We start from the raw sequence: 72,089 nt of genomic DNA, 5'->3' as shown, positions 1-72,089 counted from the left end.
TTTTTATAAAGTCGACAATTCGTGTGATAATTAGCCAAAATTATGTAATGCGTTATATTATTTCCCTGGTTAATAAAAATTATGGCCCTATTTACTTATGATGGTTTTGGCCATGACGGCATGGAGAGAAATCGGAAGACAAACATTATTATTATGCCCAAATAGCTCGTGTTCCCTTTGGAGGATATTCTGACTCTTGTCATCTGTGTATTTTTCAGAAGTAAGACCTATTTGAGAAAGTGACAGAAAGCTGTGATGTCGCTACTCAAAAGTGTACTTCTTCATTTTTTTTTTATCAGAATGTTTGTAATGATAGCTGTTTGTCGTGTATTATGTGTAGCTGATAATATGTGAGAGGTCAAGGCTGCAAAGAATTTGGCTAACAGCTTTGCGAAGTAGCAGCGCTAATTGCCTATTGAATTGTGCATTGTGAGGAATTCGAATGAAAGAACTCGGGCGACACTGTTCACGCCTTTTATCCGAGTAAACCCCGCATCAACGAAGCCTTGAACAATGAAAGGTAAACTTCCTGCTATCAAGGGGTGGATAATCACGCAACCAGTATTCTTTCTTCGCCATTGATAGCAGAATCAGTGACATACTGTAATGGAGCAACAGTGTTGGAGGATCGGCGTTATGTCTGCTAATTTGTAAAATATTTTTTCAGTCCCCTTTTGTGTTCAGAACCACAGTCAGGGACGCTAACTTACTTCATCTCTTACAAGCTATCGTTACTATCTTAAAACGTGAATTTTATGAAAGGTTAAAAGCGATCGCGGAATCAGTTCTTCTGCGTGACACCAGGCTTTTATAAAAGCGTACCAAGCTTAAATCGTTTACCTGTATAGAAAGGGCAGGAATACACACTTATGGCAATAATCCGAATTTGAGAGTGATACACTCTACTATTTTTCTTCATCTTTACCCCGAAAAAGACCATGGTAATTCAAAACAAACAAACAAGCAGTTGCATTATATCAGAACGTACATAATTTTTGTGTTTCATGTATGTATAGGTCATCTCTTGATGTATAGTAGGCATGTGTTGTCGTTTTTTAAAGCGTTTCCTAATAAATGCCATTAGCGAAAACCCAACACAACTTTTATCAAGGAGGGAAGGGAACTTAAATTTGAATATAACATAGTTTACAAAAAATCAGACATGTAAATAAGGCAATCATTATACATCCGCATGGACGATTGTAATCTCTTACTTTGACTATTAAACATGATCGCCCGCATTTACATGCTTTTTCGAATTTCTTGAACTTTGCCTCATTTCCTCTTTTTTTTTTTAACAATTGCTCGCGATATTTAAAAATCGTAACACAGTCTGCTATCCCACAATACAATGTTCCATTTGATTCGGCACTTATTGTTGGTCGGGTGACGCCAAATGTTGGAAACTTGAGCGATGATACATGGCATTTTGTTTGTTGGTTTTCGTCTCATCGCTCAAAAGAATGTTGACTACGATTACAGAGGTATCATCTACAAGACTTAACTGATGGTTTACAGAAGTGATCAACAATTCAGTAAGGATAAGTCAACAAGTCATGAATTCACTTTACCCATCATGTCTAATTGCACTACGACATTGTTGAGGTAACCGCGCCTTTTTATTCTCATAGTTCAAACTAATTCTTGACATAATCAAAACAAATAGTTCTTTATATAATTTCTCAAAATACTCAAAAGATGGCCTAAGTCAAAACTTTCTACAAAGATTGCATACGGCAATCTTTACTGGCCTAAACAAGTTTTCTAGAGCTATCAGTTCCCCCTATGACGATGACTTCGCCTGCGTTTTGAACTTGTACCGAACTACTTTCAAAACGGCTTTTACCTTTATAGGTCGATTAATGAACCAGTCTTTTGAATTCATAACCAACATTCGTAATCGTAACCAGCACAGTAACATAATCCTGTCAATAACAGTTGGAAAATGTAAATGCTATATAGCGCAAAATAATTAAGTAACGATTATCTTCATACATTCTAATTCCTTAGTGATGTCGCTACGAAAATGACGCGTGGTTTGTCTACTGCTTCAAGCAAATAAAAGTAAAAAGGAATGGGATATACTTCTAATGATAATACCACGCCGTACAATACATTTCACTGTATTTGGTAACGTTTGGTTACGTTTCTGTGCGCTTTACGTACGGAAAATAAAAGGCAGATTGATGATGTTAACATGCTAACGCACAACGCATTAAAATACATCGTGTACAATGTAATGTTTTAGTATACGGTTTGAAACTTTGAATTTGCGAGTCCTTTATAAAGTTATAAGGGTTATTACATTATCAAGCAAAAATTAAAGTATTTAGGGTTTCGGATTTGCTCAGAAGACTAACAATGCTATATACATGTATGACGATCGATCGCAACAGAGACAATCCGCTTCAATAGATATACAATGTAATTCTGTTTTCATAAATTGAAGGAGAAACGTAAAAAAGTCAACTTTTTAATTGCATTTAGCTTTCTCACCAATTGAACTTGATTTGATCTGCCATGCATGATATCGCTGTGTACAGTGTGTTTGCATGATATCGCTGTGTACAGTGTGTTCTATTAATTCTATTAAATTATTTAATTGGCGTGCTTGTTTTTTTATGCAGAATATTACAGGTAAGTATTAATTCATAATGTTTGTACATATGACATGTTCGTTGTTTTGTATTTTCATTTTTATAATATATCACGTGTCCATTATCTGATTCTGACCACGAAAATATGGCGACTGTTTAAATGCGGAGTATGTACTGGAAAACTAATGTCTCCTACCAGTATAGACAAACTAATTTCTAGTCTATCCCCGCTTGAAATGGAAATAGAAAAACAAAAAAAAAACAAAAAAACGAAGTTCGACTTTCAGCACATTTCAACCGTTTTGTATAGTGCCTGATACATGTAATGGACATAATTCTTTAGCGCATAAGAAATCACACAACTTTCGGGAATAAAAATGTATGTCTTAATGATTGTATCTCATGGAAGAAAACTCGTCTCCTTGCCTCAATTTTAGCTTCTTCCTTTTCAAGCTTGCGGGAAAGAAATAGTTGAACATCAATCGCAATCATAAAGAGAGACACATCCTTAAAAATAAACACAGGAGTACTGAGACACACTACGAAATAAAAACGGGCTTTTTATCACTATTGACAACGCATGACTTTGAAATGCTTTTTTTTTTTGGGGGGGGGGGGGGGTAATACAATTGATTGTTCTGTAGGTTCGTTAATCACACACTGAAATATGGTTCGATATTAGCTTAGGTTCGTTAACAAGAAAATCAAATGCGGTTCCTTTTCCGGCGGTTCCATTACCCGAAAGTAATCAAGCAATCATTTTTATTTTAGTGAGGTTTGTGAATACAAAACGAAATGAAGAAGGCCTAAGTATTAATTCCGAATATTTGTCAGTATAATTATCTATCTCAAATGCAGAAAGATTGTAACTGTAATGTGATGTAAAAAAACATTAAGCTTAAGCCACAAGTTAATGTAATGGTTCTTTATATGCTATGGTATTACAAAAGTGACCGAGAATAAGAAGTACATTGATGATACAATCATATAAACCCAACGTAAAGCTGTCAGGCCTACATCAATCTTTGCTTCTGATACGTATAGTATGTGCAGCATTGGCAAATGTGATAAGCGATAATTACTGTGGACGCAACGTCTATAAAGGAATGTGCCTAATATAGCGGGAATTCAGAATGTTATGACTGTATACAGCTGCAGCAGAACAGACGCAAAAGCAGTCTTTGATGCTCTGCAACATTACGACCATGTGCATAATTTGAGGGTTTTTAATACTTGCAAAGAACACGATCTCAAAAGACGACTATCGTTAATTAACTTCATTGATTTTCTCTACCGATGCTGTCTTTTGAACTCCCGCCTACAATGGGTTCACAGGTTCTATTTAGCTATTGGTACTTGCTAAACGTTTCCATTGACAACAGTATGGGAGGAGAATGGAAGCGATCAACGCCCTCACTAAAAGACGCTTCTCGTAATACGCATTGCGTGCCTTTTTTTCTTTCTACTGTTTCCTATTGTTTGTGAGTTCAAAACTTGCGGCAAACTACACCGCAGCCGACACACAACGCGTACCGACTCATTCATGCGGCGGCAGCGGCACGGACACAAACGCACCGAAGTTTACATTCGGGCTGCCGTATTGGTCAGAATTGTTAATGATAGACCTGCCCTGCGATTGGTTAATTATCTTACACACCCAAGCTATCGCCTTATATGGTAGTGCGTGCGATGGAGCGTAAACGCCGTCGCTAAGCAGGACGGTTGTATTGTTTCGTCCCGTGAAAGAAACAGGTCGTGAGCTTGAACATAGCCTGAACTTTGAGAGCGATTTTCTCCGTTATTTAGAAAATGGACTGACATCATAAGCGTAGTTAATATTCGTTTTTATGATCTATAGGGATGTCGAAATGAGTTGTATTATATATCAGTGTAAAGCTTAGAGTCTGCAGAATTCATATATAGGCATAACTACGATTTCATTTTTTGCGACTTTTGACTCATTCCGACGGAGCGCATCACATATAGGCCTAACAGTGACATCTGCTCAGAAAATGCTTATTTTGGGGCAAGTCCAAGATAATGCGCGCGTTACGTATGGGACATTCAGAGACTTTTATGACCTGAAAAATAGTGTTATTGGCCTTTGATCATATTGAACTTCATCATGGTGATTGATATCTAGGAGAAGTATAAACATGTAAAAAATTGAGAAAAATGACCTTGACAATTATATTCTAGAAGAGAAAATATGTGCCGTTACGTATGGGACCAGAAAACTTTTGTTTTTTTTTTACATTTTTTTCAACCTCAAAACTCTCTGAAAGTATTTCATTCTACAACTTGTAACTCACTGTGATGAAAGTCACAACACTCAAGATTATCACAGGTAAGTTTCATGTCATTAGGCAAAAAGTTCTAATTACAGGTTCTAATTAAAGACAGACATGACGTGTTACGTATGGGACAGTTACGTATGGGACAGTTTGTCCCCCATTCATTTAGTGTGTGAAGAACCATGTTTATGGGTATTTTGCATTTTGTTGTAGTAAAATCAGTTGAAAATACTCAAATACTGATCCAGATTGTCAAGGAAACATTATTCCCCGAATATTCACCATCATAATCATATTCAATCATATTTTTATATTCTTATGACCAACCTGAGTATGCATGCCCTTTGTCCCCCATTCGTTTAGTGTGTGGAGAACCAGTTTATATGGGTATTTTGCAAAATAATTTTGCAAAATACCCATAAACAAATTTTTGCATTATCACTGAGGTAAAATCAGTTGAAATTACTCAAATGCTGTTGCAAATTGACAAGGGAACAATATTCCCCATATATTTACCATCATAATCATATTTAATCAATACATGTATTCTATATTTTTTATGACCAACCTGATTATGTACAGCTGTATGCCTTATTTTTATCAGGATAGTTACTACTGAAAAATTGAGTAGTTTAAAGTGTTTACTTTCATTGATGAAGGGCAGTTTGCCATTTAGTTTCAATAAAAAAATGACTTGACACAAGAAATATTAATTTTAATAAATAAGCAATACCTGCTGCGTGGAACCCCTGTGATCGAGTAGGTCTGTCTAGCAGTCAGGTCATTGGTTCGAGTCACACCTCAGTATGTATACCCATGAATTTTGTCGTGGCTACTATTGAAACTGAATAAGGACAATTTGTGTATCACTTGCAATAAAAAAGAATTATTTTACTTTATATATTTTTTTTTGTATATATCACAACCATTTCAAATTGGATCTCCGTCACATAAACTTTGAATTCCTCTAGTCTTAGGATTGTATGCTCTTTAGTAATTCATATAATTGGTTTCCAATCATCTCATTAAATGTTGAAAACTGAATCCCCATTCCTACAAAAACTATACCATCCCTTTAATGCTGATTTTTCATTTTGTATTTTGCCATTTTCCCCTCCCCCTTTCTGAAAATTGTTCAGTCAAGTACATGCATTGTTTCAAGTGTCTAAAACTCAAAAAGTAGCTACAATGTTGGGATGCTTTCTTCAGGATGATTTACCATTTGTGTACTGAGAGACCTTCCCAGCTAGCTACATGCATTCACATGCATTATGTATGAGGATGTCCCATACGTAACACATTTGTCCCATACGTAACATTATTTCAATGCCTAATAAAAAATATTTCTTTTACTTTTTTTTTCTTTTTTCTCTGGTATTTAATTTCTCTAAACAATAAATTAGAACTTTCCAAAAGGGCATTAAAATAACCTTAGCAATTTCAGAATAAACCTAAAAAAATGACCTCATTTTGTTACGTATGGGACATCTCATGATAGGACATGAGCTAATTTGCATAATCATTTGCATAATCCCTAAATTTTCATACCAAGTTAAACTATGTGATGAACTTCTTATGTCCACATATTAATCAAATATTATTTGCTTTCCTTTGAATTAATATGAATTTTTATAAATGTCCCATACGTAACGCTGTGTTTCACATCTATGCAAATGAAGCCCTTGAAATTTGCATAAACTTACATAATATCATTTTTTCCTCCATGGAAATCAAAACTTCAACTCATAAGCTTCAAAATGATACCAAACATGTCAATATTGAGCAAAGATGAAATTTTGCCTTCTGAGGGGACCTTATCTTGGACTTGCCCTTTGTTAATGTTATAGACTGGTCTAATACACATTGTATTTGTGACCCGCTACAACAAAAGGATCCATAAGTCGGGGGAGGAAAATTTTCTGAAAACGGCATGACATTATTTCCTTACTCTTCTACTTTAATTTCATATATGGTCAGTTTTACGGTAAAGGGTGTAACTTTCAATTTTTAGCCTTTTGGCCCACCCTGAACACATAGATTTACAGATCTCAAAGATTTTTTCCCATGTGAGTCACCTTATGAGTAGCCACCTTGGGTAGCATAATCAGGTCCAGGTATTGATGCGTTTTGTTTTGACAGTCACATATGTACCCTAAAAATGACTATGTTGCATTGAAATTTATATAACATTTTTGAAATGTTAATAATTTTCTACAGCAACAGCAGAGATCTAATTTTTTATGTTAAAAGCATAGTTGTATGGTCAATTGAAATGACCAAATTAGTTTGGTTTGTATCTGGCCCTTTATTTTAGAATACTATGACTTCAAATTTGAGGTTTCGGAGGCTTCATTTTCCGTTAACAATTGTTTACAAACTTTGATGGACAGTAATGATCAGTGGATGTGTTTTGGTTACTTTCTTTTATGCTGAAAATAGTAAGGTACAGCTAAACTTTAGACTTACATCAAAGTTTGCTTGATTCTAGGGCTATTTGAAATTTTGTAATAATTTGATTCCATCAAGTGAAATTTCCGTTAGCAGTTTTGAAGCCTCCGAAACAAAGTTTTTAGTCAAATAATATGAATATAGATAAGAGAAGCGACCTAATCTATATGTCAAAATGTAGGATATGGGGCCCTAACCTAATAGACCAAAAATAGTTAAGATCCGCCAAACTCTCTGAAAATAGGAGACAATACAAATTTTCCGTTAACACGTGAAGCCTCCGAGACGCATGAAGCCTCCGAAACAGCAAAAACATCTAATTTGACATTTTTGATAAATTCTTTGAGTGTCTGCCCCAAATTATGCCATGAAATCATCAACAGACATGGACAGACAACAAAAATAATAAAAACACTATGATACTGCAATAATTTTTTGAGCTAATACACTTTATAGAGAAAAAGTGGTTTCGGAGGCTTCAAAAGGATGTTAACACTGCATTTTTGTGATTTTCTCTGGACAAAATCAAATTAGATTTATTGTTCACCCACCCAATGATCGCTTATGACATATCTAAAGATATTTAATCACATTCAGTTTTCTGGCTGCTTTGTTTACTCACCAATATAGATTTACTATACGATTTACCTATTTTTCTTAAACAGTGCAGACGTGTCACACATAACTCACCTTTTCATTCAGCAATAAAATATTAGCAGATGAGGATGTTGCCCCACAAATATGTTTAAACAGTGTATATCAACTAAAAAAGACACAATTTACCCATCACTTTCTACATAACATACATGATTTTCATAAAAACATAAGGCATACCAGATTAATTTTCCAGATGTTTCGGAGGCTTCATTTTATGTTAACAGCATGTAAATGGAATGTTTTGATTACAATTTTGAAATTCTAAGTCTATCAAATAACTGTTTGGACTGAATGAGACTTAATGATTCCTCAAGCAAGGTGTAGATAGTTGTTTAAATGTATGAAAAACATTTATTTTGTAGGTTTCCTTTTGAAACAATGGAACAGGCTAGATATTGTGAGTAATGAAAGTGACTTCCAGCTTGCGTGCATGCCCACATCATGCAACAGTAGTGCAACAAAGCAAGTAGTTGTGGATAAATCAATGTTCATAAGTTGGATAACTCATTTTTACTCTTGAGAGAAGTTGAAGTGTTGTGACCATATTTGTATCACTCTTTTGACTGGTTAGACTTTGATAATGAAGAACAAACAATTGATTATTTAGTGTTAAATACACTTTTTTTTAAAGAACTGAACACTATTCCTGTCCTGAAGATTCAAGGACTTTAATAGATGGTTATTCAAGAGGGAAGCATACACTTAACTAAGAAATATATTACTTTTGAATTTAAGGTTGTATCTTTTATGCATGATCCAGAGCAAATGGTGGAAAATACTTTTTGGATTTTTACACTTTCGACTCACTATCATCTGAGTATAATAGTTTCGAAACACAATCTTTTACATGTCCATTTATAACCCATTGACAAATCCATTCCATTGTTACTCACATGGCATTTGTTTTTGCCATGTAATAAAATCTTGACTTTTTCAGCTTTCCATTTCTTAACAAGTTCTTTGGCTTTCATTTCCAATACTTATTTGGAGGAAAATAATTAATCAATAAATTTGTGATTGGATTTGAAAATAGCTAACATCTTGCAGATTATCATTTCTGTGGTGTGACTTGGATCACAGGGTACTGTTTTGGAATTTTGACATTTGATTACTTCATTCAGACAGGTTTTCATATCAATCTGTACAAATGTATGTCAGATCTGAGGCATGCAAGGTGCAACACAATCTTGATACTATACCCTATTTTCCATACTTTATCATGCTGGCAGTGACCACTTGACTATTTTTGATTAAACAAAATGTAACTTGTGTTACGAAACATCTCTTCGCATACATGTGTGAGACTCTATGACATGTTTGCGGATGTAGTTCTCAGTGCAGTAAATGGACAGTAATGGTTGGGATAGGATTGTTTATAAATGACATATAGACCTCTACTTATAGATAGCCTGTTGCCATGGGGTACATGTAGTTTACATGAGTGGGTGACTGGAGAAGTTATGTTCATGAAGAACAATATTGAAATGATTGAAATAATCTGTTTAGTCCTGGCTTTTCTGGAAAAAGTTACAAGCCCCTAACTATTTTGAAATTCAAAGGGTTAAAACTGTAGTCTGTGGGTTTATATACTATTTAAAACAAACTTGTGGGTTTCTAAAAAACTTAGATATTTAAACACATTTGCTGCTTTTCAATTTTTTGCTAAAAAGGTTGTCATTTTTAGAAACAGTAAAAGTTCTGTTAGCAATTTCTCAATGCGTACCTTCAAAAACAGGCCTCCTAGCTGTCACAGGAGTCACACAAACTGGAATTTTATAAAATAACTAAAAAAAAAAGCCTTTGAAGAATTTAAAAAAAGAAAGAAAAAGAAAATGATATGAAACAAGGGTGACTTGTATACCACAGAAAAAGAAAGTAAAATTCTAACTATCATATAATATTATAGGGAACTATACATTTGGTCAACATTTTTTTTTAATTCAAATTCGTACACAGTCATGGGTAGGGTATGTACATTTATCTTTTCAACAGGCGATTCAAAAAGATGACTGGGATCTTGACCATTTCAATTTCTATTGAGCTCCATGATAATATCACCAATATATTGATTATTCCAACTCCATTTTGATGATGACAGTTTGATGATGACCCTTACATGGAATGGCTGATCAGTGTTTAAGATTGCTGTTCTATAACCATGATCACTGCATTTGATAGCTATAGTAGGGGATATCAGGCATGCTCATATGCAAAAGAATGTTTATAAACCTTTTTTCCCCTTTCTATATTTTACAATGCTATGTTGTAATCTAACCGTCATGCCATCATATAGTCTATTTTCTATCCCTTTCTCATCAACAGTTGAAATTGATTTCACATGTACATATGTATATAAAACAATTATGATGGGTGGTTTATGTCAATATACATCCCACAAACTGCACTTATAAACCAAGCAAACATAATCTTTGCATTAAGTCTATAGCTACAGTTCTAACTCATCGAAAGTAATTCTTACTGCATTATGATGAAAAGTTTGACAAATGCATACAGCTGTTCATGTGTGTAGCCTAATCATGTTCTGCATTGCCAAAGTCATGGATATGGGCAAGTCCAGCGTCACGGACATTACATTTCAGACATTTTTTGACACTTTATGAGGTTAGTTTTTAAAAGAGAAAACATTTATTTGAAGCTAATACTTGGTGATTACACACCACTCATCTAGATAAAACAACACTGTGAATATAAGAAAAAAATATACAATCATTGTTTAATTATGCCAGAAAATGTTGTGCGTCACGGACATTACATTTTTTGGACACAACTCTTTACATGCCAACAAATAGTTTACAAACTCTGTGAGTTTAATCGTCTTAATAAGACATTTTTCCTTTACAATGAATGTTTTGATATTGCTGTAACATATTTTAAACAAATTTGAATTAAAAAGTGTTTCAAATGACAATGATGGAAAGAAATCTGGCGTCACGGACATTACATTTTGAGCGTCACGGACATTACACTTTTGTCCACTTATTAAAAACTGAAATTAAGGTTAGTGAAAAACTATTTTTTCTACTTTTTCTGAAGCAAAAGGACTGTAGGGTACATAAAGATACTTTTTAGTCCACTCTGTGAAATAAACAATGTTTTCAGTTTCCATGGCAACAATAAACAACTCAGTATTATTTAATAAAAGTATATAGATATGGTAAAATGAAAGTACTTTCCAATTTAGACTATTCTACATGGTATGTCTTCTACAATCATCTAAGAATGTATACATAAACACTGTCATTGAAGCAATCCCTAAAACTTAAACTGAAAAGAAAACTCAAAGAGAAAAGTCTTAAAACGTCACGGACATTACAATCTTATGCACTTTGAAAATATATGAAATATCAGTCAGTAACTTACTTTCTTTTTCTTTTGTTTTCATTTTTTCTCATTTTTTAAAACATACAATGCCATAAAATAAATCATGTCAACTTTAAATAATTTCTCTGAAATATTTATGCCTTCTCTTTTCACCTTCCAAGGTAAAAATAAACATGTTATATGAATGATGCAATGTAATAATACAAAAATGAAATGATATCAAACAATGGCTCAATACTGACAAATGAAATAATCTTCATAAGTAAATCATAACATGAAGAATTCATAATCAGTGATATTGATATTACTGATATTCGAATGATATTGATATATGTACAACTTACAGTATAATGCATAGGAACAAGCCTATGGATGTTACAGATATTACACCTTTAATGAACCTTGAACATAATAAGTGATTAACTTTTTGTTTAGTTCTTTCTGCTGACATCTTTTTTGTATGAGCTAGCTTTACAACATATAGTATTTCTTTGATACACGATTTTCTTTAATAAGTGGCAATAATAAACATGAATGTACAATCATGGTGCAATACAGACTAATTTAAGTGGATTATACCACAAAATTAAGTATGTACAGTTAAGAGAACACATAACCAAAGCAAAAAATGCCGAGATGCAATTCTTCTACAGGGTAGATTGGGAGCTACTGCTACTGCTATTTTGTTAAAAAGTTTAGTTATTCAGCTTCAAAGTTTTGTTTAAAGGAACATCTATTTCGATTGTCCATTGTTATAGAAGACAGACACTCAATAATCTGTGTCTTTTCGATGAAACACTCTTCTTCATTGCTATAGACGAACAGATTAGATTTACCCTGTCTTTTCATGAATGTAACAGTACATCCATCTCCATGAACTGCAGTGATTTGAGCTACAAAATATTTCACTGACTTTTTGGTTAAGAACTTGACTCAAACGAACGACCCAACTGCAGGTTGGTGAGATATTGAAAGTAGAAACAGATTAAAGGCAAGGGTAAAGATTTGATGAACAAGGTATTACCCCCCCCCCCACACACACACACACCCACACACACACATTCACACTAACAAAGAAAGATTACAGGCAATATTAGAAAACTTCATCATTATATACAGGTATTTCTAAATTTTTCATGCTTCGTAATGTCCGTGACGTCTATGGGATTTATAACATTGTAATGTCCGTGACGCATTTTACTGGAAAAGTATTCATGTGTTTCAAAATTTAATTGATAGTCTTGTGTAACAGCTTGATTAATAATCATAGAAACATTGTTTAATTACAAAAATTCAGCATTTTTAAAAAAGTATTTCTAAATTTTTGATACTTAGTAATGTCCGTGACGTCTATGGGATTTATAACATTGTAATGTCCGTGACGCATTTTACTGGAAAAGTATTAGTATGTTTCAAAATTTAATTTGTAATCTTGTGTAACACCATATTCTAGCTTTGCAAACCAAATCTTAACTTACTTGGATCAATTTTAATCTCTGTACAAAAACTTTTGTACCTAAAACGTCACGGGCATTACACTTTCAAAAAGGTAGAAATCACCAAATTTCAATACGCTGTGATTTTCTTAATATAATATATTTTTGAAAAATTATTTTTGTTTTATTTAGTGCATTCCATGGACAGTAGAAAAAAAAATAAAATGCAGCCAAGATGGGCTTAAACATTCTAATTTTTCTCTCATTAATAAAATGTGTGCAAAACAGTGCTTTTGAGGACTACATTCAAAATGAAGCTAAATTTAGTTTGACATGGTGAAAAAATCAATTTCGCTAGATTTTCCCCAAATTTTCTTTATATTTATCTAAATATAGGCTTTTCTGAATACTTTGAACATAAATTCAGTTAAAGTCTGTGAAATTTATTTTTTCACCCTGAGGTAACTTTTTTCATGGACTTGCCCATATACAAATTATACAGTGTATGTATACAACTGAGCATAAAGATTTAAAATATTTTTCTTTGTCTCTTAACATATATGTTGGAAAGTCTTTTTTCTGCATACAAATAAATACTATTTTACATGTTACAACATTGTTAGTTATTTGGAAACAATCAGCTGCATTAATGTACTTCATATCACCTTAAAATGGGCCATTTTTGCATGTTAACAGTCATGATGAAGCCTCCGAAACATGCGTTGCTGCTAACTTTAAACCGCAAAAAAAAAAGAAAAAAAAAAAGATGTTCCTAATCAGTGTACTTTCATTGCTACTGTTGCAGTTTCCTTTAGAATCATATTGCCTCATGTAATGTCATAAATTCGAACTGAGCATTGCTCAAAGTGTACACGGTTTGTTATTCACTTTTGTGGAAGCCAATTTCCTTATAATAATAAGTACATTTTGTATGAAGGGTAAACATTATGCACTGCCATAAAATGTACATCTGTATACTGTTATTCACATTTTATTGATGCCTTGTTCTTATTCTAGCATGTAGTGATAGTTGCTTACTGTAGTTTTATTATTTTAAGTGAATACAGGACTAGAACTTTGTGTTATCAGTTTTGAAGCCTCCGAAACACACTAGTTTGTTAACTGAAGCCTCCGAAACTCACAAGTCTGAAAATTTCAACTTTGTCAAAAATAATCAAATTTCTTTGGGATTTGGGTTGATAAATGTTTGTTACCAAGAGATTATTTAGGGCTATGTTTAGAGTGGCTCTTGCTTCCAGAACATTCTTTTAACTTAAAAATAGTTTGTCAGGTACCATTTTTACCTTGAAATTTGAAGTTCACATCCAAATAATTGCAAGAGCGAATATCTGTTGGGGGGAAAGTGTTTTGATATTTCAAATATATGTTCACAGCAAATGAAAAGTTGCATTACCTCCACCATTTATCTTCATTAGGTTGCTGTGGGTGACCAAAACATTCTTGTTGTTTTTACCTAAATTTATCTAAAATTCCATAATAGTAACTTCATTTTTCATATTTAGCCTAAGAATTAAGCTCTGGAATGACAAAATATTGAAAATATAGACATTCCTATATAGAATACAAGCAAAGATAAAAATGGAAACACAACTTTAATTTTTGACCCTTGCCACATCAAAGTTACACCCTTTACTGTAAAACTGACCATATGGCCTTTTTTACGATCAGTGGTGTAACTTTTGTACTCAGAGGGTCAAAATTTCAAACAAAATATTTTTCATTATTCTGTTTGATTCCTGTTGGAAAGTATTCACATTTTTGAAAAAATAACATTTCAGACCTTAAAGCTGAAGAGTTATTGGTGTAATTTAAGGAAAACCCTGGCACCTGTAGTAAATTTAAGCAAAATTTTGTTTTCATGAATTGCACCATAATGACAAAACTCTGTAGTCAAACTTCACCATGCAAAGTTTATATGGTTAACAACAATATATAGTTTGTGAATCAAAACTATTTGGGGTTGAATATAAAGTGAATTAAAAAAAAAATACATGAGATTTATAAATTTTTGGTAAAAATACCAATTGACATGCAATTTTTAAGATTTTAACTATTTGGGCATTTCCGTGAGTTGTGCGACATGACCACCAAAATTTTACTCGCATATTTCAGGACAACTGATAATCTTACTTTGTTAGCCATAGTTTGAAGTGTGTGAAACCAACTTTACCTTTTAGAAAAGTTCCCTTTTGTGCATTTTTATACCTTTTGAAGCCAGAAAGCATTTTTTGACCTAAAAATCCCTAAAAATGCATTTTTGTTGCTCTTTGTGATTATTTTTTATATTTGAGGCTCAAATCAAACTTTGTTTGATTTTACAAATCAAAAATATAATAATCTAGCAGAAAATAAAGTGGAGACCTCCATATAAGATATGTACTTCAGACACCAGCGTGCTCTTACATAGCTCGAGAAGCTGCTGTAACGTGAGTTACCGAAACATGAACTTTTTAACCTAGCAATTTTACTATGCCAAACTGAGACATGGTATTTTGGATTATCAAATAACTATGCAGCACACATCCAAGAAATATGATGGGACTTATAGTCTTTGCTTCAAATTCTCATAACAGAGGTCTTAAAATTGTAACGTGAGTTACCATGTAACGTGAGTTACCACAATGTAACGTGAGTTACCGACATGATTTTTCTTTAATACCAAGAAATGATATGAAGGTTGTGATTGTAAGTAACCAATGAGTACATGATTACTGAACAAGTATTAAGATTCTATTTCCAGTAGATTGTTATTCTCTTGGTCTCTCTCTATCACCAAACCAACTGGTCTACATGTACAATGTATTAATTACACATGTTCATCACATGTTAACTTCTGAAAGAAACTGTTCCATATTTAATATCTAATATTACAGTGCATGTATACTGATCTGTTACGAAAGTTGTTAAAAGACATTTCTTCTAAAGCTGCATGGACCTTGTTCCAGCAAATTATCAAAATTTTGTGATAACTATTAATAGCCTCCTGATTGGGATAATCACTGCATGATTACTCTGGAAAAGTTCTTGTTTTTGTAATTCAAGTGATTACTATTTGACATTTCATAGTTTATACCTACCTGTATAGACCAAAGCCATTGTTTATGAGGCTGAAACATTTACATACAATGTACAGCTGTATGAACATAATTTTAAGATTGGAGCTCGCTTCCTGCTGTTTTTTCTGAGATTTTTGAGAACTGAACATTGTGAATTTGACATGCTTATGTGTTTTATACTAATCTACTCTGAGGTTTTAGCTATATTGTTGCAAAATCCTACAATGAAACTTTTCCATGTTTACTATAATTTACTTTACATGCTGATCTATTACCAAAAACTTGTTGAATGTGAACCTCATTATCAGACATTTTCTTTAAGAGCTGGACAGTCATGTACCTTAAAGCAAACTATCAACACTTTGTGATATTAATAGTTAGCCTCCTGATCACAAAATATTTACTATTCATGTTTTTCATTGGGATTTACTGCTTCAGTCTGCTTGATTACTCTAGAAAATACTGGTATATACTTTTTACATGTATGTACAATTTAAATAATGGCTACTTGACATTTCATAGACAAAAGCCATTGTTTTTAAGGCTAAAACATTTATGAACATGTTTTATTAAACTGATCAATACTGGTAGCAGATAACTAAAATTTATCTGCAGTTTCTGTAATTCAAGTCTAATTTCTGTACCAGTTTTGTATAAGAATTTGTAAACAAATCAAACATACAAACAACTGATTATTGAGTAATTCAAACAATTATCAAATAATTGGAATATAAATTGCATTATTTAAAAGTTAAAAGATTCATTGAAATATTTCATTCCTGAACCTTAAAACTCTCCACAGACTACATGTACAGGTCTCTAGTCTCGTGACTCAGTGTATTAAATGGAATAGTTTATGCATGACTCGTTTTATCTAGATAGCCTGAAATCCATTTAAATCTAGTAAAATAAATAAAACAATCAAATCAAATTCTCAATTAAATCCTCAATTTCTGATGCATTTGTTAACTGGAAAAGAGTGTAATTTAATGAAATAAGACTCTGTTTCATATCATTTTGTGGAATACAATTTTTGTCTCAGTACAAATGAAAGCTTGGAAAACGACTCAATTAAAAATGAAATTTATCTTCAAGTTGGTATTCTAAATGTAAAGTTTCCTGCCTTTTGGTAATCTCATGGATAAAATGGGATTAATTACTGTCAGATCAATGTTCAAATCAATTTAGATTCTTTATTTATGGAGTTTGTTTGTGAAAAAAAGTTGTCTTGGCAAGTTTTCTTTGGATTATTAAGACAAAAAATCGTCTTGTGATCATGTGGACAAACTGTAACGTGAGTTACCGTAACGTGAGTTACCGCTTCACATGACGATACCTGGAGAATGTAAGACAATTTGAATTTTTACCATACTCGGTGATGTATGTTGTTAGTCCATAACTTTGACACAATAGACTTTAAAGTCTCTCTGTTTCTTGTTTGAGGAAACTTTTGAATATAAGACATGCCAAATTTTTGCATGTCCAAATTATGTAACGTGAGTTACCGACATTTGTAGTGTTTTTTCTCATAGTTCTCATAGGAGTCTGTGGATGTAATGTTGCTGTGAGGTAGGATGGAGGTGCATGATACTCATTCACATATAGTAACTCATATCACTTATTAGGTTTTAAAGATATTGATCTCAACAACCTAATTTTGAGTTCAAAATGTAACGTGAGTTACCGTGGAAATGCCCATTTAATGGAGAGCAAGCCAGGTCAAACTCTATACTATAACAAGTCTTTAAGAAGGGCTACCTTCCTATGTAGGTTAAATGAAATTCCAATCATTTCTTTAAATCTTGGATTTTTCACACATGGATATTTCGGAGGTGACAGTTAACATAATAGAATGTTTCGGAGGTGACATTAATATTAACACTCAGTTTTTTTGAGAATAAGTGACAATAACACAAAACTTCTTCTTTTTATCAATGTTTTTAATAATTATAACTCGAGAACAAGAAATTAACTCCTGTTTCAAGCAGATAAACCACACAGAACAAGTGTTTTTTTACACTTCATTAATTAGCATGGGCACCGGTAGTTTGCCTTCCATTTGGACGAAGGTTGTAAGCTAAATAGTGTAATCTGAAGAAATGTGGCAGTCCATTTTCTACCTTAAATTGAGATGAGGGTGTGAGATCATTTTAGTAATGTTTCTTTGCTCTCAGAACATTTTATTCCACAACACCAGGGAAGAATCACTTCGTTTCGGAGGTGACATTCAATGTTAACATTGTGTTGAAATATTCATTTACAGTAAGAATATGACGGACATATTTAAAGCTAGATATTGTAATCTGAAGAAACATGGCATTCCATCATGAGTGTGTAAGATCATTTTAGTAATGTGTCATTGCTCTCAGAACATTTTTTTCCACAACACCAGGGAAGAATAACTTTGTTTCGGAGGTGACATTCAATGTTAACATTGTGTTCAAGTATTCATATAGTATGCCCCCCCCCCAAAAAAAAAAAAAATCCAATTAGACTTTTGCATTGATAGCACCCAATATGATTAAATCAGCTAAAATCTACTTTGGGGTCTTAAATTATAACATCTTAGCTCTATTTTGCAGAAAGCCCCAGTCAATTTGGTTAAGTGGTCTCAAAGAAATGTGGATTGTTATAAAGGATGTCAGGAGTCTGATTCTTCCAAGTTTAGCACTTGGATGCTCTTGGAACTGCATATTAATGTGTAAACACCATATACAGAACTTGGAGGGAAGGGATTCCTGACATGCTCTACAAAAATCCTCATTTGTCTTTGACCTCTGAAGCAAATTGAATGGGGTTTTCTGTAAGGTGTGGGCAATGAGTTATAGTTTCAATCCCTCAAATTGTATTTTAGATTGATTCACTATCTTTAAAGTTATCGTTGCGGAGGGTACCATTGTAATTTTTTGGTGGGGACATAGGTTATGAATGCCAAAAGCAAAAATTCTTATTTGACTTGTATTATGTTTTTGTTTGCACATAGTATTATAAATAGATTAATTCAAGGATGTTCATGAATTCTTCATCATTCTTGATAGCCACCATACAAATGTTATAATACTGGTGAAAGGTGTTTGGTTCATCTGGGATAATTTTTCTATATACCAGATTCATTTAAACTGTTGACATTACTAAAATATATTTTATGTATCTTTCTGAATTGCTTGAAAATTACCAGCAAATCATATATTAGTCACTTTTGAGAGTAAAAAGTATAAGATAAGAAAAAAATCATTTTATTGTTTTGGAGGTGACACAACACAGAGACAACCCAACTTCTCAGGTGTTAACTAATACAATTGTGAACATTCATGTCTTTCCTCATGGCTTTAATTTTCAAATATAAGCTCTTTCTTTCAGTTCTTACTTGTTATTTTGTTTAGTTATTCCCTTTCATGATAGTGGATACCAGCTCATATTTTGTTTTGGATTGTAATTCATACTAATCTTTAGCAAGTTTTTACAGTTTGGTTAAGACAACAGTTTGTGTTTCCCAGCTGAAGAGAGCAGCATAATGCTTTTGTGTGAACTTATGGGGAAATTTTTTTTTAGTTCAGTAATTTTACCCATCAACTTCACAGAAGGTCCCGGACACAAACTGGTCTCAAATAACCCTATAAAGGGACCAAACAAGGACAAGTTCACCTCAATAGACACGAGGGTTGAGTAAATGCAGCAATATTAGTAAAACACATCAGTGAGAGTTTAAGGAAAATAAGGCAATCCGTTCCAGAGTTATGAATTTTTGAAGTTTCTGCTCAGTCAAAGCTGAATGAGAAGACTTCTATAGCTTGTGGTGTCACACATGTACAAGGATATAGAAAAGTATCAAGAAAATTCAACATATTTTCACTTTTCTTGCATAACAAAAGAACACTTGACTTCTCTCTTTTGGAAGGCAGGGTGAATAATATTGCCCTAACATACACCAGTAGCAAGTTGAAGAAATGTGCACTTTTTTCAAAAAGTAAAGTTTTGTGAAATTCACTTATATTTTCTTTATATCGTTGTATGCATGTGACATCATACATTGTCGTAGTCGTCTCATCCAGCAGTGATTGCATAGATATTTTTTTAAAAAACATAACTTTTGAATGGATTGTCCAATTTCCCAAACTTTCAATGATGTGTTCTACTAATGTTGTTGCATTCACTCAATCCACATGTATATATGAAGGTGGACTTGTCCTTCAAGAAACCATTTTCTTTTCCTTGAAATTCCAGTACTTAAAGCCAAATTCTAAGATAAAAACATAATAACAAAACAAGGTAAACACGTCATCAAAATTATATTGAGATAGAACTACAAATCTTGTTTTTGGATCTTTCCCTTTCCAGTCCTGGGGACTTGTTCCTCTGTTCACTTTAGTTGTCAGATAACTTCAATAATCTTAAAAAATACAATGTCAGAAACAGTTGGTTCAACTTAGAAAATGTAATAATTATTGTCATGGTATATTAAAAAAAAAAATCACATAATTTTGTTTATGATTACCACGTTGTACATGGAAAAACAACAACTAAGAATTCAAGAACAAGTTGTGCACCAGCTATAGGCATGTGGACTTTTTGTGGAGTTTGATTATTTTATGATTTTTTTAAGATTGTGGACTACATGTAGGGCATGCATGAACTGCCACATGTATCACTTTGGTATCAAGGGAATTCTGGTGAGCTAGGTATACAAAAGTCACTTCTATTGTAATGATTTTGTAGATATTAAATGTATTTGAAAATGTTAATAGATAGTGAAAAGGAACTGAAGTCTTGCCTTTCACTATCACATAACAATATGGTGTTAACAAACAAAGTCACCTCCGAAACACAAGAAAAAGCAACCTACATGGAAAGCTTTGATTGGTAAATCTTCACAACTAAATTGCTTAAATTGGAAATCAAGCTTCTAAGATGAAAGCATCTATATGTTTACTTAATTAAAGCAGGAGAATTGATCTTGATTACAATATTATATATACAACAGATGGGTGTATTTTGTGCATTCTCTTTGTTAAAAAAGTGAAAAAATGTAAATTTGCCCTAAAACGTACAGTATAGTAATAAAAATAAGAGTGAGAGTGTGTTAGTTGATTTCTCCACTTTGAGACTTATGTTACTAAAATAAATGAAACCACTGGTGTACATGATATGGTTTCTCTTCAATAGAAATGAGCAAAAACTCTTGTTAACAGTGTTTTGTCACCTCCGAAACAGTAATTCTTAGTTTTTATTAGATCTTTTATTAATCTCTACAAAATTCTCACTTCCTGTTGCCATATTACTATTTTCATCCAAAAGAGATTCCTGTCAATTGGACAGAATCAAACAAAATTGCTTTGTCTTCGATAAATTATCAAATATAATACGCTTGTTGTTTCGGAGGTGACGATTGTTTCGGAGGTGACAAGTGTTAACGGAAAATTGTAAATTGCTCCGAAATGAAAACAACAGGCTATATTTCTACTACCTTCCTTCAGAGATAATGTGAGGGGATATGTTACATATTTGTAAATGTAATGTATAACTGATGTCAAGAATAAAAAAATCAAATACATAAATCTGTTGTCTCGGAGGTGACAGAAAAGTTAACGGAAAAGTTGCATAAATTTATAAACACTCACCAAAAAATGATAAGCTATTTGAATCAAATAATCTTTGGATCGAAGTTAAGTCAGATTGATTACTATTCTGTTTTGATGGAAATTAGCAAAGTTGAATTTTATAATTGTGAGCAAGAGCTAACTCAAAAGAGGGGTTAATTGTTAACGGAAAATGTCACCTCCGAAACATAAAGTTTGGACAATTTCAGTCTTTAAAGAAGACAAAGCAGAACCTGGTAAACATAATAGTTCTTAAGTTTGGATACCTGTCTATCACCACAACAACAAAAATAATGAAAAGGAATAAACAATTTAATATGCTAGGTCTGACAAAAAAACCATGTCAGAGTGCATACACCAAAAGTGTTGGATTTCAAGCATGTAAGTGCATGCCACATCTGAAAGAAAAAGAGAGGAAAGTTCATTAAGGTACCCAAGGTAGACACTGTGGGTGGTAAGTTTATGAGAAAAAATAATGCATATCTGTCAGTGTATAAGAAAGTTATACACCAATTAGTGCCAAAACTGTGTTTTACACCACTGATTGTAAAAATGGCCATATAACAAAACTCATAAGAGTATTGGGTTGCGGAGATATCGATGGTTTTATTAGCACATGTTAAGTGGTTTTGAAATTAGAGTTTTGAGATAAATGTCTTCAAAGTTTTCCTTCCGACGCTATCGTGATCAAGGGTGGGCGAGACAATTTTCACCGCTTAACAATAGAGGTATGCTCCTAACGATCTCCGCGATGCTCATTCAAGCTGTTAGCACCAGCGGTCTCCGCACGACCAATCAGTAATCAGGGTGCCACGCCCTGACCAATAAAATCACTCGCTCGTTGCTAGGGGCGCAGTCTTGGTACGGAGCTAAATCCAAATCTTCGGACACGTTTCTGTTATGTTGAAAGTCCGAAAATCATGGCCCAGAAAAAAGGCTGATTTCTTACCTTTCCTTTGATCATTTAGCTTCGAAATTTTGCCAGATGATAAACAAAACATTAGACTACAAAATTATGACAAAAACAGAAATCCGATTGTTTTGACCAATTTTGATGATGTGACTTCAAACTCGGTTTTCTCGGCTCAGCCGCCAGCGACTTGGATCCTTTTGTTGTAGCGGGTCACATTTAATACACACTGTCACTAGCCTTCTTTGACCATGTTGACAAGGCCCTCACTCAGATAGCCTCTTGCTGTTTGCTGCCGTGGTAAGCAGACTGGGGGCGAACGAAGTGAGGTCACCCGAGTTGGACAGCGGGATGGTCTTCTTTCGAGATCTAATCACATTGTCATTGATTGTAGCATCCTAACAAGCTTTGTTCAGATGTAAGGCCTTTGCCTTCGACTAGACTAGACCTCTCTACCAGGCTCTAGTCTATTACAGCATCTGGTCGGGCTAGCTCTAACCCTAGCCCGACCAGACGCTGTTAATACGCTACGCGAATACAGCGTCTGACCAGCGAGCGGGCACCTTCAAAGTGGGGAACCACAACACAACTACAAAACTTATGAAAATTTATACGTTCTTCATAAACAATGTACACGTTACCAAACGTTACTCACGTTAAGTGCATGCTTGTATTACAGAAGGTTCGTAAGTCCATTGAGAGCCCTCGTGATAAGTCCGTGGAACCAAAAAATGATACTTTCTGGCGGATTCCCTAACACCGTCGGGGTTCATCGTTGCAGAATTCAAAATGGCGCCTTGATCTCTGCGGAAATCTTTTGCGTGCGTGCGATGCGCTGCTTGAGTGTTGGTGTAGCAGCACGGTCGACAGCGCGACCTTTTGAAAGGGCATTCAGATCATGTGACCTCCCGGATATTGGAAATGGCCTGGCGTGAAAGACGATGTACCGTTCGTGAACCGTTCACACATGCTGCATATAACCATCATTTTAGGTAAGTTATTAAATCTAAATTTCAATATTCATAGCATAGATATGAAGCCTCATTATCATTTTGTTCGTCAGATGAGTTTGAAGTGACAAAAAAATGATCTTAAGTATCAAAATTCAATCCGATCGCATGCGATCGTTGGACCCTCTTCGTGTTTGGAGCTTCGCTGGTACAGCCCTGTCGCGCTACGTACAATTGTATGTACAGCGGCGACTGGGCTGTGTATACAATTGTAGTCTAAACCTAACCCCGGGACGCTCTGTGTACACAGTTACTGCGTGTTGGGGCTGGTCGCAGTTAGTCTAACCCTAATTATACACAGCCCAGTTGCTGTTCTATACAGCGTACTAACAGTGTATGGTAGCTGGTCGGGCTAGACTAACCCAAACGTTTTGCCTAAAACTAGACCCTAGTTTTGATCCCAGAATTGGAGAGCAAAAAAAAAAAACAAAAAAAAAAAACCCGACTTTCACATTGTTTGGGAGTTTGAACCTAAAACCTGCATGTCTGTCACTCTGTGTCAGCCCTTGCCCGATTCACATTAACTATACACAGCCCTGTCGCTGTACACAAGTGTAAGTCGCGATAGGGCTGTACGGTGTGGACACTCCGTTACACGTAATCTCTGTATTCCGGGGCGCCGACGCGATTTTGAATTTACTGCACCATATTTGTTACTAAGTCTACATAAGGTGAAAACTTTATCTATTTAGCTACCGTTTTCAGGTATTGATATTGATATACTCATTTTATAACTTATCAAAAATTGCACCTTTTTTTAATCCTGTACGCCGCAGAAATCATAGAAATTGCAAAAATGATTCGAAATGTCGGCGCAGCACTGGGCAAAGAGGGCGCTGTCGACTTTGCGGGCGTACAAACTCTAGCAGCCCAATTTGCATCGTTCAAAGCTGGGAAAGGTTTATTTTGAATGGCCCCGCGATGATCACAGCATTCCGGGTTAAGATTGGACTTTTTGCTCAGTGTATGTTGCGTGAGGGCTCACTATGGACTGAAATACCATACTCATAGTCTAAGTATCTCAATTCACGTGAGTGATTCGTAAAATTTGTGAAAAGAATGTAGAAATTTTCAATAGTTTTGTTGTTGTGTGGCCGTGTTCGAGGGTTTAGTAGATATGTGGCTTACCGGTCATAACGTCCCCACGTCAAAACGTCCCCGAGCCAAAACGTCCTCGGGTACGACCAAAACGTCCTCGGGTACGACCAAAACGTCCCCGGGCCCAGCTGGCACCAAAACGTCCTCGGGTCAAAATGTTCTCTGTCATAAATATTTTTTTAATAAAATCTAAGTATCACTTATCAATTCATAACGGTAAATGTGAAGAAATTTTGTTATTTAGAGCAGCATTTAACAGGTTAGGTGGCTCGCTGCTAGCTAGCTGTGCTGCCGTGCGCGCTGTCTGCTCCTATGCAACGCGAATTCGATGCAACGCAGTGATCGCCGAGCGAGTAGTTGCGATCAAGATTCCCATAAGTAGATAAGTGACAAAAAAAAAAATGGTGAAAATTCCATTTCTACTGGACTCGAATCTCACTCAGATGCAAGTATTTAGGTTACTGGATAACTAGGGTGAGTTTGTGCATGTTTGGAGGTCATTCGACAAACAGGTGCGAAAGTACACTAGCGACAATGCGCCAGAGTGTATTTTCTTTATGAATGTGTGGCACGCATTTGACCCATCTGAGTGCAGAGATAGCGCGTGCGGACAAAAGCGGGGACGTTCTGGTACGCGACCCGGGGACGTTTTGGTTGGAACACGGCGGGGACGTTTTGACCCGGGGACGTTTTGACCGGATTCGGATATGTGTATGGTGTTCCGTAGCCCCGGAGACCGCGCCGCCTGGCGCGGTCCTGGCGGCTTCCCCGCAGTTTCGCTTATGTGAGCTCCCCTATTGCCACATGCGGCGACTTCACAAATAAACAATAACTAAATTTCGATAATGAACACAGTAACGATCAGAATTAAAGTATAGATTACTTCATTGGCTTGGTTCTTCTCACCAATTCATCTGGAAACTGCAAAATTTTCCACATTTTTTACGAGTAAGCGACCTGCCCCTTGCTGCCATTTTGAACGTGTATCCATTTGTACGCATCTACGCATGCGTAAATAATGACGTCATCGGTAGGGAAGCTCAAGGATATGAATAATGCATAATTACTCAGTGCATAATTACAAGGTGAAATGAATATGCATCAAACAGTTCGTTTTCAACGTTTGCAATACTGTAGTACAGTACTGTATCATTTTGTATACAATTACACGGCTGGCTTAGTTACAACTACTAACAGTCTAGTTTATAATAGAATTGTGATTTGAATCACAGCAACATGGATGCCATATTCAGTGAGATAGAGGAAGAGGTGGGGTTTCAGTTTTTCCTTGTTTTTTTTTCCCCATCGGCCGCATCGTCGATGTACATAATACAATTGTAAATGAATATTCATGAACTCAGTGTGCATGATCAAGACATTATTATCATTATTATTATTATTTTGTAAGCGATTCAAGCAGCATTACTGGAACAAATTTCTTCGGCGTATTAAGGGTACGGAAAAAAATGCCAGCAGCATGTTGTTGTTGTTATTTCATTTTTTTTTTTTTTTGGCGTGTATCATTCATTTATGAATATTTACGTCTGTAGCAAGTGATACGTAGCCTTTTGTCAAGGCCCTCTCGCTGTATGGTGTGGAGAGCCAGTCGAGTGGGGTAGCGCTGTGCGCTCGGATGGACTAGCTTCGCTCGTCCGTTCGCTCTTCAGTTACAGCGAGAGGGCCTTGACAAAAGGCTAGCAATACAGTGCAAGTATTCTGTGGTAAGCACTATCTGGGCACCCGTCCCGCTTCATCATGAATATTCATCATCTACATGTATTCGTAATATCGTGAAAATACATACTTTTTTCATTTCCCGGCGGCGTTTTTACATTTCTCGGCAAAACTGAACATTTTTCCACCTCGCGGCGAGACGTTTTAACATTCCCCGTTGATGCAATTTTTCGAGATTTGTACATTTCCCGGCCATACGTTTTGCACGTATCCAGCGTTCTGCCATTTACTAGTACAGTATCTTACTGCCTGATGAATATTCATGATGAAGCGGGACGGGTGCCCAAATAGTGCTTACCGTATTCTGTGCGCTTGTGCAAGTGATTGTGAATTCTGTGAACATCGGTGAGCTGCTTATAAGACATCATTTTGTGCATCAAAAGCAATGAAATGCATCAAACAGTCGCCGATGATAGTCATTTAGGTTTCATCGACCCATGTGAGTATTCCTAGTAGTTTCTGTTGAAAAATTAAGGAAATATAGCGCCGCAAAGGCACCCGTTTGTTCAACATTAAGATCTTGAATGGGACCACGGCGCAGCCGCCACACTGTGGCGGCTGTCGCAGTTAGGTGTTCCGTAGATATGTGTATCACACACCGTCAGACCCCGTGCTAGCTTAGCGCACGGGGTCTGGTCGGGCTAGATTCACATAGACCTAGTCTAGACTAGTCTACATAGGTCTACTGCGAGTGCATGCCATGGACCTCCACTGCAGCTGAGAAAAATGTTCTAACTTCTACTTCAGGCCATAAGAATAGGATAAATTTACCCCATAAAGTTTGTTCGATAGCAAACCGGTCTAGTCTAGTCTAGTCTACAGCGTATAACTCATACTCAAAAGTGACAAATATTGAAACGTATGGGACTGAGGGAGTGACGTCCAATCGATTTTGCGGTGATCCATCAACACCCGTTGCCAATCCTAACTTAAGAAATCACGAAGCTGCTAACAGAAGACTATTATTTAAAGGCGCAATCATTCATACTTACGAAAATAATTGCCTATTTCCGTCAACAATTCCTAGATTTCCTCCATGTTCATATTCCCCCACAAGGCTGTCACAGAGAACAGATTTTGACAACTGCGGAATGTCCTCGGGATACTGGTATAGCAAGATTCATTTCTTCAGTAGTTTGCTGCCCTCTGCGACAAGATTTGTAGAACAATACTGTGGATTACCTACATTCTGTTCGAACTTGGAGCAAGACACAACTGTCCAGTGTTTAAAGCCCAAACAAAGTTCTGGTAGGCCTGCAAAAGTTGTCAAATTTCGCTCCCAAATGTGAACGTATGCTTAGGAAATGTGCAGGATAACGATGTTATTACAAGATATTCGATGGGTAACGACGAAAATGCGAAATATTAACCAAAATGGTTCAGTCTCAGAACTTACCCGAACGTAGTCAGGCTAAACTCGGACTCGGGGATAACTCAGCTTCGCTTTGACGGCGGGATGAGTTGTAATGGTTGTCCCTCTGATTGTACAGTGTTCCTATGGGAGCCGCCTGTATAAACTAGCGCTTCGTGTTCTGGCTACTCGCAGTAATGGTCCGAGTTGCTACAACGCGCGCATCAAAAACCTCTTTTGCGCGCAAGCAAAATTAGTGTGCGCCTATCAAGCACCTCTAAAACAATCAAAGGCCCTTGATAAACAACAACAAAAACTCCAAAGACCGCGCGTCTCAGCAACTGAGGACCGCGCGCTGTCATTTTTGTTTCAAGTGTTTTGTACAGGATTACGTTAGCACGCACTTTCCTGTCTTCTTCTTCTTCTTCTGGTTAAAGCCCAAAGAAAGTTCTGGTACGCCTGCAAAAGTTGTCAAATTTTGCTCCAAAATGTGAACGTGTGCCTAGGAAATGTGCGGAATAACGCTGTTATAACAAGATATTCGATGGGTAACGACGAAAATGGGAAATATTAACTAAAAACGTTCAGTCTCAGAACTTACCCGAACGGGGTCAGGCTAGACTCGGACTCGGGGATAACTCGGTCTCGCTGTGCTTGGCGGCGGGATGAGTTGTATTGGTTGTCCCTCTGGATTGTACAGCGTTGTACTATGCATATGGGAGCGGCCTGTATAAACTACATTGTAGCGTTCTGGCTACTCGCAGTAATGGTCCGAGTTGTTACAACGCGCGCATCAAAAACCTCTTTGGCGCGCATGCAAAATTAGTGTGCGCCTCAAGCACCTCTAAAAGCAATCAAAGACGCTTGATAAACAACAACAAAAACTTCAAAGACCGCGCGTCTCAGCAACTGAGGTGATGTGCGTATTTAGGCTTGAGGACCGCGCGCTGTCCATTTGTTTTGTACAGGATTAGCACGCACTTTCCTGTCTGCTCATCAAGGCCTTGTTTGGTACCCGTAGTATAGAGTAGGACCTACTGATGAACATGGCGATCACGAACTGTGTGTAAATTGTCTGAAATAGGGTCGAGTTTTCCCTGAGACCGAGTTAGTCTGGAGCCTTCTGGAATAAAAGTCGGTCTACCGACTTTTATTATTTTTCTCAAAATACTCCAAAACGACTCATCATTCCGGCAAACCGCGTCAGCCAGGTAAGTTTCTTTGTAGACTCTTTCGATATATTGCAAGCAAATATGAAATGGTGTCAGACGGGTTCTCAGGCCCTTACCAGAACTTAGTTTTCACTTTAAGTCTGCCTCCTTCAATAGACTGAAGATTCTTGCAGACTGGTGCTATTTACATTATAATACAATTTATTTACAGATATTTACAAGCACATAGAAAATTTGACGAAAATACTAGCCACTGTGATAAACCGTTAGACGGTTTCGATATGATCCCACAGATGGCGCTGAAACAATTTCTGACGACAGGGAATTCCAGTTCCTTACAGTTCTTGGGAAGAACGAATGGCGATGCGATTCAGTTCTCGAATATGGTACCTGATAGGAGTGTGGTTGCGAGGCTCTCTTTAACAATAAGTTATGATTCGTTAACTGTCCATTCAGTTAGGCCTCATTTGGTACTTTGCAGTGGCCATATAGAATGTGGTGATCACTTACTGCGTGTGAATTGTCTGAAGTAGGGTCGAATTTTTCCCGAGACCGAGTTAGTCTGGAGCCTTCTGGAATAAAAGTCGGTTTTCCTACTATTATTATTTTTCTCAAAATACTCCAAATCGACTCATCATTCCGGCAAACCGCGTCAGCCAGGTAAGTTTCTTAGTGAACTCTTTCGATATATTGCAAGCAAAAATGAAATGGTGCTAGACGGGTTCTCCAGCACTTACCGAAACTTAGTTTTCACTTTAATTATAGCGCTGCTAAATAAATAGACAAGTGTTGAGGCTATTTTTTTTCACCCTTTCCAATATAAAATGAAAATAACTGCTATAATAACATTTTACAATAATTCGTATATAACTTGTCGGATTTTATTTGATGTGAGAAATAAATCAAGGGGGGGGGGGGGTACCCAGTCGCCCTCCCTCCACATTTTTTATTATTATTATTATTTTGCACCCGACGCGTCGGGCGTACAATGAAGCCCGGAATTGCCCCCCCCCCCCCCCACACTTCTGAAAACGTGGCACCAGCCAGGGCATGCATGTGGATTTTCTACAATCTGATTTTCAACCACAGAACTATAACAATAATCTTCCAAAGCAGGCTGCTATGGAATGGCTAAGAAAGTGACTTATTGATGATGACGATTATCATGCACGTCTCTACCTGTTTTTTAAGCCAAAAAATAAAAAAAAAACAATAAGTAGATAAACTATATACTTGAACAGATGATACAGTTTCAGTTGAGATGAGGATTCAAAATTCCAACTTTTTTTTTTCTGATTGTCTTTTGAGAAAGTCAGAAACCTCTAATGAAATAATCTTGATTATATTATGAGATTAAAACCTAAAATGGCATTAAAACGCTTTATCCTGGCGAGGAAATTAAGCGCATGTTTTAGAGACAAGACACCAAACAGGTAAGTCATCGCATTCTTCATCAGCGACCAGGATGCGATGTGATGTTAGATTAAAAATCCGTTTCTGAAGCACAACATACACACAAGGGTATACGTCTGCTCCTGGTCGGACGGATTTCAAAACTAACCTGCTTGTGATGGAATGCGTCTAGACTGGTAGTTGCTGCCACAGTGCATGGTAACCGCGCAGTGTGTATGTGCGCGTTTGGCGTAGCAACGACGCATCCATGGACTGGTTCCCTCCACGAAGAGCCAAAGATGAAATGATGAAATCAGTGTTAAAAAACATGACAAATATGAATCCCTGATAGCTTTTCAATGGACTTACATTGCCAACGTCATGCTCCGATTTACTATCACGAAGATAAACGGTTCAGAGACCCACCTCATCTTGTCTTTCACTGACGCAAACTCACACCTCCGGCCCCCATAGAGACATCCCAGCCAGTAGTTGTGCCTTGTCCGTCTAATGAAATAATCTTGATTATATTATATATATATCTATATATATGAGATTAAAACCTAAAATGGCATTAAAACGCTTTATCCTGGCGAGGAAATTAAGCGCATGTTTTAGAAACAAGACACCAAACAGGTTAGTCATCGCATTCTTCATCAGCGACCAGGATGCGATGTGATGTTAGATTAAAAAATCCGTTTCTGAAGCACAACATACACACAAGGGTATACGTCTGCTCCTGGTCGGACGGATTTCAAAACTAACCTGCTTGTGATGGAATGCGTCCAGACTGGTAGTTGCTGCCACAGTGCATGGTAACCGCGCAGTGTGTATGTGCGTGTCACAGGGCGCTGCCGCCGCACCGCCCCGTAACTGGATCAAAGGCTTTCTCTTCTGAGAGTTTACAAAGTAGGCGAAACAAATGCTTCTTCAGTTCAATAATTGCGTGGTTTATTGTTCTGAATTTTGAAATGAATTCACAGCATAGAAATAAAAATGGTGATTAACAATCAAACACTGACAAAATCGTTGTCCATTTAAGAGACACATTTAGTTAACATTATCGCTAAAGCCAGTTGGTTCTTGTTCTCGGGATGAGATCATCTGTCCTCGCCCATGGGTCTAAGTTTCATCAAACTTGATTCCCCTCTAGACGGAGTCCCCTCGATCCCTCTCTAGTAGACTCTGCAGTCCAACACAGTTGGAGCTTACTCCAGCCTAAAACTCCTTGCTCCCACCTTAAACTCGGATCCTTGCTCCGACATTAACCGCCCTGTCAATTACAATGAGTGACATACACTCATAAGTTCAATAATCTTAACGAAACACTATTATACAATTGCTCAATGAAATTGTTCCTTCATGAATGAAACACCTACATTTCATGAATTTAAGACAGGTTATCGGCTTGTATATTTACATCAACAAATCTGTCAACGCTGGGTCAGCCAGCGAGGATTAACTGTCATGGAAACTGTGTTCCCAGTTATGGCCCTAGGCCACTGGTGCCATAAATCTTTATGGTCTTTTAGCTCAGTATTCTGAAATGGCTTGTAGTAGTACTGGCTAAACTATTAAACATTCCCTCACTCTTACACTGATGCATGTAACGAAATACTGTGAGGCAATAATGACATAGAAATATTATATCTTGATTCTTCATCTTATGGAGGATTAAATAATTACGTGAAAATTACAATGAGAAAGTTTGGTCAACTTACAACTTCCGTTGGCATTTCACCCCCTTTCTGTGCAAGTTACTTTCTCCCTGGCCCCTGCCGCAACCTCCTCGGGTTGATGAGAGATTTCTCAAGTGCTCAGACTCTCAAACGTACACTGAATGTGGCCTTTTGCCACCACAACCTCTTTCTCCTTGTTCCAAATCCATCTACCAAAGGGTAGACCACTATGTCGGCGACACTGATGTACACCGAACCCTCCCGACGAACTGGATACAAACGTAGTGATTTCACAAACAATTTTGTGCTCTGGTCTGAAGAATTTTGGGTTTTGCATCCCGGTTTTGTTCTCCAAAATTTCCTTGTTAACTACACTTGTCTATGTAGGACCAATCACTGTATATTAATTTATTAAACAAGTTATCTCATTGGAGGAGGGGGTTAGATGGTTCAGAAAACTTTCTACCAATTGGTCAGACTGGACACCCCCCCGGTGAGTGACTTTTCCTTAATTTCAAAGAATTGTTTTTGAACATGATTTCCAAAGAAGGAGGATATTCCTCTGACGTTAGCTGACCACTGCAGCTGGGTGTGACTATCAATTTCTTAACCTATGCCTCTTCTGGGCTGTCCTCCCACTGGTGGACATTTGGCAGGTTTATGACCCTCGCTCCTGGTAGCGGTCTCCACTTGGTGTGAGTCACCCTCTCCCTCTATGTTATGCTTTATTACACTCGTGCCACTGACGTAATGACGGGCTGAGGGGTTACTACCCTCTTGCTTCCTGTGCAGTGGAAACTCACTTTTTGTGAATGTCTTGCATAATTATAGACATAAATTTGATGTAAAAGGGCTGATGAGATTATCAGTAGGACTTTCACATGGACAATGTAACCTACCATGTCGTGACACGGCGCGTTTGGCGTAGCAACGACGCATCCATGGACTGGTTCCCTCCACGAAGAGCCAAAGATGAAAGGATGAAATCAGTGTTAAAAAACATGACAAATATGAATCCCTGATAGCTTTTCAATGGACTTACATTGCCAACGTCATGCTCCGATTTACTATCACGAAGATAAACGGTTCAGAGACCCACCTCATCTTGTCTTTCACTGACGCAAACTCACACCTCCGGCCCCCATAGAGACATCCCAGCCAGTAGTTGTGCCTTGTCCGTGATGGAAAACTGTATCAGACTTTCCTGATAGTCAACGGTCTTTCCCATAGTCAATCAGACTTTTCCTGATAGTCAATCAGACTTTACCTGATAGTCAACCAGCCTTTCCTGGTAGTCACTGATCAATAACGAACAGAAGTGAATGAGATTAAATCCTAGAATGGCATTAAAACGCTTTATCCTGGCGAGGAAATTAAGCGCATGTTTTAGAAACAAGACACCAAACAGGTTAGTCATCGCATTCTTCATCAGCGACCAGGATGCGATGTGATGTTAGATTAAAAAATCCGTTTCTGAAGCAGAACATACACACAAGGGTATACGTCTGCTCCTGGTCGGACGGATTTCAAAACTAACCTGCTTGTGATGGAATGCGTCCAGACTTCTTCTTGCTTATGAGGCAGCAGCATCTAAGTAATGTCCTTCAATTGTTATAGCCAAGTTACAGTCTGTGGAGTAGGGTGTGTCAGGTCCATGTTGTCAGGAGGTCGGAGATCAGGGCACTCACTCAAGATGTGTTGAGCAGTCTGTTCTGGTGCACCACACTGGCAAGCTGCTGACGGGCGTAGCCCCCAACAATGCATGGCTGCATTGAAACGCCCAACTCCCGTTCGAATCCGATTTAGAGACACACACTCACTCCTTGGGAGGTTTGCTCCTGGGGGGACAGATGTATCGGGCGTGACAACGAGTTGGGCAGGTCGTTGGGTGTCTTCCCAGCTTGTTCTCCATGTCTGATCCTCTCAGCGTTGCTGCATGGCGGGAGAAAGGGCGGCGAGACCTCAGTCGCTGACGCCGCTGACCCAGAGTTACAGAGCCCTCAACTACGTCGTGGAGGAGGTCGTCCGGGTTGCTAGAGGCCTTGGTTACCAGCCTATGTGTGTGATGTTCTCGGCGCATGGGGGCAGGAGCGATGCCTGAGAGAACAGGTAGGAATTCTGTTGGTGTAGGCCGGAGACATCCTGTTATTAATCTCATGGTGTCATTCAGAACTGAGTCAAGTTTCTTGGTGTGAGAGCTCCTACACCACGCAGGGAAGGCGTATTCCGCGGCACTGTATACCAGTGCTAGCGCACTAGTGCGGAGAGTGGTTGCACTGACACCCCATTTTGAGCCTGCAAGTCGGTGAAGGAGGTTGTTCCTCGAAGACACTTTTGCACTCATGGCCTTGAGTTGTTCCTTGTAGGTCAGCTGCCTATCCAACTTCACTCAAAGGTAGGTTGGTGTAGCATTGTATGGAAGAGGTGTTCCATCAAGAATGACACTGAGTTGCCGATTAGCCTCCTTGGTGTTCAGGTGGAAGGCTGTTACCGTTGTCTTGGACATGCTAATCTTGAGTCTCCAGATCCTGAAGTACGTCGCGATTTGCGACATATCTGCAGTGAGGGTATTCTCTACATTTGACCAGGCTCTGTCAGAGTGAAGAAGGGCAAGGTCATCTGCATAGCCATACTGTCGTGAGGTTGTGAAGGGGATGTCACTGATGTATATGTTGAAGAGCAAGGGGGATAGTACAGAGCCTTGAGGAACTCCATTCCGCAGTTGGCGTGGTCTGCTGGACTGTCCATCACTAGTCTTCAGAACGAACCGCCTGTTGGCTAGAATGTTGCAGAGGAACCTCACCATGTGGCGATCAGGGATTGTCTTTAATAATTTCAGAGTCAGACCCTGGCGCCACACAGTGTCGTAGGCTGCAGTGGGGTCGACAAAGATGGCGCCAGCTTTGTGATTCTTCTCAAATCTGTCTTCGATGTCATTGGTCAGCTTGACAATTTGGTGGACTGTACTCCGACCATGGCGGAAGCCCTCTTGTTCATCTGGTAATTGTGGGTCAACCACAGGTTCTATCCTCGCCAGAAGGAGACGTTCCAGAAGCTTGTAAGGGACACAGAGAAGGGAGATTGATCTGTAGCTCTTGGGGTCATCAACTGGTTTGTTTGGTTTTGGGAGAGCAATTACAGTGGCTTTTCTCCATATCTTAGGGATGACTTGGTTGGTGAAACAGCAAGAATAGAAATCTGTTAACCACTTCTGACATTTGACCCCGCAATGAATAAGGAATTCCGGTGGGATGTTGTCCGGACCTTGGGCCTTTCCACTCCTAAGTAGGCCTAAAGCATTAGCTAACTCCTCCTGAGAGAAGGGGGCCGACAACCATCCATCCACTCCCGGGGCCTGCCATAGGTTGGTAGTCTCCTGTTTCACAGATCGAGTGTGGGCCTTGTCACAGTCCTTGAATCGCCCATTGCTAACAAGTTGTTCCGCGATGGAGTTGGCTGACACATGACATGTTCTAGGTTTGGTACTGTTTCCAGTGAGGCGTTTGAGAGTCTTCCAAGCAACTCTGCTAGAATGAGTGAAGTCTATCTCTTGCACGGTTTCTTCCCAACGTTTACGACGCTTCCTGTCTAGACAATCAGTCAGTTCTGAGGCTTTGGTGGAAGCCAAGTCTCCAGGTTCAGATCGCAAGAACTGGTTGTAGATAGCATCACATTCTTCGTCCCAGGTGGGGATGTAGTGTCGACGAAAACCGCGCCGGATGGAATTCGTTGCTGCCTTGATAAGTATATTGCAGAAGTCTGAGTAGGCTTGGTTGGTGAAACGGGGAGTTGGTGGAGGGAGATTGCATACGGCTTCATCTACCAAGTTCGAGAATTTTTTCCAGTCGGCCTTGCGGAAATTCCAACGCTTAACAGGCTTCGTTGTGACTGGTCGGACTGGGTTTACTGGAATGAGCAGTGATGGCCTGTGTTGTGACTTGGGAAAGGGGTCTAAGATAATCCGGTGAGGTGATGGGCCTTGAAAGTTGACAAAGGCTAAGTCAGGATTTGACGTTGTTTTCCATCTGCATAGAGTGGAAGCTGTCTGGCTGTTTTGGGTCAAACAGTAATTGGACACCAGCTGTTGAAGACCAATCTTCTAGTGCAAAACCATCTGGATTAGTGGATGAGTAGCCCCATGAAGTACTGTGACTGTTGAAATCTCCAGCATAGATGCAAGGAGCACTGAAGATAGGAAGGGTATTTGGCTGGAGTCGAAATGAGGGTGGCTTGTAGATATTTATAATGGTAACCTCTTCAACTAACGTTGCCGTCCACTCCACTGGTGAGTCTGATGGACATGAAACCAATGCTTTCCAACTGTGAGTACTCTTGACAAAAGTTGCAATCCCATGAATTTCGCTTACTGTATGTGCGGCCAGAGTGAAACCAGGGATATTGAGATAAGAGCTGTCCTTAGCATGAGTTTCCTGTAGAAGAACTACTGTTGCTTTATGTGTCTGAAGTAACTGTTCAATAACGTTGATCTTGGCTTTGGTTAGGCCTTCTACGTTTAGTTGCAGCACGGAGACGCCTTCCTGTATGACAGACATCAAAAGATGCTTGCCCTGATAACTTTGTGTCAGCTTCAGGATGTGGACATGAAGGATTCATCTTATTTGGAGCTTTACTGTTGCTGCTGCTGTCTCAGATTGTTGTCATTCGCCTGATAAATCAGTCACCTGATTGATCAGTTGCCCCGGGCCCATCACAAGGAGGTTGACAACACGGACCCACAAACACTATTCAGTGCTACTCGATATTCGTGTGTATCGCCTCGAAGGCTATTTATAGCTGGAAGTTCTAAAGGAGAAAAAAAATGGACGTGTCCTTTAGCTCTTGTGACGTCACAATAATGAATTGCGTCAAATCTGGCTGCTTACGGGTGCTTTGTGTGCGTTGCTGAAAGTTAGCTGCGATGACTGAAGGGGATGACGTCACAACGAGGTTTGTTGGCTGAAGATGCGCACTTGTTGAATGTTTTTATAAAATGGGTTCAAGAACGTAGCCAATAGGAAGCGCTGAAATGAGTCACATGGGCTTTGATTACTTTACTACCATTGCACTGCAGTACCAGTGCGCACTCAATCAGTTGTTACAAGTGCGTCGCGCGCATAGAGCTCTGTTATACGTATAAATACAGCTCTATGGTCGTGCGCTACTATACGCGCTGTCAATCCTGTAAACAACTTCTAGTTCGGGCTGCCAGCCGGCCTTTCTTGTGTGCATAACATGTGTGGCCCGGCGTACGTATACTTGTCTTATACGTACAGGTACAGTACTTTCCGAGTGCGACGTGTTTGGGACGAACATCTTCGGACATCTTGATCCACAAAAGTACGTGAAAAATGTTGTTAGTTTTCGACCCATTTTATAAAACAAATAATGCACAGGATTATTTCGTGGCGTAAGTGGAGACGCAGCTCACTCTTGGGTATTTACAATGTAGTGCAACATGCACGAGGCGAAGCCGAGTGCATGTTTCACAATTGTAAATACCCTCGAGTGCGCTACGCCTCCACTAACGCACTCTATCCTGTGCATCATTAGTATACTAGCGTATAGACCGATTCAAGCAACTGCTCATGGAAGTGCGCCCTCTTAGGGCGACGCCATAACTGGGGGCCAAACAGGCCGGGTCGGCAAGCGCCCTGCGTGCGTGGCAAGGGTGCCACCGGCAGCGAGTGCTTTTACCACCCGGCGCCAGCCGGCCAGCTAGCTATCTCTGGCGCTGGCAGCGATCGACGCATCTGGATTTGTGACAACTAGAGTCTTCACTTTTTTTTTTTTCGCTAGCTAATTAAGAATAAATAAAATTAAACAACTTATACCGACTATGAGCGAATGGGTAGATGACATACGGCTGTAGCCAAAACTTGAATTTCAAGGTAAATATCGGTACGACCCGTGAATGTTTGTAGACTCTATTTCTTTGGCGATGACTTGGGTACTCGCGTGTAAGCCCCGTATACTCACATTTGTGTAAGACTTGCAAGAGAATAAAAACCGATGGGGAGAATTATTGCTAGGCGCAGGCAGACGTCTTGCTAATAAGCCTAGGCTGTTGACAAGTTAACTGATAAAATTGAATACAAATAATGAATAAGAATCTTGAGCTAGATATGGCCCAATATTGCAAGCTATCAGTTAACTTAACCTTTTTAGGGCAGGCTTTTGCCTTTACTCTTGAGTGTCGGGCCAGCAGGGTAGAATCTGTCTAACGTTAGATCTTGTCTAGAAATCTAGGCAAGAGTCCAGACTAGATTTAGACCTGTTGACTTCTAGAACCCTACATCCTATATCATTTTCGGTTGTCGATAACTTCAGGCAAGCCTAACTGAGTAAACCAAACGGAATATAAATCTAGGCGTTTCTAGGCCGTATATGCCTAAACTTAAGTTACGACTACGTCGCCTGATGTCTACAACCGAAACTTCTACTGTTTTAGGTCTAAGTAACCTTGCATAACATCATGTTAACGCTATTATAATCTACAAAACTGATTTTCAAATCAATACTTTCTTAGTATTATAATGAAACAGATGTTTGCCACCATCCATGGTTTAATATTTATAAGTATCACTTTATCAAAAGTCAAATTCAGAGTTCCAGGCCAAAATTGAATAGGCCTATGGTCAATTCAGTGCTGAACATTGAAGAAGTGAAAACAATATAATAATCTAACGCATCTTGAAACATTTATTTAGCTGTATCGTAGGCCGTAAAATGTTTGTCATAATAATAAAGTCTAGCCATTAAGTGGATTCTAACTTTGGCAAGTAGAACACCAAGGATTAAAAAAAAATCCCCCCCAAAAAATCGGTGAATTATCAAATTCTTTGATCTAAACCTGTCTTCCAAGATGAACAACATATTTTACGAATATACAGTGATAACCTAATTAAATAGAGAATCTAGTAGACATACTAGTTTGTTTCGAAATCTGTGCATTTTTATGTTGTTGTATTTCACTTAATTGTCTTTAATTTTGCCTTAATTTATCATGCGTCAGCCGTGTCTGAATTTCACACTCTGCCGTGCAGCTTCCATTTCCATTTTTTTCCTGTTATTTGTGCACCCAACAACTGCACAATGTGTTTTCCTGATCCTTCCTTTGAAGCTTTCAAAGTAGATCATTGTCTGAATCACTCAATTTGTCCAAAAGAAAGGCATTAAAGGCCGCTGAATGACTTTTCCACACAGTGAGTAAACAATCACAATATTAGCGCGGCGCCAGCCTGCGGTCGCCGGCCGCGGCGCAGCGGCTGCGCCCGGCTAACTAAGCGCGATGGGTACGCCAGGCCGCTGAGCTGCAAGTGCAACTCGCTGGGTAGCTATAGCTCTCTGTAAGCTCCCGTTGGCCCCCAGTTATGGCGACCGTTATAGCGCCGCTAGCGGCGGTAGGTGAATAGGTCATCGAAATTGAATCGGTCTATACTAGTACGCCTTGTTCCTTAGTAAAGCTGCGTTGACTGCACTGTAAATGGTGACGTCACACTGAGGATTGTTGACTGGTACGCGATACTAATACTAAAGTTGATATCTATAGTGACGTCATAGTAGGCTGAAATCCTTGCGAAGGACTATTTGTGCGTCTACTTAGCGTATTTTTGTTTATGTTTGTTATTGTTGGACGCTAAGTTTATTATACTTCTTCGAACTAAACATCATCGGAGCAGGACGTGTGCTAGTAGCGCTCTTGTTAATCTGGTCAACAAACTACTTTCCGGGATTCAGCTGATGACGAAAATACACACCCTTCAAGAGTTTGGAGCTTGGAATCCTCTGGAGGTGTCAATTTTCATTTCGGAAGAACATTGAGTGAGTTATCATCATTTTCATCATACTTTTGTATGGTTTTTGATCGTTGGACTCTGTAAAGAGTCCTTTCAAGCCATAACAACTTGTTTTCATCAAGTCCTGGCAACAGGCGCCTGTGCTCTAGAAACTCACGCAACGCGCACACATTCATTCAGCTGCAACGCAGACCTCCATTGTGACGTCACCCGGGTTAAAGAACTTTGATCTTCGGAAAGGACAACTCCGCGACGCTGCTTTTTATAGTGGATAGTAACACGCGTATTCGTTAGATACACGCGCAACCAGTGCGCAGCCAGTCACCAAACTTCACTGTGACGTCACCATCTACAGTGCAGTCAACACAGCTTGTTAAGGAACAACAGGCGCCTGTGCTCTGGAAACTCACACAGCGCGCACCTTTCCACCCAGCTGCGACGCAAACCACCATTGTGACGTCACTTGGGTAGGACAACACCACGACGCTTCTTTTTTGTAACGATAATACCAGGCAGTTACGTTGGTAACACGCTCAGCCAGTGCGCAACCAGTGCTCAACCAGTGCTCAACCAGTGCGCAACCAGTCAATACCTCATTGTGACGTCACCACTTACAGTCAATGCAGCTTTGTTCTCACTATAGATCCACGCACTGTCTTTATGATGTCACCAAGCAATTCATCATCACATGCTGGCTGGAGCTACATAGCACCTACCTACAACTACTAGTTTTGCACCTGCACCCGACCCTCCCATGTGGCCCCTACGAGTAGCTGTTTGCATGCAGCAGTAACCACATGAGGCATACCGATGGGTTTCAAACTCTCGGTGAAATAGGGCTTGTCTACCTAAGCATGCGAAGACTGGATCCGGCAAACCACGCGGAGGAAACCACCAGTTTGGTTCAACGGGCGGGAAGGCGGATACAGCAAAGCGTTGTGGAGCGCAACAAGGGCACAGTAAGACACGTAAGACACTGATGGCCATCCACTGCATCCTGACTTATCTCCAGCCGTCTTGATTATGTCTTGCCACTGGATATAGATGGGCCAGAACGAGAGAGTGAGGCTGACGACCCTGCGCAACTCTTCCTCACTTTAATCCAATTCACGCGCAAGTCACAACTTCCCTTAGTATCATCGTTATCATTCCGAAGATGATACCAATACTCATAGGCGCATGGAATGTGCGCACTCTGTTAGACCGTGCCGGGACTGAAAGACTTGAGAGAAGGACTGCACTTATTGCTACAGAGCTAGCAAGGTACAGGGTACAGATTGCCGCCCTTAGCGAAACTCGCCTTGCTGATGAAGGTCAATTGTCAGAGGTACACGCCGGTTATACATTCTTCTGGATCGGCCGCAAACAAGACGAACGTCGTGAGGCAGGAGTTGGATTTGCCATTAAATCCAACCTAGTCAACAAGCTGGCTGTACCCCCTAAGGGTATCAACGATCGTATAATGACTGTCCGACTTCCACTTGCCAAAAAGCGGTATGCCACAATGATCAGCGCCTACGCACCCACGATGACCAGCCCTGATGATGTGAAGGAACGGTTCTATGAGGACCTGCAAGTGACCATTTCCGCCGTGCCCAAAGCAGATAAACTCATCATCCTTGGTGACTTCAACGCTAGGGTCGGCACCGACTATGCTTCATGGAATGGAGTCCTGGGGAAAAATGGTATGGGTAAATGCAATAGCAATGGCTTATTGCTACTGGAAACCTGCGCTGCACACAAGCTACTCATTACCAATACAGTCTTTCGTCTACCTAACCGTAACAAGACAACATGGATGCATCCTCGCTCCAAACACTGGCACTCGTCAGACAAAGGGACAGGCAAGACGTTAGAGTCACTAAAGCCATGTGCGGTGCAGAGTGCTGGACAGATCACCGTCTGTTGATCTCAAAGCTCAGTATCAGGATTCAACTACGCAGACGTCCTCAGGGAAAGAAGGCATTGAAACGTCTAGATGCCTCGAAGTTGGAGAGAGATCATGTCAAGCAATTACTCATTAAAGAGATCGACAGCAAGCTGCAGCAACAAAGTTTCACCTCACTGGATGTTGAATCCGACTGGATTCTCTTTCGCAGCATTGTCTATGACGCTGCCTCAGAAACAGTGGGCCCCATCACACGAAAGCACCAGGACTGGTTCGATGACAACAACGAACGCATTCGATCTTTGCTGGAAGAGAAGCATCGCCTTCACCGAACACATCTCAACGATCCAACATCAGCGTCCAAGAAAGATGCTTTTTGCAACATTAGAAGAAAAGTACAGCTGGAGCTACGGCAAATGCAGGATGCATGGTTCAGCGATAAAGCTGATGAGATCCAGTCTTATGCTGATCGCAATGACATGAAAAATTTCTACAGAGCGCTCAAGACTGTATATGGACCTGTATCGTCGGGATCGTCTCCCCTCCTCAGTGCAGATGGAAACGTACTGATCACGGACCAGAAAAAGGTTCTTTATTCTGGGCAGAACACTTCAGAAATGTCCTCAACCGTCCATCTGTCATCAACGAGGAAGCGATCGCAAGGCTGCCACAGGTTCCAATCAACAACTCTCTTGCCGATATCCCTACAGAAGCTGAAGTGGAAGAGGCTGTAAAGCATATGTCCTGTGGAAAAGCACCTGGTGCTGACTCTATCCCTGCAGAAATCTACGCCTCTGGTGGCAAAACCGTGTTTAGAAAGCTCTCTGAGCTCTTCCAGTCTATGTGGCACCAAGAGAAAATCCCGCAAGAACTTAAGGATGCTTCTATCGTCCATTTGTACAAGCGCAAAGGAAATCGACAGGTGTGTGACAGCCATCGCGGCATCTCGCTGCTTTCTGTTGCCGGGAAGCGTGTTTTTTTTAGACGGCACAGATTGGGGCATTTCTTCAAAAGGGGTCTTGAAACAGACTAATAGCGGATGTGCGCTTGCGCACCACAGAACTCTAAACACGTGTTTTAGAGTTCATTCTGTGGTGAGCAGCACTCACTGAACTAAAATTACTTCAGTGCAGTGGGACGTACGCGACGCCGTAGCCATAAGTGTACGCTGCAACGCAGGCATGCGTGGATGGGCAGTTCGCAACGCGCAGACTTTGCATATGCATACGAGCCATTCAGGGGTGATACCTGTACAAAATGATTCCGAGCAGTGTTTACAGAATTTGTTGCGATAGCGTACTTTACACAATATTGATATTGTAATTTGTAGCGATAGAGCATGTTATGTACAATCATGCATCACACTAGCTGGTTTGAAGAAGTCATTTACGTTCTACATTCTCAGATAAAGTGTTCAATTTTCGTTTCATTAAAACTGAAAAATCATGGGCCATGTACCAGGTATAAGTGCCTGTTGCTAGGGTTCATTATCAAGCTTGGTACTATTAGCAATTGACCTATCTAATCAACATAGAATTTTATTCCAAGCATAGCTACAGGAGTCTCTGGTATGGCATAAAGCACGATTTCAGTGATATAAATACATGTATTTAGATCACTGACACCTTGCTTTATGCCATACCTGTCCATAGACATCTGCTGTAATTAACATCAATTCAATCAAAGTGAAACAAGTGTGCATTATATTGTTAAATAAAAATATTGTGCCTTTAACTTTAAAATAATAGAATGCCATTTTGATACAGCTATTATACAAAAGCATGTCATCATTTTATTTGAATGACAGCACAATGAATGCCCCATAAATAATCCACGTCCTTAATTTGTTTGTATGGTTTTTTTTTTATCTCATACCCATAAATGAAATAAATCATATTTCTCTCATCCCCTCCTATTGGACAAAAGCTACTCGAATATTAATACCTGCTTATACTATTCTTGTGTTTATTCTACTTGACGGCTTTCTAATATGGAAAAGTAATAATTCATTAGTCCCATTCAGATAGCATGATGCCAAACTACTGCCCCAACTGTTTGGAAAAATCCTCCAGCATCTATCACAACTCACTAACCCCAACGCCATCCATCCACCCCCAACCTCTCCCACGATCTCTTTTCACACACACACGCACACACACACATACGCACACACACACACTGTTCTAGGACACCCACAGTTTAGTCGACCCACAAACGTTTACGGAATAAAGCCACTTTCTATTGTTTGACGGTTGTGGGTCTATTGTTTACCTTTGTGGGACCATTGTTCTCCAGAATTTCTTTTGTTCGCTGTCCCACGACAGACTGTCAGACCTACCCAACACACGCACACACACACACACACACACACACACTCTTTCTCTCTCTCTCTCTCTTCTTCCAAACGTTAGTTTTTTTTAACTGAATTAAAACACAATAACATTTTTTCCTTTTTACATCTACATACCCGACATTAATCATTAATCCTTTTAATCGTCATACTCAATTTTAATTTCAATTTCAGCTTTATTGTCCATAAAGTGGAAATTTAGTTGTTCCAAGTGTACAAATATGAATATATGTAACATTTACAGCACAATTTTCACAATACATATAATAGACATAAATAACAGAATATAGATACATTACCAGAATGAATAATCAAAGAAATAAACATTCAACAGTCCTACATAAAATGAATACATATCAAAACAAATGCAGATATGCACCATTTACAGCGCGCGCATGTGTGTGTGTGTGTGTGTGTGCATGTGCATGTGTACATGTATGAGTACATGTGTGTGTGTGTGTGTGTGTGTGTGTTGTGTAGTGTGTGTGTGTCTGTGTGTGTGCATGTGCATGTATACATGTATGAGTACATGTTTGTGTGGGGGGATATGAAATGTATGAGTAGGCCTATAAATACATGTGTCTATGTGAGTTATGTTATATTGCATGCATGCAACATATGAATGCATATATATGTGTATGAGGCAATTCATACGACAACGGCAGAAACTATGCCCCTATAGAGAATGGGACTCATTCAAATGAATTCAGGTACCTACTGTACTCGTCCTACACTTAGGAGACTGCAGTCTCTTTCCAGACCTCATCCATAAATAATTTCCACGGGTGACTCTCACTTGAAAGAATATGCAGAACTTTCTTCACTATTCTCTGTTTACAAAATAATATCGTCCCAACAATATTGCCTTCCTGTGAGTTTGCCTGCCTGTTAATGAGTGCAATACAAAATAACCACTGGCAAAATGGCAAGGCCAGCAGTGATCTAATAATTCAAAGCAATGATTCAAACAACCATATCAATGGTGAAAATAATAATTAGAAATAATAAATGAAATAGAATTATAAATACATTTGATAGAAATCCTGACAACATTGACAATGATAGTAATTACAATAATAAAAATTAATCAGCATTATCATTTAAATGATAATTTTTATAAAGTTGTAATACTGATAAAAACAACAGTATATATAACTGCAGATACCGTCTAACAATGATTCATCGATTCTAGCTACATGGGCTGTGATTTGACATTTAATTTGTTAAAGTTAGTGCCTGAATCACAAAATTATCACATGTTTAAATTCATTCTTACTTTTGAATTTTATACATTTTGTACAGATCACTGTATGACACGAGACTAAACTAATACACATTCTTGCTCATCTAATAGACATGCACTGACTGTGATCTAAGTTCATACAAATAATATGTTAATGATCCATTTTAAACAAGGATCAATATTCCCTTTCAAATGTGATAAAAATATGTCAGTTAATTTCAGAACCTCTTATCAGGATAGGTCATACATTTAACAATTATCTCTCATTAGAATAAAAATTTCATGACTTATTGTGGGTGTGTCTTCAAATTTCTAAGCACACAGATTTTTTAAAGACACACTTCGATTCCTGAAAATTTGTTAATAGTAATCTTAAAGTCTACAGTTAGATGCAATTTACAACTGAAGAGATATAAGCTCAAGTAACGGCTGGGATGATCAGACATATTTTTCATCAATCTTCCAACTTCATTCCTATTGACATAATCATGTTTTCTTCTGACATATTGTGAATTTTAATTCGGCCTGATGCATGTTCCTATGTTGATTTCTGATGACAACATTATTTACTATTTTTCAGGGAGAAAAAAAACATTTCAAAATAATTGTTGGAGCATAAATAGATGTCAGAGACAGGGTCACTGTTGAGCTCAATTACAACGTAATTATTTACATTTTTGGAAAAAATTGTAATCGACTTTAATTACTGTCAATTACTTTTAATTACATTCAATTACATTACAATAACACTTCATTTGTTCTTCAATTTTATCTGGATTGCTTATTTCTCTTTCCCCTTAGGTATCTAGTACTCTCTAGCATGTAACTGCATCATTTCCCATGATGTGGGGGAAAGAGGGGACACAATAGGAATTGATGAAAACACTATTTGTTTTCAAGAAGTGCACAAATTGACCATTTGAAATATTTCATAATTGCCATAGGTCATAAGTTTCAACAAGAAATTGAACTATGTACATTATACAAGCAAATTTACATTTCTTATAATCCTTTGCAGTGGGAACAGAAAGTCAAAATTGCAAAAAAAAAATTAATTCTAATGTTGCAACTTTTTCAAATGAGAATGGGCCTTAAGAATGTGTTCAGGCAGGCATAACATTCACTGCATTTATGTTGATTTCATGTAAATTACAGAGTAGTGGGATGAATTGCATGTTTTCCCCTATGTAGAGGATTGGTTATAGCCTATATAGTTCCAAAATTAAATACATGTAGGTCATTCATGTAGTTAAATATTATTAAAATTAAATCCCACGTGATATTTCCTATAGCATCAGCACAAGGTTTTTCTCATCTGTATTGTCTACATGTGCTCATGATCCATCAAATGCCATAAGCATATGGGAAATACACAGTTCCAATAGATTAAACAAACTAGGAGGCACCACTTAATCATGCCACCACCAATATTTAAAAGCTAGAGACTATTATTGAGGACCCTAATGGTAGTGGAATGAAAGCGAAATGCTGTCATTGTGACAAAGTAATTTCTGGATCTTTGAAGGCCACTTCAAACTTTCATACTCATATCAAGGTATGTATCACATACAACATTATAAAATTGTACATCCATCAATATACTGGTTAACACATCCATGCACAGGATTTATTTATGTACAAGTAAAGCCCATTTTCATCATGCAAATAGGCAACAAGTTTTCTTGATTTCTTTAATGGTACTTCCAAAAGAAGTGTATAATGCATTACAAATGAAACAAGAGCCCCCAGGGGGCAAGCCGTTCACCTGAGTAACGCGATCGATACACTACGTGCAGTTTGCTGTTAAGGCCCCTTTTCCCACTTGTTTGTTTCTTCTTTTTTTTTTGGGGGGGGGGGGGGACTGGGGAGGGTGAGGGGGAAGCGAACCCCCCAGGAACAATGCTATCCTTAGTCTTGCAAAGAACAAATTACATTCTTAGTACTATATAAGGGTTACTACATACAGCATATCTTCACTCCACTAGTGAAGGTTCACTGGAGAAGATTTTTAAAGTTTACTCCCTTAATTTCGTTGCAGGTCCAGGGGGTGCAAACGCCCCATATCATATGAACGACTAGGGGTCCATAACCCTAAAGGATGATTCCCACCAAGTTTGAATGAAATTTGGCTACTAGTTAATTCTGAAGAATATGATGGAATTACCTTTTTTTTTTCCTTGGGCCCCTCCCCCACATTTTAACCCCCTCTATAGGGGCCAAAGGGGGCATCCTATGTCTTTCCACAACAAACTATTTTCTTCATATATAGAGGTATGTAAATATCTACATACAACATACATGTCCCAAAAAATTTTAATGACACTGTACATGGGTGTAATATTAATATTACATCATTATATTGTTTATATCTTCACACCTGTAAACTAAAATTCATTTGCTACAACTGGATTAGATTTCATGTGATATGGTCTAATAATCACAAAGATATGATTTTGTTTTTCATTAAACATCAAGAAATCTAATCTCTCCATCCAAGTTTTGAATGAAGTTGTATGTGTAGTAATGTTCAGCTAACAAGATTTAATATCTATTCAAGTAGTGGAAATATGCTTGGTGCCCCCCCCCCCCAAAAAAAAAAGAAAGAAATAAGTAAAAATACTAGGCAAGTGCCGAAATGTGTCTCGCCTACAAATGTACAACACATAATCAAAACGCACCCTTAAAACTTGACATTGGCCCCTAAAAGTTCATTGACCCCTGTCTGTGACTTTGGACCTTGTGGTGACCTTCAACTCCCGAAGAGACATATGTCTACCACCTACTTGGTTGCAAAGAGACATTTAGATCAAAAGTTATGAGCCATAATAAAAACGCGCCCTAAAAACTGACATTGGCTCTTAAAGTTCATTGGCCCTGCCCTTGACCTTTGACCCTAAGGTGACCTTCTTGTTTGGTAAAATGTGTAACTTTCCATAACCACTCTCCTCTCCAAGTCTGATTGAAATTGTTCCAATTGAATGGAAATTGAATCACTTCCAAACTGTGAAAGTTATGATATAGCCTCCTGTAAACTTGGTATAAACCTTAATATTGGGTTGCCATAGCCATGTATGAATCAACAATTATATTCCACCCCTGATGTGTTCTCTGCCTACCTTCTCTATAACTTTTGTATCAAGTTTTATAAAAATTGGATCTTCCTACTTGGAGAAACGGGCAAAAACGTATTTTTTAGACAAAGTTCATTGACATTTGACCTTTGGCAAATTCCATCCAAATATTTTTAAATCACTTCCCTCTAAAGTTCATTGACCTTTGATCCTGGGCGAATTTGGCCCAAAATCTAATCAGTTCATCAAGTCATCTTGGAGAACCAGTGGGGCAAGTATGATGTACATCCATCCAGGGGATCTTTAGATATCGCGGTAACAAGATATTCGGATGGACGGACGGACGGACAATGCGAAAACATAATGCCTCCTTCGAGGGCGGAGCCATTAAAAAGTAGGGTATCAAATTTACAAAATCTTAATCCTCGTTTAGGGTACTTTTCAGAGGGTCAAGTGCGAGGATGCTGTACTTAAATGGAAGATACCCCCTCCCTCGGGAATATTTGATACAGTTTTTTAGGACTAAGCTACAAAGAAAATTATTAAATCTTTTTTACCTGGCTGGATAGAACATCTACATCGTTTCCATCATAGAAATGATGACACCTAGATCATCAAATTTGGTTAAAAGCTTTTGATTTTGTAAATTTCCCCATCCATGGAATGGCATATCCTGGTTTTGCCAAGATTTCAGAGTTCCTCATGAGCCCCACTTGAATTATATTGCATTTCAAACACTTATTGTGCACTATGAGTTTTTCCTAAAGCCACATTCATGCTTGTAGCATGACTCAAAGAGTGAGGAGCAGCAACTCGGGATCTCTTGGTTGCATGAACTCCAAGAACACGCTCCGTCCTTGTCCTTGAGTAGCCATGCTCTGCCACAGCTGCACGTTTAGTAGGGCAGCCAGATGTCAGATGTCTCCTCCCCCCCCCCCCCCCATTGCAGCTTTTCGCCGCGCTACTGCAGTTGGTTGTACACCAATACTTGGGCCATGTGACTTAAGTGGTGCACCAATGAACTTGCGTGGAGCCAAGTTAGTTGCACCATATTTTCCAAACATGAACATAGCTGATATGATGTTGCTATCTGTCATCTGTTGGAATGTACGAAACATTGCATTCACTGGCTCTTTGAAGGTTTCTGGGTCATGTTGCAGCTTGCTCTTTAGCGTATCAAACATCATGGCCAGATTTGCACATTCTTGCGACGTGTCAGCATCTGGGGGTTTAAAAAAAAAATAAAAATATGATAATCGGAGTTTTTGGAGAAACACAAGAAATCAAAAAATAACTAGTTTTATATCATCACTTACTTTCATAATAATTCATTTTCATTTTTTTTGAAAATGTCCATCCTTGATGTCATGATCACAATCACCACCTTTTAATAACCCCCCCCCCAAATAATCCCATGTTTATCATCATCCAGTTTGTGCCTTATGAAGATATGAAATGAATTTGAGAGAACAAGCAAAAATAATCTGCAAGCTATGGAAAAGAGAAAAATTACTGGTTCTTTATAAAACAATATTTATACATGAACAGTTTAGCGATTTTATGTACAATTGTTTTCTAGATAATCATTATTTTCCAGCTGGAAATTTCAGAAGTAAAGATAAGATCTAAAGGAACAAATGCACCTAATTGATTTTTCAAAAGATGTTCTTCAGCAATATCAATATAGGGGTATAATTTTTAGAGGTGATTTGTCTGGAAGTGGACCAATATGTTGCTTACATGAGAGGGAGAGTAAGAGTATTGTCTAGGGTCATTTATCGAGAGGTAGTTAGTGTGTACAGAATAAATAATTGAATGTATCATATAACTTCCTCTTCCTCCAAGAAAAATAAAATAAATCAAGAAGAAATACAGGAATAAATGAATACTTAAATGAGATGCTTCCATTCAGTCCCAATCAGTTTCCCAGAAATATACCCATAGCAATAACAAACATATTCCCCTTCAGCCCATATTGCAAATCTAGATATGAACTCTGAACTGTATTTATAACAATAATGAAATAATCATAATAAAATGACAATAATAATAGTAACTAGAGAAGCACTCTGAGAGCGCAGACCTCCGCCAAGCATGCAGCTCATTTCCATCATTGATCTTGTTCTTCCATATCATCAGTGACTTCCACCCATACGTACTTATACTATAGCATGCTGAAAGTGTTTATAAAAGTGTGCTGAAAGTCTCCTGATTTCCAAATATAGAAGCCATTGTTATGTCATAGACCCTCAGTTGCACAGCGCGCCTCACCCTAGCAGAAACTAGAGCACTCACCAAAGATGCTTAACTAACAAGACACGAAAGTGCGCGTTAATCCTGTACAAAACAAATGGATAGCGCGCGGTCCTGAAGCCTATACGCACATCACCTTAGACGCGCTGTCTTGACACTTGATAAACAACAGCAGCGGCTTCATGGACAGCGCGTCTCAGGTGATGTGCGTCTTTGCCTGAGACGCGCTGTCTTTGAAGATGTTGTTGTTTATCAAGCGTCTTTGATTGTGAGATGTTGTTGCCAAATTTTTACCTCCACGAAATAATCCTTAGTACTTTAAAATCCCGTTCTTCAAAATGATGCCCTTAATCGATAAAAAGCTACGACTATAATTTTTAAATCTTTTTAAGATAATAAAAATACCACTGTCTTTGGAAATGAATGATGTTTCTAGGTGTACTGAGTTTGTACTTAGCTCTCTTTTGTATCGTCATGTAGTGTAGCCATTTTGTGTCCATTGTTATTGCGCGCCTTCGTATCTTGTTATCTCTACTATCTTTGGCACTCACTTTAGTGCGCGCATGCAAACCTCAAATACGCGCAGCCTGAACTCCAAGTTCATCGACCCTACCTGCAGAAATATCACAAATCCTTCATAAATTCCCCGAAATTCTCGGATCACTACCAAAAGTTAATCGTTTGTTACTTCTGTCATTCTCAACCTTTCCTGCAAGTTTCATCCCAATCCGTTATCTACTGTTTGAGTTATTTTGCGCACAGACAAACGAACGAACGAACGAACAAACCAACGGTAACAAAAACATAACCTCCTCCCTTGGTGGAGGTAATAAAAATATACAAAATAATACTAGTACTAATAAATACCTATAACACAAATCGAACAAGCCTTTGCAATTTTCATCGGTTTTAGAGAAGAAGATGAAAATGGTAAAAGTTTACGCACGACGCACGACAGACGACGGACAAAGGACGGACAAATTGCAATCGCAATAACTCCCCACCTCATTTCTTACATCTCTCCCTTTACATCACATTACCTGTTATTAAAGCTCTATCATTAATTCTTACCTTGGACATTAGCTTATTATCTTTGAATATTTGACAATTTACTATTTAATTGATAGCAACAAAAAAACAAATAACCATGTGTTGAGATTGGTTCTTCGAGCAGCTCATCCCAGCATTCTGTGGGCTGGTCAGTGGTTTCCTCAAAGAAGGGGTCTATCTCTTGTCTTTCTCCAATGTTCACATCAGAGGCCGTACCATCATCTGGACTGTCCTGTTGGCCTTGGAGTGGTGCAAGCCAATCAGCTGGGAAGGCAGTAGCATTGACTTTAAAGATACAAATAAATGGTTCTTGTTATATTTCACTAGCAGACATACCCATGTGTGCAGATTTGCCTTATCGCATTTACTGGAGAACGCACAGTGATGATGTGATAGAAATGAGGTATCACAGAAATGTTATCTTGAAAGTTCTGCCAGGAAATAATTTGAAGCTTGTCTCATTATATTTTCACAGGAGTATACATGCAGTTATTTTTTTGTTTGTCCACATATGCAGAAAACTGTAATTAAAGTCATGCGGGTGTTAAATTTCAGTGATTTTTATTGTGATTACTGTTTTCTTTTTGTTTTGTATATTTGTTAGTGGTTGTCTCAAGCATTGCATCACATGATCACAAAAGAATCTTTGCAAACATTTTAGAAATAAAAAAATAAAGAATTGATTTTTTTTCATGAACTACATCTTTTGAATCTGTAATTATGTTTATAGCTAAGGCAAGACATGTAGAATATGCAGAATCAGCGATATATACTTATTACAACAGAAAGGTACATATTGTTCTATATCAGCAGATACGTAGTAGGAGTGGTTATGAAACCGAATGAAATTCAATTTGTATGTCATATTAAAACAGGAAAGGATATTCTCTGTAACTTAGATATTATGTCGTTGCTATGAATATGGAAAAAAACCCAAATATAAATCTATCGTTTCTATCGCTTAATGTATGCGGCCTCAGAGAATACTTTTAACGCAAGAAGGTGTTTAAATATTTACAGGATAGAAATCTTGATGTCGTATTTCTACAAGAGACGCATAGTACCAAAGAAGTGGAGTTATTTTGGAAATGCCATACGAAAGGTACACTTTACTTTTGTCATGGAAGTAAACTAGCCAGAGGAGTATTAACCTTCATTACAGATGGGTTGGATTTTGAGTCGATACAAACGATCTACGATTCACAAGGGAGATATATTGTACTGTGTATCAAAATGTATGATAAAATTTTCACCTTTGTCAATATATATGCACCAAATATTGTTAAAGAACAGAAACAATTGTGGGCCGAGATTAGTAATACCTTGAGTAATATGGAATATACAAATGGCTCAATTCTGATCACTGGCGGTGATTTTAATGTGTCGTTGAATGCAAGTCTCGATCAAATGGGTAAAGAAGTTCATTACCGATCGGTTGGAGGAAATAGTAGACAAGAATTGATTTCTTTTTTAAATCAGTTTGAGTTGTGTGATATATGGCGATTTTACAACCCAAAGGCTAAACAGTACACTTGGAGAAAACGAGATTTCACTAGCCAGAGCAGACTTGATTATTGGTTCATCCCATTTGAGCATCAGGATATGGTGTCTAAAGTTGATATAGTACCATCCGTCTCCACGGATCACTCTGCAATCTTTTTACAATTAGAAATCAAAGAACAAAGATCCGGTAAAGGTTACTGGAAGTTCAATTCGTCTCTTTGTACAGACAGTGCATTCTGTCACGAGCTGAAAGTTAATTTTCAAGAGTGGAGGATAGAAGCCAATATGTTCAATCCCAATTCATTGTGGGAATATTTGAAATCTAAGGTAAGACGATTTGCACAAAAGTACAGCAAGGAGAAAGCTCAATTAAATAGAAAGAAACGTAATAGATTAGAAAAGAAAATACAAGACATAGAACAGATGGAAGCAAATAGACAGAAAAAAAAATGGAAGAATATGAACAGGCCAAACAATTATTAGAAGAATATTATACTAAGATTACTGAAGGTTTGATTATACGGTCTAAAGCAAATTGGATAGAAAATGGAGAAAAGAGTAATAAATATTTTTTTATCATTGGAGAAGCAACGTAAGAATAGGTCCAGTATTAAAAGATTAAAAGATGGTAATAAGTGTATAGAGAGTGAGACAGAGATACTTTCACAAATTAAATCTTTTTATGAATGTTTATATTCAAAACAGACAGTACAAACGAATGATAAAAATCCTCATGAGTTTTTAAACACTCGTGGTATTTGTTTATCTAAGCAATCTATGTTGTCCTGTGAAGGTAAACTTACTCGAGAAGAGTGTTACAAAGCTTTGTATTTAACGCCCTCTGGAAAGTCTCCAGGTAATGATGGTCTCACAAAGGAATTTTAACTTCAGTTTTGGGATATCATTTCAGAACCTTTTTTAACTTCTTTAAATTACTCTTATGAGAATATGGAACTGTCGATTAGTTAGAAGCAAAGAGTTATTACGCTGATACTCAAAGCGAAAAAAGATAGAAGAGATTTACAAAATTACCGTCCAATTTCACTTCTAAATGTAGACGCAAAAATATGTTCTAAGGCACTGGCTATGAGAGTTAAACGAGTGTTAGATGAAATAATCCACCCAGATCAGCCCGCATTCAGCAAAGGAAGGGAAATCTGCGAGGCCATACGTAATGTGCATGATATGTTTCATTTTTTGCGAACTGGGGAAATAGATAGTTTTATTGTATCGATTGACTTTCACAAGGCATTCGATTCTATCGATCATGAGTTTATGTACCATGCATTAGAAGCTTTTGGATTTGGTCCGTCTTTTATTAGATGGACAACAACTTTATATTCAAATATCGAAGGATGTGTACTTAACAATGGAACATCAACTGGCTATTTCCAGATAACACGTGGTGTCAGACAAGGTGATCCCTTGTCCCCTTATCTGTTTATCATTGTATTAGAGACACTAGCAATTCGTTTGCGCTTTTCACAGGATCTAGCCGGCATCACAATTAACGACAAAGAGTTCAAGTTGTCACTTTATGCCGATGATTTCTGTTCGTTTCGTTGCGATGCCTCATCTATCAAGAGTTTATTCAAAATTCTTGATCAATTCTGTAAATGCTCCAGTTTGAAATGTAAACAAGAAAAGACAGAGATTTTGATCGTTAAGCAATCAAGATCGATCGAAAAAGAAGAGATTTAAAATGTGTTAAAATATGAAGTTCGTATTGTTGACACGATTAAAATCTTGGGAACTTATGTTGGTTATAACGCAGAGCGATTTAAAAATGATAAAATGGTCGAATTGATGTCTGGATTGAGAAAATTGTTGAATTGATGGAAAATTAGGAAACTTACACTGTTCGGAAAAATACTTATTCTTAAAACTTTCGGAATTTCAAAATTTATTCACTTTTTTGCCTCCATTATCATTCCTAAGAAAATAGTAAAGGAGATTGAACGAATGTTTTATGACTTTTTGTGGAATGGCCCAGATCGAATCAAACGTAGTGTGATGATACAAGAATTGATCAAGGGCGGTCTGAAGATGTTAGATGTACAATCTTTTATCGATGCACAACAGTTGACCTGGATAAATAGGATGAAACCTGAAAATCCACAAGTATGGTTTCAAGTAATTAGATAAATTAATTAGATGAATATGGTGGAATTTGTATTTTCAATTGCAATTATGAAATGAGCAATTTCTCTCCGAATATACCCAGATTTTACTCCTCTCTTTTGCAGAAATGGCTGTCGATATCCATACCAATGGAAAATCAAGCTTTCAGATCACAGATAATTGGGAACAATGCCGATATCAAGATTGACAAAAAGATGATTTTTTACAAAAGAATGTTGTGCAAGGGTATATGTCTGCTTCACCAAATTATATCCCCTGAAGGACATCTTAAAGATTTTCGTATCTTACAAGTAGAATTTGGTATTGATAGTAATGATTATCAGAGGTTACAAGGTATTTGGTCAGCTGTTAAAAAGAATACAGAAATTCAGGTTCTATCAGTTAGCACAGAATTTCAACAAGTCCTCAAAGACATTGTCGTCCTTCCGGAACGCTTACGTCTGCGTGCCCGATTAAAGAGCAGACATTTTTATGATGTATTAGTAGAATTTGAATATGAAACGTCTGTTAGTGCTCTTACAATGCAGTCTAACTTTGATATGACAGAGCAGGATATATATAAAGCACGTAAACTCATAGTGCAAGTGTCAATAGATGCAAGAAGTAGAGAATTTCAGTTTAAGATACTTAATAACATATTACCATAAAATTATACGTTGTTTAAAATGAAGTTAGTGTATTCCCCTTTATGTTCATTTCGATGCATTGAGAATGAAACGATTGAACACATTATGTGGAACTGCAAGGTGTCACAAACACTTTCGAGGGATATAACATCTTTTCTCTCGATTATAGATTTGTCATTCCTTAATGTGAAGATGGTATTAACTGGAATTATAGAGAATGATATAATCAAAATATTGGTAAACCATACTTTACTTATAGGAAAAAGATGTATTTATGCAAGCAGATGTAACAACACTATTCTCTGTTTGTCCTTTTTTAAGGCTATGTTAACAAAATCATATCGTGAAGAGTGTTATATTGCAAAGAAACAAGGATTAACGTGCATATAACCAGAAATGGGAATCCGCACTCAGCGGTATTATTGAGCTTTACTTTTTTTTTCACTAAATGCTTCGCCATGGCATTGTCATTTTTCATGTTTCATGTTGTTCTTGTGTTTTTGTCGATACAGCATAGGCCTAGATTTCAATAATTTCAGATTGTGTATATGCACTTACCACTTACCACTCGTTAGCAACCTTAAGGTTATGTCAGTTTTTAACATTCCTTTCCATTATAAACCCACACAGACAACATACCACAAGAGAAAAATGTGCATGTATAATTAAAAAGCTGAACAAAACTTATTCTCTGTCATGTATCTCTCAGCTTTCATTACTTCAAGAATGTTATATGTTGAGTACCAACTAAAACATCACTTGGATATAAAAAAAAAAAAAAACTTATTACAACATGCAAGAGTTATAAAATTACAGATTTCCTTTGGTAAAAGTTATAGTGTGAAGTATAAAAAATAAAGTTCTTTTTTTTTTTTAATGAGTCCACGATATGTAGAACCAAATAATAGAATAATGATGTAATGATGAGAAAATGGGAAAATAATGATGGGAATGGACTTCACTTGTTACAGCAGTGTGAAAAAGTTTTGCTATCGTCTGACCACACACTCTGGAAAAGAAGATGAATATGGACGATGGAAGACAAACAACAAACAATACATTACCGATGACAGGCAAAAATGGATGGCAATAGCTTTTTAGAGCCTTATTGACTCAGGTGAGCTAAAAAAAACCCCGAAATGTACTGAACCTGATGATCACTATTCCTGATGTATCTTGGGTTGTTGTATGGAAAATACACGTAGAACATGTAGCTAAATCTAATCGTCTTCAATGAGTATGGGGAGAGCGGTTACATTTCAAGAGTACTATGAATTAAACATAAAGAAATACTCACTTCCAGTTGCTATGTTCAGCATGGTGGCTCGCTCCTCCGGTGTACTGGGTAGGAAGTTATCGCTTGCAACCTTGAGATGGAAGTGAATGGCAGCTTGGTGTTTGCATGCATCTCCAGATATTGCAGGAGCACACACCAAGACTCATATCCACAAGGTAGGTACTGGAGCCATCACTACTTCTCACTTCATATGTCATTTCTCCAGTCTGAAGTGAGATTAAGAAATGTATACAATCATTGTAACATGGAATTGGTACTTGAAAGTACAATCACGCAACTACTTTAGATTGTGTCCATTATCTACGTACTCTGAAGTGAGTTTACCAAGTAATCAAGCTGAAATCATTTATAATGAAAAGATTGACACCTCTCACAACAACCTTGGAGCTAAAAAGTCAAGTTTCATGAAAATAAATACTGATAGAATTCAAGGACAATGCATCAAGTTACACCATGGCTCCTTGCTGACTGGTTTTGAATGTAATATAACTACATGCATTAAAACTAGTCTGACTTAAACAGGGTACACCTGATCCATGTATCATAATATGCAACTTGAGCAACTGCCCCATTTCAAATGAATATCGATCATACAGTAAACCGTGCCTAATTCAAACTCGCACAAGTCGAATAATCACGAAGGTCTTATCAAGTCCTCTTCATTTCATATTCTTTTATTTTTAACTTTTTACTCCTCATTAATATATGTTGAAGATTATAAGTCGAAGCTATAATTCTCTAGTCCAAACTCCCAACAGATTGAATTTAGGCATGCAAGGTTGACTGTATTTCAAAAACTTTACAACATATCCCAAACACAAAGATCATCAAATTTGGTTTTGGAGTTTATTTTTGTGAGTTGTTAATTTTGAATTGTCACTTTCGAGATTTGACCGATTTTTTAGTTCCCATTGACCGATTCTGTGACGCGCTATGTGTATTTTTGGCATGGGCAGCGCCATTACTTTGTACTCTGTTCTATAGCGCCTTGAGTATCTTTTTTTAGGTAGAAATGTGCGCTTTATACGAGTCTCACTATCATTATTATTACTTTCATTACGCGGTGTCTCAGCCGACCCCCCCCCCCTTTCCCCCACGCCTCCCCCACCGCCTTCCGCGCATGGAATGAAAAACTGATGCATGGTTGCTTTAGCCAATCAGCATCTCGTACTGAGTGCGCGAATACTTGCTTATTGCGCGATAAACATGTTGCCCGTGGGGTGGGGGAGAGGATGGGGGGGGGGGGTCGGCTGGGACACCGCAAAATGAGGAAATGGCTGCTCCCAGTGACGCTGTCTGCTGTCCTCAACGAACCCGAATTGGTCAATTAATAGGGATGATAATGAGTAATGAGTGCAAACCCCAAAAATGAAATTTCTTAGGAAATCACTCCAACCAAATTTGGAGAATTTAGTGTTATTATAGTGACAAGACGTTGTTCTATCCGCAAAATGAAAAATATACACAATGATCAGCATTGTCCTAAAAATCAATTATTGATATTGATTCATTAATCATGCCCCGAATCTCTGAATTAGGCAGTTCTTGAAAATGACAGTCCAAATCAAATCAGTCATAACATCAAATGTTCTCAACCGAAAAGGATGATTATGTGTTATTTTACTATGAAAACAGAGGTTCTTTCTACAGAGGTAAAAATTAATAACTGAAAGTTAAGGCGAGGTCCTGAAAATCCACTGATCCTTTTTTATTGGGCCACACTTTACATATAAACAAAGAAAGTAAGTCCCCCCTTTTAAAAAGGAGCATAACTTTTTAAAGGAGGGGTGTCCAGTAACAAACTTTGGCAGGAACATTTTTCAACATGTATCTAGCTACCTTGTGCATGAAAATCAATATGTTCCAATACTGCAGTATGTCATGTCTGAGTGCACACTCATAAAAGGGAAAAATGTCATTTTTCAAAAGTCACAAGGGTCTTTTTGTAAGCTCTTCTACAAAGAATTTCATGAATTTTGTTTCTCGTGTACATTCAAAGAGAGTTTTTGCTGTAATGCCAATCTTTAGACCCCATCCACATATCCCAGCAGTTTTTATGGTTGAATTACGGGCATAAATTAAAGGTGTAAATCACTGTGTTCCACCCCCCTTTTCTGGCTAAGATCAATATTTGTGAAAACGCTGCAAATTGCAAATTTCCTTCAAAAATGATTTTTTTTTTAAAATGACTGTTGAAAATATCCAGATCCATGGGATAGTGTCTGATCATTTAAAACATAACAAAAATAGCACTTGAAACATGCATTTGAAACTGAATTTGCCATTTTTTTGCTAAATCTTCTCCCTAAAACAGAACACTTGTGACTTTTGAAAAGTGACATTTGCCCCTTTGATGTGTGCTCACTCATGCATAATGGATTTTTACACACAAGCGAGCCCATTATTTCAGGAACATTACTGCCAAATTGCATTGCTGGAAACCCCCTTTTCAAAAAGTTGTGTTACTTTGAATAAAGGGGGACTTACTTTTTTGTTGTGTTTATATATCTATATCTGTATACAGTAGATACATTCATATAATAACACAGTAGATACATTCAATTTTTATTAAGTTTTCCGGATCAGCAATTATGTTCGTTCGGCTGACTGAAAATAGATTTTATCATTAAACTTGGATCAATGAACCACTCAAAGGGCAGGTGAAGAATCAATGCTATTGCTATATGCTATGGTGGCAAAGTATAATAGCTTTAAGATGTACCTTCGAGATATCTTCCTTTTTGCAGCTTGTAGGCCTCATTCGAGGAGAGGTCATGGGTCTTTGGTTTGCAACAGCAATAAGCCGTCTCTGGTAGTGTGGTTCAAGGCGAGACAAGATGAAGTGCACAAGCTGAGGGATGTTGAAGGCTTTTGTTCTGTGGAGAATGTTGTCTTTCAGCACCCTCATCGCAGCTTCGACATAATTATTGGTGTTGTTTCCACGGACAAGAAATGATGATCTGAATGACAGTCCCCACAGGGCTCGCCTCTCATACAGTGCATTCAGGTAGTCAAGGTACTTGGGAAATCTACAGACAATGAAATTAGAAGTTGAAGGAGAAAACTTACAAAAAATTCACTGATGCATGTGTCTGTATGTTTCTCAACATTCCATTACTGGAATTTCATTCACTTTTCCTTAATTTTCACGGCGTATGTGGTGTGTTTCACACTGCATGATTGGTAGCAATGGGTTCACAATTAATCAGTATCCCACATACTGATTGAGGTAAAGGCTATTACAGATTTTGTTGGATTTAGCAAGAGACCTAGCAGGCAGTAGCTGTCTCCATGTTCACATTAGATCTAACAGGGTGTGGTTACAATTAATACATATGTGTGTATGTTACGCAGTTCATACTGGCATACCAGTAGTCCTACAGATGCATGCACTAGCTGAACGTAGTACAGAATAATGAAGGCAATGTACGGCTTAACACACAAGCTAGATGTGCTATAGCTATAAGAATGAAATAGGCAAGTGGCGCTAATTCACATAAGTATGTTAAAGTCGGATCATCTGAAAAGTGGAGAATTTGTGACTGGTAAATCGCATGTTTCCACATAACAACACATAAATAGTTTCGTCAAGTTAGTCAACGTTCATCATGATTACATGCATGCATTGTAACAGCTGCAAACAATATAAAGAGTAAGAAGACCTTCAGAGATAAATGGGTACTGCCATGCCAATTTCAAGTACTTTGATTTGCAACAGTTTGCGTTTGCACAGCTTTGGTTGCAAATTTCACTTCATGCATGAATTTAATCAATCTGACGTGGTTATAGTTAACACATGATGGACGTCAGTCTTTATAGTTAGTTTTTATTGCATCGTAGTAAACATTAAACCTGAATTTGTTTGAAATCTAATTGAGAGGGTCACATTTTGTCACTACATTAATTTGCTGAAATTATATGAAAACAGACCTGTGACATTTGACCTGTTTACTCAAAACAATTCTAAATCCAATCAATTCATATCATTTCATGCATGATTGATGGAATGTTATGCACCCTATCTGGTTTCATTCAAATATCATCCGAGCATTTCCGCCTTTTTAAAATTTTAAAATTACCAATCCCGCTTGCTCTTCTTTAAGACTACTCTGTTTATTCTGATCTTTCTATTATTTTTTTACAATATTGAGCCAGTATCAAACAGGCATACCTTAATGTGAGAGGGTCTTCAGCAGCATTTGAGAATACTGTGGCAGCTTCTCCAGGGGTTGATGCATACATGAGGGTTACGCCATTTCCTGACCCACTTCATCTGACACACTCTTTCTGACACACTTTTTTTGCCATTCATTTCGTACACGGGGCAGTTTTCATGAGACGGGCTCTGTTATTGGCTACTGTGCTAATGAATATTCAACAGCCTTACGATTTCTTTTTCATAATGAGTCACTCGGTCTGATTCTGTGTCTGTGATTGGCTTTTAGCTATTGACTTACGCGTGGTATCGTGATATCGATCTCCTCAAGGGGGTCCATGACGATATCTGATTACCTGTGTGCGTGTGTGTGTCGAATTGCGTTTTAGTGTTAGTGAGTGTGGCAGAACTTCTGCAGGTCTCCTGTCCATTTCTCTCTCTTTTTCTCTCTTTTGCTTTCGTATCATCTTATCTCTGTTATTCTTAGAGTACAATCGTATTACCACAAGTGTTTTTTCCCCATTTTTGAAGTGATTATCTCGTTTGCAACAATTTAGAGGTGAGTTTTTGTTCGAGTGTTTGTTGAGTTTTTGTATTGAACACGATGTAGATTATCTACGTGTGTGCGAGAACAGTCATACTTTGTGTGGTACCCACTCGTTTGTTTTTCGTGTGCATTTTTACCGTACAGTGTCTTCATTGTTCGCCTTCCAAGCAGCGGGTTTTCACCCTAGTTTTCTTCAACGTAGTTTTTTACCTCAAATTTTTTTTGCGGTGCAAGATGTTCAGTGTATTTTTTTCTACTGTAAAATGCCATCGTTGATGATCTCCATGTATTCATTACTAGTTTTCCACCTCCGTTTCATTTTGTGTACAACTAACATTGATCTAAAGTCTAACGTAGTTGGCTACAAAGTCTGCGATGTCTGTACGTTTGCTGATCAAGATGTGTTTTTTGTGAGCTGGGAGTGACTATGGTGGGAATGATATTCAGGGTTTTGCTGTGGTTGAGATGATAGTGATGATGATCATAATGATTCTGGTGATGATATATACGAACCCTTTTGATGATGCAGTTTATTTCGTGTGACCATGACGTTGATGATGGCGAGAACGACACGAGTAGCCTAGCCTAGGCCAAGGACGAGAGTGACACTGTCCACGGGGGCTGTTGCTCGCTCATGCACAGGAGTGGTCTAGAGACCTGCATTTCATCATTTTCTTTAAAACCTTTTGGTTGTTTACTTGGGTGAGTGCTCCAAAAATTCGTTTCTCTAAAAAAACTCAACCAAAAGCTTGACAATAAGGTTGCACCAGGGCTACTCTTTAGTAAATATTAGATCTAAATGGCGATGCTAATTTAGTTTTCATTTAGAACTCGATGATATCCCATTTTCTTTGCTCATTTTTCAAATAATAAATTATTTAGAACTGTACTTAAATTCTGATGTACTGCATTCACCATTGTAAAAATCAATAAAAAAAAAGAGCCCGCTGAGCAGGTGTTTCATTCTATCCTTTTCATTTCCTCCCTATCGTGTTGGTTTAGTTTGACCCTGGATGGAAGAAAAAAAAATCCCATCTTGCCATGTAAAGACAGAACACATACCATCATGAAATATTATGACATTAGAATAGTTTTAAAAGATTATGTACGTCATCAAAATTCTTGTGCGTGAAAATAAATAATAAATGAAAGGTGACTTCTTACAAAGCAGTTCTTTCAAATGTCCAACAGCCTCAGAACAGCTTCGATAATGAAGCTAGTGAAATCTGAAAACTATCGTCATGGCAACAAGTGATATTGATAGAGAATTCTGACAAAAAACTGTCACAAATGTGATGTTTACATTTGTCTAGTTTTATTGGATTAGGTCATGAAACTATAAATGCCACCGATAAAATCACAATCGCTGTCAATTTGAACAGAGGCAGTAGGGTAGGAATGACTCAGCAAACAGCCGATTATTTATGCGTCGTATCCATGGGCAACTGCGGGGTAACTGCAAGAAGACGCACGAAGTTTAGACTTGAGTCAAGAACTATTATTTATTATTAATTTTTATTCAAAATATTTTTTTCTTTGGATTGCAAAAAAAAGTCAAAATATTTCATATTACGCTTCTAAAATGTATTATGAATATATGAAGTATTTTTATGGTGATTTCATGAAGAATTAGAATTATTATGAATATATTATAAATACTAGACGGGCTGAACAATGAAGTCTAATTTTGCCCCAAGAATTTGCAGCCCACCGTACCTGCTGGTGGTGCATTCCTAGCGTTCTTGCCGCACTCTACCAGCCACGTGCACGCATGCATGCAACGGTCACATAGAGTACACGTTTAGCTACTTCACCGATCTCACTCCTGATCTCTTGCAAAGAAAACTTTCACAAGTGCAGAAAATTCTCTCGAAACTAAGCCAGACATGAATTTGGAACATACATTACAGTGTCAAGACCTTTTCAGTGGACTTTGATTTCGCTATTTGTCTGTTTAGCTCTTGAATGTACGACTTCTTACGTCCGATTTGTTTTTTAACTCACCACGTGGTGCTGTTTTTTTCAGCCCCATGCTTCCTCCATATGCACACATGTTGTAAACACACACAAGCCACCGGCACCGCGATCGAAGTTTGAGCGATAGCGATAACATGTGTGGAGCAGACATGCGGATCTCAGCACAGATGAGTAGTTGAACGTATCACGATTGTAAAACAAATATTTTTCTATGTCTCTGCCAATTTGAATTAGGTTATCTAAGCATAGATCGATTACGATTTTATTCTAAAATAGATTAGCTATTTTTTCATAATTCCTTCACAGTTTATTATATCTTTTCATAAAATTCACATGAATAGTGCTGTACTGAGTCAACTTATGCACATTCCCACAAGTGTACATGCATCATCCCTCCTGTCGTGGGAATGACACAGGCAGTTTTTCAATGACGTATGAATACCCTTCGCGTGTAGATCGTGCCGTAGGGAAGATCGCGCCCAAGTTCACTGCCGACTTACTAGGCAGGCACGAAATTACAGATTACACAGAGGCCCAAGGGTACTGGAAGCGCATGTAGTAGCAAGGCCTACACGTGGATGAGGTTAGAAATTGCCGCGCGCCTCCAGCTCACCAGCTCCTGGCCGCCTCTTATTGGCCGGCTTTGAGCGCGACGTTCGACAAGCCATACCATAGTCTTGAATATTCATTAGCACAGTAGCCAATAACAGAAGCCGTCTCATGAAAACTGCCTCGTGTACAAAGTGAATGGCAAAAAAAGTGTGTCAGAAAGAGTGTGTCAGATAAAGTGGGTCAGGAAATGGCGTAACCCCATACATGATGCGCTTGATGTTCTGGAAGAGGGGTTGTCTGGCAGATTTAGGAATGCCATGTTTACTGTCCCACAGCCAGCGCCATGCAGCCTGGAGCACATGAAATGTGCACAGTAGCAGGGTGGAGGAGGGGTAGACATTCCCAAGTGCCGTCCGCTCCGCTGTGCTGTCGTCACTCATGAAGACGTTTGGCCCAGCTGCTCCGCGGCCGTTGAAGCAATCAGGCGGCATCACCTCAGAGAGGAGCTGCAAACCCTTCTCTATCACACTCTGCTGCTCAGATGATGTAATCATAACGCCCAGAGGTACACCACCGGCACTGTTGTGTGTTAGGAGTAGAAATACTCGACTACCGTGTCGATCAACATTACCTGCAAAATGAGTTTTGTAATAATTAAACCACCTGTAGGTAGTTTCCAAAGTATGGTTTGGTAATCCATGAAAAATAATACAATTTATGCTTAACTGGTTTTGTTTATAGAGCTTTGAGCTCTAAAAGCCCTGTGAATTGTTTCTCCAAAACAATCTACTTTGGGGATTGCTTACAAAAAAAATGTAATATATCGGGATGCCTGCCCCCAAGATTTTACCAAAGGAATGTGTTCAGAGCTCCCTCTAGTGGTTGCTCATTAAAGGCTTAATATTTTTCATTAAAAGTAATTTTAAATGTGCTGATTTTATTTTCTGTTGTCTTAAGTGAGAATGCTCCACTTTTCACATGATTGATAAAAATTAACTTATTCAATAACACCAAAACTATACTGGGGCTATATCATTAAATGGTGATTGTAATAATTGAAAGCATCCGATCTCGCAAGAGGTATCAATTTTTCACAAGCATAATAAGACACACTTTTGACTGGTAATTAAGATTCTATTCTAACATAAAGATTTGTTTGTATGTGATGTGCTGATCAACCATATCCCAAAAGGTGGCATTTGCAGTGAATGCCTAATTTACAGTGATGAACATTTATAAATATATATACATGGAATCACATATACTAGCTGGCAATGAAGCCCGGACGCTACCCGTGTTGTGTTTACATATCACATGATATAGACTCTCCAATTCCTACCAAGTCCTCTTTGATGGCCCATTGACATCTTCAACATCCATAAAACACGTAAAAATTATATAATATATAATCAAAGTGGATGCATATGAATAGAGACTTCTATGCCATTACAATCGAATGGTGCTTGCTGCACAATGTGATAGTAGTGTGACATTAGAGCACGACCATAAGATGTATCTTTCTACTATACTTATGTAGTATATTAAAATAAAAAAAAAACTTTGAACAAAATCATCTTCTGTTACAAGGTGTCTAGAGTCATGAATATGAGTGCCTCCTAAAAAGTTATATATCTTCCGAGTATTTTATACTGTGCCTTTTCCATTTACTTCTAATTTGTAAGCATATCATTATACAGATTTCAGTAGGCCTGCAGTACCTGTGGAATCTATGAACACCATCTCTCCGCTCTGCCTTGTCGTATGCACCCTCCTCATCATTGGTGTGCAAATGGCTATGATGATGTGGTCATCCTCTTTGGCCATGGCTGCACACTTCATTCCCACCTCTGTGTTGTATGGGGTGATGACTCTATCTTCAATGGCATCAATCATCGCTTGTCCATCCCCTGCTCCATAATTTTTGTTAAAGATATGGTAGTACAGTCTGCAGTGTAGAAATAATCACAATGTGCAAACTCATATATCATTAATTATTACAAATTTCACACAAAACCAATAAGGGAAGATCATCATGAAGCATTCCAATATAACTTGTGTGCCAGACAGTTTCTGAAGACCTATCAACTTCACTACAAGTGTCATAAAATCCTTTACACTAAAAGTGATTTGATTTAATTCAGTTCATTCAATTTTTCAAACAAGCATGAACTGATTGATTCTTTTCTCCGCTTAATGTTATTGCCATAAGGTTTATTGGTATATAGTTGCTCTTGTTTGTTCCTTCTACCCTGGCAGGTGTGTATTTCGTATTGTATTTTGTACTTCAAGGGTATTTTTATTCACTCAAAAATATAGTACAGACATGTGATTCCGACACTATTAATCCAACATATTTATGATAATTTTCTGTGTATCCTTTGAGGCAAACTTGAAAACTGAAAACTGAATCTTGAAATTGAGTATTACAAAGATGATAATTTATTACCTATTTCTGTTTATATGCCGAGCTAGCTTCTTTTTGTTTTCTTTATTTATTTCATTTTGTTATGTTCTTGGCTACTTTAATTACCCATTATGTTATTATGCGAATTATGCAGTATTTAGTACACAATTTTATTTCTTTACAGGGGCCTATAATTGACAAGCATTCCTTTTAAATAGGCTCCTTCCACATCTTAAACTTGTTATACTTAATATGCATTATCGTTAATATTGTTTGTAATAATTCTTTTGTACAATGCAACTGCATCTGCTTTTTTCCATTTGTTATATTGCAATATTAAGTTCATGCTATATATATATTTGTGGAAAATAAACGAAATGAACAATGGAAAAAAAAAGAACTAGTCATAAAAAGGTGGATATACATATCGTAAATGATCTATGCTGGAACTTTGTAAAAGTTATAGTCATGTCAGGCAAACCGGATGAATATTTTAAGCCATTTTACTATATTAATGTTTTGTATTGGTTCATTTCACATGAAATTATATTGCATTCAATCGTATTATTCATTTCATTTCCTACAAGTCCTCTGATTTGAATCTTTGTCCACTGATAAGAAGACAAGTTGACGAGAAAACATAAGTGACATAGGGACACACTAAACAATAGAATCACTCATGCATAAAACCCAGTTCTCACAATTCATTAACATTAACTTTAGAAATGTTTGATTTTATTTCCCGGTATCTAGAGTGAAAGTGCTTTGATTTTCGAAAGATTGATAAAACTTCAAGAATACCAAACTCCTCTGGGCCTTTTATGTGATATCAAATTGCTTTTTAATTGGTTGCCAGATTTATTTGGAAGCAGAATTTACTTCCTTGAATCTTTGTCCACTAATAAGAAGACAAGTTGACGAGAAAACATAAGTGACACAGGGACACACTAAACAATATAGAATCAATCACGCATAAAATCCAGTTCTCACAATTCAATAGGCATTACAACAATTGCATGCATGACTGCATGTGTATGTGAATTTGGTACTCCGTTGTTGAAACATTGATACAAATCTGGCATTTTTAGGGTCAATGCATGATGATGATTGTGATACTGGTGATCATAAGGGCAATGATAAGAATTGTTTACCTATAACAAAATTGGAGGTCGGGGCACACAGCTCTATCTGCAGACTTTGTGATGTAGCCCTCAGGGTCATCGACTTGCATATCACTATGAAGTATTGTGAGGGCGGTTTGAGGAGAATGCCCCTGTTCAAACAGTTCTTGCAGCTTCTTCACTGCCTCCTCTCCAACATCCCTGTACTTGAGTGAGGCAGGGATGCTTGACGCATGATTGTGAGTCCAAGTGATACTCACTTCAGTTGGCCACTCCGGCATGTGGGTGTCTGAGCTCCTGTATGCAGAACCAAAACAAAAAAAAAGTAATCATTTGCGCAGTGAATACAATAGGCCATGGTCAAATAGTCTATTCACTTGTCAACACTTGACAAGTTATTTCCAGGGTTAGCAAGGGTTGGCAAGTGTTGTGAATTTTGGATTCAGGTGATCTGGCCCCTCTTTTACAAAATTCTGGATCTGCACATGCTCATGCATTCACTAAATGTAGTGCTTAAATTAGATAAATAAGTAAAATATTGGTCACATAACCCAGAAGGCAAACTTAGAGAACTTGCAAGTTTGAGCAAGAAATTATTTTAATTGAAAAGAACTGTGAACATTTGATTGAAATCAGACCCTTCCAACTCCCCCCCCCCAAAAAAAGAAAACACACACAAAGAGGTTATAAATTGTTGAAGTCTCTATCACAACAACAAAAAAAAATCTTGAACAGTGCCTATGAATATGCAAATGACTGAGTTGATGTCCTTGCCTCATAATTTTCCATTGACTTTGTACATGAAAATGACACTTAAGAATTTTCTTGAATTTTGTGATACGTCAAACATATATGGATCTTAAATCTGTGGGTCAACATTTGTATAAATTCAGTGAACAACTGTGATGCCACGGCAGCAACACTCATTTCCATTTTCATTGCATTTTTATGGAATTTCAAGCCTTAGCTTATTGTGATTAACCCCTGCAGCTTCCTTGATAAAACACAACAAAATACAATAACTCTTACACTCTTCTCAATGTCTAGTTTATGTATAGAAAAGCATATGTCATTTTTTCTTCTATATTCACTACCAACTAATTGTCATCTACACACATTTTAAAACTTGAATATTCTACCCTACCCCTAGGGCCCTTGGGTACCTTGTGAACAACTTCAATATATATATATCGGAATATATATATATATACTTTTCCTTTATTTCCTTATCTTTTATTCAAGTTTCATCAAATTTTCAGTGTTCTTGTCTGTTCTTGCTCTTTGTTTGAAAATTTACTTGGAACTGGCTTATACTTATCCTTTAAAGTCAAGACACCCGACTGCCTCTGGCTCATTAGATATAACAGAATGACATTAATGAGTCATGTATTGAACATTGTATCTACTATCTTGACCATATGTGATGACTATGCAATGCTAGAGTTTTACCTACCTACTCTGTCTTTTCCTGGAAAACTCTGTCTTTCTGATGGTCACTGTCATGGTAGATGTACAGTCAGTGTTTTTAGGATGTAACTTGGTATACCGTTTTGTCCTCTGCTGTCCATGTTGGCATCTGTATTGTTTCTTGAGAGTCAAAATAAGAAAAAAAAAAGAAATGAATCTTATGCAATTTCAATTAAAAATGACTGAATAAAAAAGAGCATACTTTGCATATGTTTCACAGGAATATAATTCAGGGTCGCACAAAATCATACTTACTGTCAACAATACAAGTACTGGTATAGAAAGTTTGTTACAATGGTAAAAATTACATTAGGTTTTGTCAATAACAAACACAATGATTTACAATAGCTATTTATATTTGTAATAACTATTTGACATACTATGCATTTAATAGTAATATTTAGAACCACAAACATCCTGTGACTTTTGTGCAAAACAGTTCAATTTACGACATGTACTTAATTTCTTCTTAGTTCTGGTTTGCTATAATTAAGTCCTTCAGTTTTAGCTACATGTAGGTCTTTAAATGCTGCCACCCATTCTCATGTGATCTGCACTCTATTTTTGTCATCAAGTATCATTCATTCCGTTCTTATTCAGAGGTGTTCATTCATAGCATCAAAAGAATGAGGATACGTATTAATATACAATGTACTAGTTATCAATATAAATTTATAAAATGTTAGGGGGAGAGCCTTATTTCATGTTGATATTTGTAATTATAAAATGAAATTTGGTGCATACTTTTGGCAGTTTTTATCAATATGATCTAACACCTTTTTTTTTTCTCAAATCTTGCTTTGCATATTAATTGAAATCAAGGAGACTGGATTGACGTTGGCTTGCTGTTGCTCCATTCCTCTCTGTTCAATTAAAGAATGGAAGAAATTGAAAATTAGTATGATTGGTGGGTGGTCCTACCTTGAAAATTACAGATCTTCCATGTGCTGGCATGGTTGTCTTTACCCTCCATGTTACTTTTGTCTTTTCTTGGAAAGCAACCAGCCACTGCTGCCAGCTGTCAGGTGTTCTTGACTTCAGGCGAAATGTGGCTGAAAACTTTGAAGCATTGTCATTGCCACTGAAGGAACAGACATGTACCGGCGGCGCTACCGGGTCAACTGGCAATATTGCCTGTGCAAACAAACAATGGGAGAAACTTTCAGAAAGGGGCTTTTGCAATCAAATAATTGTAACTTGACAAATGAACATGCAAACTGATTCACATCGATCACTTCTATTTTAATGTTCCAGAATTTGCTTTGAGAATATTCAAATTTTTTAATGTAATAATAAATAAAATCCTCCCCCCCCCCCGAAAAAGAAAGATAGGGTTCAAGTAAAATGAAGAGGGATGCTTCATTCACTCAAATTTGAAAATATTTCAGGGATGGATTTTGTTTCTATCATTTCTACTCTAGCTAAAATCCCTTATTTTCCTTTCATTTCATCCCTTTAACTTTAAAGCCCAAACTTAGTTTTGGTTTTAAGGGAGAAGTTTATCAATCTTTTGAAAGCTGGAGGATTCTCACTCCAGACACGAGGAAATTAACTCAAACACACCGAAAGTTACTGTTAACGACAGATTTGAGTAAACATTGAATGACCACTAGAAGGAGCTCTGTATAAAATGGTAAAAATCTCGGGTCCCTTTTAAGCAGTGACATGTCAATTTGTCATAGGCCTACAAATCTCCACACAAGATATGCAATCTGTATATATTCCTATGGTAAAAAACTCGGGTCCCTTTTAAGCAGTGACATGTCAATTTGTCATAGGCCTACAAATCTCCACACAAGATGTGCAATAACCACTATGGAGTGTTTTTAGCTTTAGAAATAGATCTAGACTCTAGATCTAGACCTAACTTGGTTAGTCACCTATTAAACGTTAGAATTAAAGTTTTAAACTGATTGATCTTGTTATTCATATGGTACCTAAAGCACAGTTAAGGCTATGTAACTTGTTACTTATCCTACTATTAAAGACCAGTATTAAAAGATACATTTTACCTACCAAAACATACCAAACTTCATTCATGTGAAATCTTATTAAGTTTAAACTTTAAGATCACCCCACAGAATTGCGTTGAATTCACATCCAGCCAAAAACTCTGCCGCTCAGAAGGGGCTCAGACTTTGCTCCCAACTCAGTCATTTTTGTACACACATAGACAATAGGCCTATACATAGCCTTGCCCTAGCCTAGGCTAGGTCTTCTACAAGTCACATGTCAAATCAGACACCCAGGGCCTAACTTTAATAATTTTACAGTTTTACTAATTATTAAACATTTACCCATTAACTTTAGAAAAAGTTAGGTAGACTAGGTTTAAAAAGCCACTTCACTGGCATACGGCGGACTGCTTGTCACGTTCATGTAACATAGAGTCTAGACTTTGATATAGTTATACATCCATTGTCATGGACATGGCATCATGCCCTTTGTGTTGTGCGGATCTCTACTGCACTACTCTCAATGACAATGCATTTTTTTATCATTATGGAAAATTATTTAAAAAATCTCCGTGCAAAATGAAATCAGTCGAAAACTATACCCAAAAAAGAAGAAATACGACACTATTCTGCTAATAAAACTTACCCTTAACTGAGCAGGAATGGTGTCTAAACACATGTTGACACATCAACATTCTGCGCTGGCGCTATTACTAGTATGCGCTGCGCTGGCGTTTATGCGCTGCGCTGCTATAGTATTATACCATAGACAGTACATACGGTAAGCGCGCATTATACGGTATTGCATTGGTCGAAAGTTGACTCATGACTACTAGTAGTGCAATCATGACTAGTCTCACCCCGCAGGCACTATTCAGAGGAAGAAAAAACGTGTCC

The 72,089-nt window shown here is 37.8% G+C and overlaps 1 protein-coding gene and 1 pseudogene across 1 annotated transcript; one reads left to right on the top strand and one right to left on the bottom strand.

Moving 5' to 3' along the window:
• Positions 1-40,746: 40,746 nt before the first annotated feature.
• LOC140246792 (uncharacterized) lies at positions 40,747-42,212 on the top strand. Its single transcript, XM_072326125.1, has 2 exons — positions 40,747-41,281; positions 41,380-42,212. Exons 1-2 carry the CDS (start codon positions 40,747-40,749, stop codon positions 42,210-42,212), a joined length of 1,368 nt encoding a protein of 455 aa, XP_072182226.1.
• A 5,591-nt stretch (positions 42,213-47,803) lies between these two features.
• LOC140226345 (uncharacterized) lies at positions 47,804-71,871 on the bottom strand (annotated as a pseudogene).
• Between the last annotated feature and the right edge of the window lie 218 nt (positions 71,872-72,089).

This window comes from Diadema setosum, chromosome 3, assembly GCF_964275005.1.
Source record: "Diadema setosum chromosome 3, eeDiaSeto1, whole genome shotgun sequence".
Lineage (NCBI taxonomy): Eukaryota > Metazoa > Echinodermata > Echinoidea > Diadematoida > Diadematidae > Diadema > Diadema setosum.
This window is presented reverse-complemented; position numbering and strand designations above follow the sequence as displayed.

Coding starts and splice junctions, on each gene's coding strand:
- LOC140246792 (XM_072326125.1), top strand. CDS start 40,747: ATGATACCAATACTCATAGGCGCATGGAATGTGCGCACTCTGTTAGAC. Junction 41,282..41,379: donor CCTGGGGAAAAATGGTATGG/GTAAATGCAATA, acceptor AACCGTAACAAG/ACAACATGGATGCATCCTCG.